General features: G+C 40.2%; 1 protein-coding gene and 1 long non-coding RNA gene across 3 annotated transcripts; both read left to right on the top strand.

Annotated features, from left to right (window-relative positions):
- The first annotated feature begins 9,036 nt into the window (after positions 1-9,036).
- On the top strand, positions 9,037-15,258 carry LOC119722014. 2 transcript variants are annotated; one of them, XR_005270371.1, is made up of 4 exons: positions 9,037-9,074; positions 11,565-11,639; positions 12,130-12,226; positions 13,830-15,258. It is a non-coding gene; the product is annotated as an uncharacterized LOC119722014 (long non-coding RNA). The 2 variants fall into 2 exon arrangements; XR_005270370.1 differs by lacking the exon at positions 9,037-9,074 and having other exon boundaries at positions 11,489-11,639.
- A 7,144-nt stretch (positions 15,259-22,402) lies between these two features.
- On the top strand, positions 22,403-56,213 carry LOC119722013 (ankyrin-2-like). The gene is made up of 23 exons (XM_038191990.1): positions 22,403-22,557; positions 28,019-28,169; positions 29,643-29,750; positions 30,504-30,599; positions 30,896-31,000; positions 32,288-32,383; positions 35,702-35,806; positions 37,579-37,674; positions 38,363-38,461; positions 38,894-38,992; positions 39,888-39,983; positions 41,027-41,122; positions 41,546-41,647; positions 42,902-42,997; positions 44,553-44,651; positions 45,785-45,883; positions 47,588-47,686; positions 48,757-48,852; positions 49,459-49,560; positions 50,754-50,849; positions 51,837-51,935; positions 53,141-53,236; positions 55,246-56,213. The coding sequence occupies exons 2-23, from the start codon at positions 28,032-28,034 to the stop codon at positions 55,507-55,509; spliced, it is 2,382 nt and encodes a 793-aa protein (XP_038047918.1). The 5' UTR covers positions 22,403-22,557; positions 28,019-28,031; the 3' UTR covers positions 55,510-56,213.
- Positions 56,214-72,089: the final 15,876 nt, after the last annotated feature.

Genomic DNA, 72,089 nt, shown 5'->3' with positions numbered 1-72,089 from the left:
ATTTGTGACTGGTATTAACATAGTCCTGCCTATATTTGGCAGTCTTTTTTTTCTGTCTTTTTGTCCGTGTGTCCTGTGCAGGTCCATGATGAAGAAGATGAGGGTCGCTGGTGAAGAAGATGACGGGCAGATTTCGTCGATTTAAAAGTTAAGTAGTTGTAAATTTTACCCCCTCTTGAACTCGGGTCTGAAAAGTTGGATCACTGTCCTCTTTTCAGATCTGGGGGCAGGACAACCGTGTTGTTTTGTTTGATGTAGTGTGGGCCCTTGTCTCTGTGTTGAAGTCTAAGAGTTTATTTCCGAAACCCGCGATCTTGCCATTTGGAACACTTGCGCAAAATGTCTGAAATTGTGCGACTGAAAATTCTTATATTTTGGGAGCTTTATTGTCTCCAACAAGTCGAAATTGAGTGGGCGCAGCATGAAAAGCATAACGAAATCATAGCATCGCGTCTGGCTGGAAGTGAACTCTTTCTTTGCATGTGTATGTGTTATTTATGTATGTGTTGAATTTTGAAAGATGTACATTTGTGACTGGTATTAACATAGTCCTGCCTATATTTGGCAGTCTTTTTTTTCTGTCTTTTTGTCCGTGTGTCCTGTGCAGGTCCATGAGGAAGAAGATGAGGGTCGCTGGTGAAGAAGATGACGGGCAGCTTTCGTCGATTTAAAAGTTAAGTAGTTGTAAATTTTACCCCCTCTTGAACTCGGGTCTGAAAAGTTGGATCACTGTCCTCTTTTCAGATCTGGGGGCAGGACAACCGTGTTGTTTTGTTTGATGTAGTGTGGGCCCTTGTCTCTGTGTTGAAGTCTAAGAGTTTATTTCCGAAACCCGCGATCTTGCCATTTGGAACACTTGCGCAAAATGTCTGAAATTGTGCGACTGAAAATTCTTATATTTTGGGAGCTTTATTGTCTCCAACAAGTCGAAATTGAGTGGGCGCAGCATGAAAAGCATAACGAAATCATAGCATCGCGTCTGGCTGGAAGTGAACTCTTTCTTTGCATGTGTATGTGTTATTTATGTATGTGTTGAATTTTGAAAGATGTACATTTGTGACTGGTATTAACATAGTCCTGCCTATATTTGGCAGTCTTTTTTTTCTGTCTTTTTGTCCGTGTGTCCTGTGCAGGTCCATGATGAAGAAGATGAGGGTCGCTGGTGAAGAAGATGACGGGCAGATTTCGTCGATTTAAAAGTTAAGTAGTTGTAAATTTTACCCCCTCTTGAACTCGGGTCTGAAAAGTTGGATCACTGTCCTCTTTTCAGATCTGGGGGCAGGACAACCGTGTTGTTTTGTTTGATGTAGTGTGGGCCCTTGTCTCTGTGTTGAAGTCTAAGAGTTTATTTCCGAAACCCGCGATCTTGCCATTTGGAACACTTGCGCAAAATGTCTGAAATTGTGCGACTGAAAATTCTTATATTTTGGGAGCTTTATTGTCTCCAACAAGTCGAAATTGAGTGGGCGCAGCATGAAAAGCATAACGAAATCATAGCATCGCGTCTGGCTGGAAGTGAACTCTTTCTTTGCATGTGTATGTGTTATTTATGTATGTGTTGAATTTTGAAAGATGTACATTTGTGACTGGTATTAACATAGTCCTGCCTATATTTGGCAGTCTTTTTTTTCTGTCTTTTTGTCCGTGTGTCCTGTGCAGGTCCATGAGGAAGAAGATGAGGGTCGCTGGTGAAGAAGATGACGGGCAGCTTTCGTCGATTTAAAAGTTAAGTAGTTGTAAATTTTACCCCCTCTTGAACTCGGGTCTGAAAAGTTGGATCACTGTCCTCTTTTCAGATCTGGGGGCAGGACAACCGTGTTGTTTTGTTTGATGTAGTGTGGGCCCTTGTCTCTGTGTTGAAGTCTAAGAGTTTATTTCCGAAACCCGCGATCTTGCCATTTGGAACACTTGCGCAAAATGTCTGAAATTGTGCGACTGAAAATTCTTATATTTTGGGAGCTTTATTGTCTCCAACAAGTCGAAATTGAGTGGGCGCAGCATGAAAAGCATAACGAAATCATAGCATCGCGTCTGGCTGGAAGTGAACTCTTTCTTTGCATGTGTATGTGTTATTTATGTATGTGTTGAATTTTGAAAGATGTACATTTGTGACTGGTATTAACATAGTCCTGCCTATATTTGGCAGTCTTTTTTTTCTGTCTTTTTGTCCGTGTGTCCTGTGCAGGTCCATGAGGAAGAAGATGAGGGTCGCTGGTGAAGAAGATGACGGGCAGCTTTCGTCGATTTAAAAGTTAAGTAGTTGTAAATTTTACCCCCTCTTGAACTCGGGTCTGAAAAGTTGGATCACTGTCCTCTTTTCAGATCTGGGGGCAGGACAACCGTGTTGTTTTGTTTGATGTAGTGTGGGCCCTTGTCTCTGTGTTGAAGTCTAAGAGTTTATTTCCGAAACCCGCGATCTTGCCATTTGGAACACTTGCGCAAAATGTCTGAAATTGTGCGACTGAAAATTCTTATATTTTGGGAGCTTTATTGTCTCCAACAAGTCGAAATTGAGTGGGCGCAGCATGAAAAGCATAACGAAATCATAGCATCGCGTCTGGCTGGAAGTGAACTCTTTCTTTGCATGTGTATGTGTTATTTATGTATGTGTTGAATTTTGAAAGATGTACATTTGTGACTGGTATTAACATAGTCCTGCCTATATTTGGCAGTCTTTTTTTTCTGTCTTTTTGTCCGTGTGTCCTGTGCAGGTCCATGATGAAGAAGATGAGGGTCGCTGGTGAAGAAGATGACGGGCAGCTTTCGTCGATTTAAAAGTTAAGTAGTTGTAAATTTTACCCCCTCTTGAACTCGGGTCTGAAAAGTTGGATCACTGTCCTCTTTTCAGATCTGGGGGCAGGACAACCGTGTTGTTTTGTTTGATGTAGTGTGGGCCCTTGTCTCTGTGTTGAAGTCTAAGAGTTTATTTCCGAAACCCGCGATCTTGCCATTTGGAACACTTGCGCAAAATGTCTGAAATTGTGCGACTGAAAATTCTTATATTTTGGGAGCTTTATTGTCTCCAACAAGTCGAAATTGAGTGGGCGCAGCATGAAAAGCATAACGAAATCATAGCATCGCGTCTGGCTGGAAGTGAACTCTTTCTTTGCATGTGTATGTGTTATTTATGTATGTGTTGAATTTTGAAAGATGTACATTTGTGACTGGTATTAACATAGTCCTGCCTATATTTGGCAGTCTTTTTTTTCTGTCTTTTTGTCCGTGTGTCCTGTGCAGGTCCATGAGGAAGAAGATGAGGGTCGCTGGTGAAGAAGATGACGGGCAGCTTTCGTCGATTTAAAAGTTAAGTAGTTGTAAATTTTACCCCCTCTTGAACTCGGGTCTGAAAAGTTGGATCACTGTCCTCTTTTCAGATCTGGGGGCAGGACAACCGTGTTGTTTTGTTTGATGTAGTGTGGGCCCTTGTCTCTGTGTTGAAGTCTAAGAGTTTATTTCCGAAACCCGCGATCTTGCCATTTGGAACACTTGCGCAAAATGTCTGAAATTGTGCGACTGAAAATTCTTATATTTTGGGAGCTTTATTGTCTCCAACAAGTCGAAATTGAGTGGGCGCAGCATGAAAAGCATAACGAAATCATAGCATCGCGTCTGGCTGGAAGTGAACTCTTTCTTTGCATGTGTATGTGTTATTTATGTATGTGTTGAATTTTGAAAGATGTACATTTGTGACTGGTATTAACATAGTCCTGCCTATATTTGGCAGTCTTTTTTTTCTGTCTTTTTGTCCGTGTGTCCTGTGCAGGTCCATGAGGAAGAAGATGAGGGTCGCTGGTGAAGAAGATGACGGGCAGCTTTCGTCGATTTAAAAGTTAAGTAGTTGTAAATTTTACCCCCTCTTGAACTCGGGTCTGAAAAGTTGGATCACTGTCCTCTTTTCAGATCTGGGGGCAGGACAACCGTGTTGTTTTGTTTGATGTAGTGTGGGCCCTTGTCTCTGTGTTGAAGTCTAAGAGTTTATTTCCGAAACCCGCGATCTTGCCATTTGGAACACTTGCGCAAAATGTCTGAAATTGTGCGACTGAAAATTCTTATATTTTGGGAGCTTTATTGTCTCCAACAAGTCGAAATTGAGTGGGCGCAGCATGAAAAGCATAACGAAATCATAGCATCGCGTCTGGCTGGAAGTGAACTCTTTCTTTGCATGTGTATGTGTTATTTATGTATGTGTTGAATTTTGAAAGATGTACATTTGTGACTGGTATTAACATAGTCCTGCCTATATTTGGCAGTCTTTTTTTTCTGTCTTTTTGTCCGTGTGTCCTGTGCAGGTCCATGAGGAAGAAGATGAGGGTCGCTGGTGAAGAAGATGACGGGCAGCTTTCGTCGATTTAAAAGTTAAGTAGTTGTAAATTTTACCCCCTCTTGAACTCGGGTCTGAAAAGTTGGATCACTGTCCTCTTTTCAGATCTGGGGGCAGGACAACCGTGTTGTTTTGTTTGATGTAGTGTGGGCCCTTGTCTCTGTGTTGAAGTCTAAGAGTTTATTTCCGAAACCCGCGATCTTGCCATTTGGAACACTTGCGCAAAATGTCTGAAATTGTGCGACTGAAAATTCTTATATTTTGGGAGCTTTATTGTCTCCAACAAGTCGAAATTGAGTGGGCGCAGCATGAAAAGCATAACGAAATCATAGCATCGCGTCTGGCTGGAAGTGAACTCTTTCTTTGCATGTGTATGTGTTATTTATGTATGTGTTGAATTTTGAAAGATGTACATTTGTGACTGGTATTAACATAGTCCTGCCTATATTTGGCAGTCTTTTTTTTCTGTCTTTTTGTCCGTGTGTCCTGTGCAGGTCCATGAGGAAGAAGATGAGGGTCGCTGGTGAAGAAGATGACGGGCAGCTTTCGTCGATTTAAAAGTTAAGTAGTTGTAAATTTTACCCCCTCTTGAACTCGGGTCTGAAAAGTTGGATCACTGTCCTCTTTTCAGATCTGGGGGCAGGACAACCGTGTTGTTTTGTTTGATGTAGTGTGGGCCCTTGTCTCTGTGTTGAAGTCTAAGAGTTTATTTCCGAAACCCGCGATCTTGCCATTTGGAACACTTGCGCAAAATGTCTGAAATTGTGCGACTGAAAATTCTTATATTTTGGGAGCTTTATTGTCTCCAACAAGTCGAAATTGAGTGGGCGCAGCATGAAAAGCATAACGAAATCATAGCATCGCGTCTGGCTGGAAGTGAACTCTTTCTTTGCATGTGTATGTGTTATTTATGTATGTGTTGAATTTTGAAAGATGTACATTTGTGACTGGTATTAACATAGTCCTGCCTATATTTGGCAGTCTTTTTTTTCTGTCTTTTTGTCCGTGTGTCCTGTGCAGGTCCATGAGGAAGAAGATGAGGGTCGCTGGTGAAGAAGATGACGGGCAGCTTTCGTCGATTTAAAAGTTAAGTAGTTGTAAATTTTACCCCCTCTTGAACTCGGGTCTGAAAAGTTGGATCACTGTCCTCTTTTCAGATCTGGGGGCAGGACAACCGTGTTGTTTTGTTTGATGTAGTGTGGGCCCTTGTCTCTGTGTTGAAGTCTAAGAGTTTATTTCCGAAACCCGCGATCTTGCCATTTGGAACACTTGCGCAAAATGTCTGAAATTGTGCGACTGAAAATTCTTATATTTTGGGAGCTTTATTGTCTCCAACAAGTCGAAATTGAGTGGGCGCAGCATGAAAAGCATAACGAAATCATAGCATCGCGTCTGGCTGGAAGTGAACTCTTTCTTTGCATGTGTATGTGTTATTTATGTATGTGTTGAATTTTGAAAGATGTACATTTGTGACTGGTATTAACATAGTCCTGCCTATATTTGGCAGTCTTTTTTTTCTGTCTTTTTGTCCGTGTGTCCTGTGCAGGTCCATGATGAAGAAGATGAGGGTCGCTGGTGAAGAAGATGACGGGCAGCTTTCGTCGATTTAAAAGTTAAGTAGTTGTAAATTTTACCCCCTCTTGAACTCGGGTCTGAAAAGTTGGATCACTGTCCTCTTTTCAGATCTGGGGGCAGGACAACCGTGTTGTTTTGTTTGATGTAGTGTGGGCCCTTGTCTCTGTGTTGAAGTCTAAGAGTTTATTTCCGAAACCCGCGATCTTGCCATTTGGAACACTTGCGCAAAATGTCTGAAATTGTGCGACTGAAAATTCTTATATTTTGGGAGCTTTATTGTCTCCAACAAGTCGAAATTGAGTGGGCGCAGCATGAAAAGCATAACGAAATCATAGCATCGCGTCTGGCTGGAAGTGAACTCTTTCTTTGCATGTGTATGTGTTATTTATGTATGTGTTGAATTTTGAAAGATGTACATTTGTGACTGGTATTAACATAGTCCTGCCTATATTTGGCAGTCTTTTTTTTCTGTCTTTTTGTCCGTGTGTCCTGTGCAGGTCCATGAGGAAGAAGATGAGGGTCGCTGGTGAAGAAGATGACGGGCAGCTTTCGTCGATTTAAAAGTTAAGTAGTTGTAAATTTTACCCCCTCTTGAACTCGGGTCTGAAAAGTTGGATCACTGTCCTCTTTTCAGATCTGGGGGCAGGACAACCGTGTTGTTTTGTTTGATGTAGTGTGGGCCCTTGTCTCTGTGTTGAAGTCTAAGAGTTTATTTCCGAAACCCGCGATCTTGCCATTTGGAACACTTGCGCAAAATGTCTGAAATTGTGCGACTGAAAATTCTTATATTTTGGGAGCTTTATTGTCTCCAACAAGTCGAAATTGAGTGGGCGCAGCATGAAAAGCATAACGAAATAGCATCGCGTCTGGCTGGAAGTGAACTCTTTCTTTGCATGTGTATGTGTTATTTATGTATGTGTTGAATTTTGAAAGATGTACATTTGTGACTGGTATTAACATAGTCCTGCCTATATTTGGCAGTCTTTTTTTTCTGTCTTTTTGTCCGTGTGTCCTGTGCAGGTCCATGAGGAAGAAGATGAGGGTCGCTGGTGAAGAAGATGACGGGCAGCTTTCGTCGATTTAAAAGTTAAGTAGTTGTAAATTTTACCCCCTCTTGAACTCGGGTCTGAAAAGTTGGATCACTGTCCTCTTTTCAGATCTGGGGGCAGGACAACCGTGTTGTTTTGTTTGATGTAGTGTGGGCCCTTGTCTCTGTGTTGAAGTCTAAGAGTTTATTTCCGAAACCCGCGATCTTGCCATTTGGAACACTTGCGCAAAATGTCTGAAATTGTGCGACTGAAAATTCTTATATTTTGGGAGCTTTATTGTCTCCAACAAGTCGAAATTGAGTGGGCGCAGCATGAAAAGCATAACGAAATAGCATCGCGTCTGGCTGGAAGTGAACTCTTTCTTTGCATGTGTATGTGTTATTTATGTATGTGTTGAATTTTGAAAGATGTACATTTGTGACTGGTATTAACATAGTCCTGCCTATATTTGGCAGTCTTTTTTTTCTGTCTTTTTGTCCGTGTGTCCTGTGCAGGTCCATGAGGAAGAAGATGAGGGTCGCTGGTGAAGAAGATGACGGGCAGCTTTCGTCGATTTAAAAGTTAAGTAGTTGTAAATTTTACCCCCTCTTGAACTCGGGTCTGAAAAGTTGGATCACTGTCCTCTTTTCAGATCTGGGGGCAGGACAACCGTGTTGTTTTGTTTGATGTAGTGTGGGCCCTTGTCTCTGTGTTGAAGTCTAAGAGTTTATTTCCGAAACCCGCGATCTTGCCATTTGGAACACTTGCGCAAAATGTCTGAAATTGTGCGACTGAAAATTCTTATATTTTGGGAGCTTTATTGTCTCCAACAAGTCGAAATTGAGTGGGCGCAGCATGAAAAGCATAACGAAATAGCATCGCGTCTGGCTGGAAGTGAACTCTTTCTTTGCATGTGTATGTGTTATTTATGTATGTGTTGAATTTTGAAAGATGTACATTTGTGACTGGTATTAACATAGTCCTGCCTATATTTGGCAGTCTTTTTTTTCTGTCTTTTTGTCCGTGTGTCCTGTGCAGGTCCATGAGGAAGAAGATGAGGGTCGCTGGTGAAGAAGATGACGGGCAGCTTTCGTCGATTTAAAAGTTAAGTAGTTGTAAATTTTACCCCCTCTTGAACTCGGGTCTGAAAAGTTGGATCACTGTCCTCTTTTCAGATCTGGGGCAGGACAACCGTGTTGTTTTGTTTGATGTAGTGTGGGCCCTTGTCTCTGTGTTGAAGTCTAAGAGTTTATTTCCGAAACCCGCGATCTTGCCATTTGGAACACTTGCGCAAAATGTCTGAAATTGTGCGACTGAAAATTCTTATATTTTGGGAGCTTTATTGTCTCCAACAAGTCGAAATTGAGTGGGCGCAGCATGAAAAGCATAACGAAATCATAGCATCGCGTCTGGCTGGAAGTGAACTCTTTCTTTGCATGTGTATGTGTTATGTATGTATGTTGAATTTTGAAAGATGTACATTTGTGACTGGTATTAACATAGTCCTGCCTATATTTGGCAGTCTTTTTTTTCTGTCTTTTTGTCCGTGTGTCCTGTGCAGGTCCATGAGGAAGAAGATGAGGGTCGCTGGTGAAGAAGATGACGGGCAGCTTTCGTCGATTTAAAAGTTAAGTAGTTGTAAATTTTACCCCCTCTTGAACTCGGGTCTGAAAAGTTGGATCACTGTCCTCTTTTCAGATCTGGGGGCAGGACAACCGTGTTGTTTTGTTTGATGTAGTGTGGGCCCTTGTCTCTGTGTTGAAGTCTAAGAGTTTATTTCCGAAACCCGCGATCTTGCCATTTGGAACACTTGCGCAAAATGTCTGAAATTGTGCGACTGAAAATTCTTATATTTTGGGAGCTTTATTGTCTCCAACAAGTCGAAATTGAGTGGGCGCAGCATGAAAAGCATAACGAAATAGCATCGCGTCTGGCTGGAAGTGAACTCTTTCTTTGCATGTGTATGTGTTATTTATGTATGTGTTGAATTTTGAAAGATGTACATTTGTGACTGGTATTAACATAGTTCTGCCTATATTTGGCAGTCTTTTTTTTCTGTCTTTTTGTCCGTGTGTCCTGTGCAGGTCCATGAGGAAGAAGATGAGGGTCGCTGGTGAAGAAGATGACGGGCAGCTTTCGTCGATTTAAAAGTTAAGTAGTTGTAAATTTTACCCCCTCTTGAACTCGGGTCTGAAAAGTTGGATCACTGTCCTCTTTTCAGATCTGGGGGCAGGACAACCGTGTTGTTTTGTTTGATGTAGTGTGGGCCCTTGTCTCTGTGTTGAAGTCTAAGAGTTTATTTCCGAAACCCGCGATCTTGCCATTTGGAACACTTGCGCAAAATGTCTGAAATTGTGCGACTGAAAATTCTTATATTTTGGGAGCTTTATTGTCTCCAACAAGTCGAAATTGAGTGGGCGCAGCATGAAAAGCATAACGAAATCATAGCATCGCGTCTGGCTGGAAGTGAACTCTTTCTTTGCATGTGTATGTGTTATTTATGTATGTGTTGAATTTTGAAAGATGTACATTTGTGACTGGTATTAACATAGTCCTGCCTATATTTGGCAGTCTTTTTTTTGTGTCTTTTTGTCCGTGTGTCCTGTGCAGGTCCATGAGGAAGAAGATGAGGGTCGCTGGTGAAGAAGATGACGGGCAGCTTTCGTCGATTTAAAAGTTAAGTAGTTGTAAATTTTACCCCCTCTTGAACTCGGGTCTGAAAAGTTGGATCACTGTCCTCTTTTCAGATCTGGGGGCAGGACAACCGTGTTGTTTTGTTTGATGTAGTGTGGGCCCTTGTCTCTGTGTTGAAGTCTAAGAGTTTATTTCCGAAACCCGCGATCTTGCCATTTGGAACACTTGCGCAAAATGTCTGAAATTGTGCGACTGAAAATTCTTATATTTTGGGAGCTTTATTGTCTCCAACAAGTCGAAATTGAGTGGGCGCAGCATGAAAAGCATAACGAAATCATAGCATCGCGTCTGGCTGGAAGTGAACTCTTTCTTTGCATGTGTATGTGTTATTTATGTATGTGTTGAATTTTGAAAGATGTACATTTTTGACTTGTATTAACATAGTCCTGCCTATATTTGGCAGTCTTTTTTTTCTGTCTTTTTGTCCGTGTGTCCTGTGCAGGTCCATGAGGAAGAAGATGAGGGTCGCTGGTGAAGGAGATGACGGGCAGCTTTCGTCGATTTAAAAGTTAAGTAGTTGCAAATTTTACCCCCTCTTGAACTCGGGTCTGAAAAGTTGGATCACTGTCCTCTTTTCAGATCTGGGGGCAGGACAACCGTGTTGTTTTGTTTGATGTAGTGTGGGCCCTTGTCTCTGTGTTGAAGTCTAAGAGTTTATTTCCGAAACCTGCGATCTTGCCATTTGGAACACTTGCGCAAAATGTCTGAAATTGTGTGACTGAAAATTCTTATATTTTGGGAGCTTTATTGTCTCCAACAAGTCGAAATTGAGTGGGCGCAGCATGCAAAGCATAACGAAATAGCATCGCGTCTGGCTGGAAGTGAACTCTTTCTTTGCATGTGTATGTGTTATTTATGTATGTGTTGAATTTTGAAAGATGTACATTTGTGACTGGTATTAATATAGTTCTGCCTATTTTGGCAGTCTTTTTTTTCTGTCTTTTTGTCTGTGTGTCCTGTGCAGGTCCATGAGGAAGAAGATGAGGGTCGCTTGTGAAGAAGATGACGGGCAGCTTTCGTCGATTTAAAAGTTAAGTAGTTGTAAATTTGACCCCCTCTTGAACTCGGGTCTAAAAAGTTGGATCACTGTCCTCTTTTCAGATCTGGGGGCAGGACAACCGTGTTGTTTTGTTTGATGTAGTGTGGGCCCTTGTCTCTGTGTTGAAGTCTAAGAGTTTATTTCCGAAACCCGCGATGTAGCCATTTGGAACACTTGCTCAAAATGTTGAAATTATGGGACTGAAAATTCTTATATTTTGGGAGCTTTATTGTCTCCAACAAGTCGAAATTGAGTAGTCGCAGCATGAAAAGCGTAACTCTTTTGTTGATAATAGCCTCAACATGTATTAAATGTAATGTTTTGTCTTAAAAAGACCTCATTAGCTAGAAACACTGATTTCACAGTTTTCTTAACCAGTTTGCGCTGGATAACGTGTATATCTGCAAAGGTTTTGCAGTATTTGGAACGGATGACAGATAAACACACACACAAATATCCGTGAGCGACCCGCTTGCAGCGAGCGAGGCCTGAAACATGAGTGTGCTGCACAAGTGTGATGGTTTCCAGCGCCTCGTTCCATTCTTGTCAAAATAATCCCGGCGTGAACCGGCTAAGAGTCCTCTCAGAGTGAAGTTACTGCATTGTTCAAACATCATTTGTAATAGTTGAACAAAGAAATTGACTGGAGCAGGGTTTGAACCCCTGACCTCTGGACTGCCATTCCAGTGCCCTACCAACTGAGCTGTGTTGGCGGTTCCCCATTTTGTCAATGTCTTTGTTCAAGGGGTGCTAGTCTAAACCTTTATATGCCATGTAGCCATGGATCACGCCCAAAGTCACGATGCTAGCAACATAAGGAATGCTGCAAACCTGGGAAATAGCAAACGGGATCTCTCATAGAGGATACGGCTTTTTATTACAAATAAAATTCCTTTTTTTCATGCAGGTTATTCCAAAGCCACGTGTGCTGATTGTTCATTTCAGTCAGCCTGCACCACCTTTTATCATCTGTGTCAAAATGGTAGGTGTCTTATTCCTTTAAAAACGTTCTGCAGAAAAATTGTCGATTTCTGTCCACAATTAAATTTGTTTTGTACATTTTTGTATTGTCAGACCCCCTAAGGCTACGCGGTCCTTTTTCTACGCATTTATCTTGAATTTGTGTGTGACAACGCGCGCGTATGCAAGTGTTACCTGCGCATATAATGGAGGGTCGAGGATACACTACCATTTACATAATCTGACATTGTTACTAATTACCATTTTTCCCCAAATCAAACTGAATGAGGAATTTCATGATTACCTTTATTTGTACATGTTTTGTGTAAACTAGAAAAGTATCATTTCTAGAGTAATTCCATTTCCAATTTAAACCAATAACAAAAAAAATAGATTCTCATCATTACGAGACCAGCAGTAGCATTGAACGTATGCGGCTGCTGCTATCAACATTTTTCAATATAATAACGCTTAAACATGAAATAACTTTGTAATTTTTTTTTGACAATCAGGACCTAACTGGTGGCAGTTTTGAGAGCAACCTGGCTTCTCTAAACCTCGTTGAGGGAAAAGATTACATCTTCTTCAGCTGACACTGACGTCGGTGAAGTGAGACTCAACATTTTAATATTTATTGCGTTTTTAAACAATATTTTTTTAAAACCATTTTCCATGGCCAATTATTACAAATTCACTACAATTGTTGAAGCTCTTAAGACCCTAGACATCCACTAGCACGACGACCTTTTCTTGATTACATTAGAATTTGAAAGCTTACATACCAACATCGTATTGCATTGTATTGTTTTATTTTCCATTTGCCACAAATTAAAATAATGCTAATGCAACAGTTTATTTACTACAACAATAACTAAACTTAATAGAATGCTAATACATGTACAACACTTTGATCAATTAAACATAAATGGTGACAGATGTGGGAACCAGGAAAAAAAGCCTAAGCTTATACAGAGCCTGGTCCCGTTTGTGAATAACTTTTGAAATAAACAATAATTAAAGCTATAAATTAAATCAGTGATCAATAAATTAATTAATTAATTACTTGGCATAATAGTAGAAAAACTGAAGGAAATTGAAAATATACCGATTTACAATATAACATTTGATTATAATGGAATGTGACTTATACAGATATGAATTATGGAAGCATGTCTTATATAATACCGGAAATAAGTAGATTTTTCAGATATCTTTTGAATTTATGCACAGTCCAGAAGAAGGGTATAGGGGTAAGCTGATTCCAGAGAAGGGGACCTTGGTGTCTAACTGAATGATGCAGTCCTAGCCTTACCAATGTGAATTTTGTGTGTGTGTTATGTAAATTGACATCTAGATTCCTCACAAACATGGACCTGATATTTGTAGGTAGTAGGTTACCTTCGAATTTCAACATTAGGATTCCTAGATGGTATTTGTAAAGTTCAAAAATATTTAGTGTTTTATATTGTCTAAAAAGGGGCGCAGAGTGTTCTCTGAAACCGCAATTTGTGATGACTCTCATCAGCTTCTTCTGTACTATTAATAATTTATTCAAATAAGTACTATGAGTATTTCCCCATGCTAGAATTCCCCACAAGATATCTATAACACACTTCTCAAACTTGCCACCTTGCCGGAATACCCTCCAGAATTTCACACATATTTCAAAGAACTACATACATTCACCAGCAATTACAGCAACTTCAAAATAGGTAATCACATCTTCAACAGAATCTGGCGATACAAATGGGATCATACCACTCAGCACAACTCTCAAACCTCATATTAGCTCACAGAGAATACAACTTCCATAATCATCACAAACATCCAAACATTTTTATATTTCAAAGATACATGGACGACAGCTTCATCATCATGTGAAACACCAAAGAGTTCAACCGTACACATCTCATCAAACTACTCGCCCACATCTATCCAAAATCCATACTAATCACAGTATACTTCTCAGACCTATGCATTTCCATCAACCACCATACATTACAATACGATAAATTACATTTTTTACCAGAAACCATTCCAAAATTTCACATACGTACACTCTACTTCCAATCACAATACTAACATTTTTCAAGCATCATTAAAGGCGAATGTCACAGAAATAACACACACAGTGCACTCACACTTGTTTTACTATACTCCCGAGAACAATGCTTTGTATTTCCCTTTGTCCCTGTTTAATTCTCTCCCATAGACTAAGCACACAAACCTACAACACAATTGAAGAGGCAAAAATTGCTGGACTATTGGACTGTTCGGCCTTCTGCAATTCTACATGTTATTTTTGTAAATAAATAGTTTCTTTTGTTTCAACAGTACATTAAATATAATGTAAATAGCCAACACAATTTTTCTCTCGCCTAAATCCCACCCAGAAAGCTTCATAACAACAATTTGAGTTCAAACCGATATCCTCAACGATCACTTTCTCCTTAAGAATCCTCTTCCATAAGAACCATCCTGAAATAAAGGTATATCACCAATAGCCCCTAATAAAGAAAAAACAAAAATCAAGTGATTTTTTTTGTATTGTTGATTTATCGCAACACTTTTATATAAACATTAATAATATTAACTCGAACAGTCCTCCATCCTTCAAATTTGTTTGACATGCTATTTCACACATGGATATAGAGTTAGGATTAAGATTGAAGAGCCACTGAAATGTTTCTTAATGCAATCCTTGGAAATGCACCATTGTGTCCCATTTAGCCCTATTTTCAATTTTCATTCTGCCGTTTTTAAGTGTATTTTAGTGTTTTTGTGTTTTTTTTTATGCTGATACAAATTTCCATATTAAAGAGCGAAAGTGTGATGTCATATCAGACAAAAACCACAACGTTGCAATTAGTGTTGCACCAAAAGTTGCCAGAAATTTGGATATCTCGTTGTCATAATTTTTTCTTTAGTAATTCGTTGTTATGTCAATACATGGCAGTAAGCCATTGAACAAACCTTTCTCATAAATATTACAGTGAAAACAATTTAGGTTCAGAATTTCTACAGAGTAACAGATAATAAGAACAGTGTCTCCCTGAAATGACATCACAGAAACAGCGCCCTTAGTTATCCACAAGGCATGAATTGTTTTTAATGTTTAAAGAAACGTATTTTTCAATAAACTTAAAGAAGATTAGAAAAACCTTCCCCCATTAGAATGATCTACTTTGGCAAAATAATTATAATTGCTTAGATAAACGCATTCCCCTTAAATAAGAGACTTTTATTATAACAGAACTTTTATTTTAATAGAACTTGAAAAATGCATATTGTGTACTTGCCTTGTCGATAATCTTCGCACACCAAATACATCCCTTCACCAAATTCATTGAAAATTCCTGTAATATATAAATCCAGTGAAAAACAATTATATTATTTTGTTTTCATATACCATGTAAATACATTTGAACTGCCTCTTCAAACAAACAAAAATTGTTGGTCTCACCATCACATTTTAATTTTTCTTAAAGTATATTGATCTTAATAATTCATTAACATCATTATATCATTTTGTATTTTATTTATACAGTGAAATCTCGATAAGTCAAACTCTGATAACTCAAAACAACTGTTCAGTCAAACAAAGAATCCATTGCCTTCAGTAGTATAACAATGATATACAACCCTACTTAACTCAAAACTCTGCTTAAGTCAAATTTTGAACCTGTTTCCTTGAGGTATGACTTATCGAGATTTCACTGTATTGGTAATTTGTGTCAAAAAAGTTACGGGTTTTTTATATTCTTTAAAATAAAATGTGTTTGTTTTACTCCAGAAATAACTAATATTGGTGTTATAGTTTTAATATTCCTACTTCACCATCAGTCGTCCCCAGTATAAATATCCTCCACGCCATGAAGATTAGCCTTCATAGTTCTGTCTGAAAGATATCATCCTAGTTGGTCTTCTTAATAATGCCCTCTAAAAATATCCTCCTAGCCAAAATGGTTTGTCTGTTTATTAACTCCTTCTTAAAAATATCCTCCTAGCCAGTATGGTTAGTCTCCTCCATTATGATTTATTAAATTGAAGTTAATACCTTGGTATAGAAGCACAAGAAAGACATCTACCTGATGACATCGATCTCTGCTCTCCAATTATCTTAGTGACATCCCTTATCGACTTCCGTTTTCTTCTCTCTGGAAGACCATCTTAGTAACAATGAATTAATACAGTTTAATTGTTCATTGAATAAACCTCAACTTTCCATCTACAAATTTTTTTCCTCATGAAGATCCTTGACATTCTCCATGAATCACCTCCAAAAAATCATCCAAGCCAATATGGTTCTCCTCCATAATTCCCTTCTAAAAAATATCATCCAAGCCAAGATGGTTAGTCCCCTCCATAATTCCCTTCTAAAAAAATATCTTCTTAGCCAAGATGGTTAGTCTCCTACATAATTCCCTTCTAAAAATATCATCGAAGCCAAGATGATTAGTCCTTTCCATAATTCCCTACTAAAATAATATCATCCAAGTCAAGATGGTTAGTCCCTCCATAACTCCCTTCTAAAAAAATATCCTCCTAGCCAAGATGGTTCTCCATAATTCCCTTTTAGAAAATATCATCCCAGCCAAGATGGTTAGTCCCCTCCATAATTCCCTTCTAAAAAATATCCTCTTGGCCAAGATCGTTAGTCTCCTCCTTAATTCCCTTCTAAAAAATATCCTCGAAGCCAAGATGGTTAGTCTCCTAAATAATTCCCTTCTAAAAAAATCCTCAAAGCCAAGATGGTTAGTCTCCTCCATAATTCCCTTCTAAAAAATATCATCCTAGCCAAGATGGTTAGTCTCCCCCATAATTCCTTCTACAAAATACCCTCCTAGCTAAGATGTTGATTCTCATCCATAATTCCCTTTTAAATGATATCCTCCTCGCCAAGATGGTTAGTTTTCTCCACTATTCTCCCCGATATTTCCTTCTTAAATAATCAATACAAAAAATAATGATAAATTATTAATACCTCGATATACAAATACTTTTGCAACGAACTGTCGCGTCAAGGTCACGACTTTTCTCAAACCGGCCATCTCACCTCCGATGATGATATACAGGGCGAGTCAAGAAAGCGGAACCCAAACCCCCAAAAATGCATTTCATATTTAAAAATATATGTAGCACAAAAAAGAATGACTGGAAAGCTAATTTCATAAACTACTTTCAGATGAAAAAATTATGAAATAGCTCAATCTGTTATGTCACCATTTAAACGCAATGACCCTAAAACCACTTTCGCCCAACAAATTACAATTTCGAGAGTCGTCGTCACAATTGTCTTCCAACATCACCAGCGATAAACCAGTTTAAAAGTTAAAAATATTAAACAAAGTCCTTTTGAAGGCCCGTCTTTAAAAAAAAAAGATTTTATAAATCATTTTGTTTGCCAAAGCAGGGTTGTATTGTGTACTACAGTTGTTGACAGCTGTTGAAACAAGTATTATGTGTCATTTTCTTTGTTGTTCCAAACAGTCGGAATACAAAATAAATTGCTTGCTTTTTGGGGGACGAAACAGGTTTTAGGGTCATTGCGTTTAAATGGTGATATTATATTAAATGACTTGCTCCAACGCCTTCTGCATTAACTCGGCAATTGAGATTGTTCATCCATATAATGCATGTTTGTTTCCAATCTGTGTTCGCCGCATTTATGCGGTACCCGCTGCTATGTACATCAGATTCGAACCAGCCAACCGATCTAGCTCGGTGGTCGAGTGGTAAGACATCTGCACTAGAAAGCGGGAGGTCGTGGGTTCGAGTCCCACCAGAGTGATATTTCCAACTTTCACTCGGGAGGTAACAGTGTTAAAATGTCGATGAAGGGCAAAGCCTGATTTGATTTAATCTGTGTTCAATGGGTAGCTTTGCCACAATGTTGAGATCTCAAGCATTAATTTAATTTTGTTGATTGCAACATTGGCTTGTTGAAATACTGAAATCAGTTGCATTCCGAGAGTTTTCCCCCCTCAATGAATGTTGTCATTTTTTCCAAGAAAGTTATTCCTAAGCCTATACGCTCTAAAAAAAAAACCACCCAGATTGACTGTAATAACCAATATTGGTTCCTAGGTATTCCCAACATTCATTTTAGTCAAGCTGCACCATCTGTTTCACCTCTCTCTTTCCTTTTATGACTTTTTTGTAGAAAACTTATTGATTTCACTTTCTAGGAATTGTTTGGTATTCATCATCCTTCGGCTGCGGAGTAGTCGACTTCAAGCTTCTTCCATTTATTGCGATCTTGGGCAAGTGTTGCGATTTGGTCTGGTCGCAGCATGCCATCACTTTCTCCAAGCAAGCGTTGAATACAAGTTAGGTATGATGTGAGTTGTCTTCCTGGTATCCTTCTCCGCTGGGGTGGTGTATAAAGGGCATACACTTTTGCAGGCTCTTCGTTTGGCATGCGGAGTATGTGTTTTGTATTACATGTATAGGAAAGTATAAAAAGGAAATGAAAGTATAAATGGAAAGTGCGACTTTATCATGTTTTGTTTAAACCCCTTTTTATATATAAATAGGGTACAAAAAGAAAACATCTCCTGGTATCCTTGCAAGTTCAGAAAAGCTAGAGAGAAAAATGACATGGGTCAAATTTAGAAAATAATGTATTGTATTCTGCAATCCACCACAAGCATGCTATTTGATCATATTTTACTTCTAAGAAAATAAAAGTTGAACCACAATTCAGCATCTGCTTTATTTGTTCGCAATTCATCATTGACATTTGTTATCTTCCAAAAACAAAGTATATAAATCTGTTTCTTCAAAAGTTCAGTGTTAACTGTCACCGCCAGTGATGAAGTTGAAGGAAAAATGTGCAATAATTTAATTGATACATTGAAAATTTGAAGTAACCACAAACAGCATTACTAAAATGAAAGTCCTGTCACTTAGCATAACGTGGCAATAAGTAAGATTTGAGGCTTTGCATGGTGAAGATACTAAATAATGAAAGGTTTGCGGAAACACCATGTGCGAATAATTTCTCAACTAAGAGAATGGTTCTGAGGTATAAACTCGACTTTCCGGTCAGTGTGCTCTGACCGTCTTCAGGAGAGTGCATAAACTCTAAGAAAGTGAATACTTAAGTAGCAAAAGTCGAAATCAATGAAGTGTGAAGTTGCATCCTGTGAGGATGCCAAGTAGACAGGATCCTACAGCAAGCTTAGTGCCCACTGAAGTGGAACAGTAGGGTTGCAGTGTCAGTAGAGGGAGGACCTAGGGTATAGGAGACCCATCAGTGTAAGGTAGTAGCTGAGGACCTAGGATATAGGAGACCCATCAGTCTGGAGAAGTGGGAGCCAGATGTCGTTGAGGTGAAACCCGATGTCTTGCGGAACTGTGTTGTACTTGCGGATCTCGATGGCTTCCCGTATGCGTCTTGGATGCCAGAACTGGATCGGTGCGATGAGTTCGGCCGCATCCCAATCAACTTTGTGGTCGTTGATGTGGGAATGTTTGACAATGGCCGATTTGTCAAAATCCCCTCGCCGTCCATGTGCTCTGTGTTCCTTGAGCCTAGTGGGAAGGGGGGGGGGGGTTCAACCCCTATATTTCTATATTCTATATTGTAGTGTTAATAATAGTCGAATTTGAACAGCGCCCCATATTGAAAATTGGTACAAGCCCCCCCCCCCCCCGCCAGATTTCTTTGCTAATGACCCCCCCCCCCCCTCCTGGAAAATTCCTGGATCTGCCCCTGACCTTGGATCCAGTTTATTTTTCACAGGTGACCATCCCTAACAGGGAGCTTCATGGCTGATAATTATTCCCTATAAGTTCCACTTAATTTTTTGTTTTATTGGGGGGAGGGGGGGGGGCTGCTTAAGCTTTCTCACAAACTTTGTAAGAAAGTTTTCGGTTCTGGGACTACAGTTCATTCTGTTGGATTTAATTCCCTGCAGTTACTCTTCAAACACCAATTTCCCAAGATGACACTTCCCAACAAAACTTTTAATTTGGCTTTAGATTTTGACTTTTGACTTTTACAAGAAAATCTACCATTTTTTAAAGCCTAATTAATGGGGTTATATTTTCTTATTCTGTGTCTCATGCACTTGCATTTCTTAGGAATTGCCGTATTTTCAACCAGTTTACCCCTTCACATTACTCTTCCCCAAACCCCAACACACAAAGGACCTACATGATCGGGTAAATCAAGTTGTCGGGGAATAAACTGCTTTGAAATGTAACATGTGGCTTTAGTTGCACTATATAGGTTATCACGTTGAGTGACTGTATATATAGAATGTGTATACCTGGAACTTGGCGGCGCCCTTCCTCATGAGCAGCTACTTCCCCAACCTCGTCCCCAGGGTGTCGAGCAGTACGCGCCCACCACTAGCTGCTCTCTCACCCTGGTATTGGATCATTTGCATGTGCAAGATTTTTGCAGGAACTTCAACGAGTTCCCTTCCTGCTTCGAAGGGGATCCTCCGTAACCCCCACAAAAAGGACAAAGGAAATCCCATTTCGGATGAGGTGATGAAATGGTGGGAAGAGCTTAGAACTCATAAACTTTCACCGGAAGACCACAAAGAGGAGTTGTCATCCTTTGCGGTTCCCGAAGAGCAGGATAAATATTTCTCTTCTCCGGAGTTGCCTGCCGGTATCAAGAAAGTATTCAAACAGGTAAATCCGTCCATTGTTGCTCAAGATGACAGACTAAAAACTGCTCAAGGTTACGCCCTAAAGGCAGCTTTGCCACTTCTTCACTTATTTGAGGCAGCTGCCGATCCCGAAGGTCTCAGTGAAATGAACAAGGATATGGTTATGGACGTAATTTCTTCAGGCCTAATTCTGTTAGGTTCTGCCAACCAAGGCCTCGCAACAACCCGACAACGTGCCTTTGATGACATCGTTGATAAGAAATTCGACGCCCTTAAGCGGAACCAACCTTCCATGGGGGATCTCTTCGGTTCTTCGCTGATGAAAGATATCGAGGAGACGGAGAAAGCCAATTAGCTAGCCGCGAAAGTTACAAGTGGTAAGAGCCATTCTTTCCTCCCTTAATTGCGCTTCTACCCAGGTGTTTGAGCAAGATCAGCGAGGAACAGGCCACGATTGTGCTCATCACCCCGGTCTGGCGCACGCAGATCTGATACCCCAGACTTCTGGAGATGGCCGTTCAAAATCCCGTCATTCTACCCAGGGGAAGAGATCTTCTCCAATTGCCTCACAACCGAACACTTGTCCATCCATTGGCAGATCTAATGTTGTTAGCCGCGTGGAAGCTGTCAGGGAAAACCTTCGCTCAGAGGGAATTTCTCAGTCAGTGTCCTTCACAGTCATGTCATCATGGAGGGACAAGTCCAAGAAGCAGTATGATTCAGCTTGGAATCGATGGGCCAGCTGGTGTCTTCAGAGGCAAGCAGATCCTGTTCGAGCACCTATAGCGGTATGTTTATCCTTTCTTCAAGATTTGTTAGATTCAGGGTTGCTATACAGAACTATCAATGTAGCCTATACAGATCGGCAATTTCCTCAGCCCACGTCTTTATAGACGGAGCACCAGTTGGACAACATCACTTAGTTAAACGTTTCTTCAATGGTGTTCTTAATTTGCGTCCTCCACAACCACGGATACAATGCTACATGGAATGTGGCAACTGTGTTGACTTTTTTCAAGTCTTTACCTGACAATCGTAGATTATCTATCAGACAGTTAACTCTTAAATTAACTATGCTAATTGCACTAGTTACAGCTAGTCGCTGTTCGTCACTTACAGCTATCGATATCAATCATATGTCAAGGTCCTCAGATGGCAGTTTTCATTTTTGGTTGGTAAAACCTTCTAAACGTGTGTCAGTTAACAAACCCTTCCACGATATAGAAATTGCTCGCTTTCAAGCTAACAGAAACTTTTGCCCAGTACGCACTTTGCAGGAATACCTCAACAGGACTTCTCATATTAGAAAAAATGGGAACTCTAGCATGACTCAGCTCCTGCTGTCACACTCCAAACCCTACCACCCGGTAGTGTCATCCACAGTCTCCAGATGGTTAAAAGATGTACTCAAAGAAGCTGGCGTTGATACTTCATGTTTCAAGGCCCATTCAACCAGGGGTGCATCTACCTCAGCTGCTGCAAGTGCAGGGGTAACAACTCAAGACATCCTGAAAACGGCAGACTGGTCATCCGTGACTACTTTTGCCAACTTCTACAACAGAAGATTATCTCAGACGGAGTTTGGTCAAGCAGTTCTGGCATCGGCACCTTGATGACCGGCTTTGAAGTATACAGGGTGAGTCTCTCCGGAATTGGCGTAATATAATTCCCCAATTATGTAAAGTACTTACCTGCAATATAATTGGAATTATATAAGACAATGGAGGAGAGACTCAGTCTCCCTCCCTTTTTTATGTTTTGTGTGCTTACAGGCACCTTGACTCCCGCCCGAGAACTAAATCAGGTCACAGGTCGCCTCCGCCAGTCATCATTGCTCCTCAAGCTTCAAAAAGACGATCCAGCACTCGAGCGAGGGGTACACGTGCACATAGCAAGCTATTCTTCAAGTTTGAATAGAGCGCTATTCTTCGAACTTTGAATACCTAATGAGGACTATTCCATTAGCTTCAAAGGGTGGTTAGATTGCAATACAAGGTACAATTATACAGGGTGAGTCTAGTCTCTCCTCCATTGTCTTATATAATTCCAATTATATTGCAGGTAAGTACTTGACATAATTGGGGAATTATATTGGTTGGTCGTGATAGCGCCCTCTTGCGGTGGCCGGTTATCGCGCGGTAGCAAACGTCATATGAACGGTAAACAAGAACAGCGTCTAGCTAGCCGGCCCGCCCCCCTACCTTTGCCCTAGACTAGGCTGCTGCAGTAGTTCCACACAGCGGTTTACGAGCTAGAAATAGAATTAAGTTGGAAGAAGCTCCGCCATATCTGGCCTTTTTACAGAACCGTACCGTAAGTCAGTTAAGATCACCCTCTTATCTATAAACTGGGAGATGACTGAAAGTGAAACCACATCTAGTGGAAACAAAATTAGGGCCGGTTTCGATCCAACTCGGACCCAAACCAACTCGGACCCATGCCAACTCGGACCCACTACCAACTCGGACCCATGCCAGCTCGGACCCACTACCAACTCGGACCCACGACCAACTCGGACCCACAACCAACTCGGACCCACAACCAACTCGGACCCATGCATGACCAACTCGGACCCATCATTTTCAATTATTCGACATCGTTTTCAATCATTCATTTCATAAAGTTTGTCCACGTCTCATCTGTTATTACAGTGATGCTGTTTAGTATAAATTTTCATTGTAATTGTAAGGTAAATTATCTCATATCTGTATTGCAGCAGTATAACATTTTTGTCGTTGTAAAGCGCATTAAAATGCTATTTTGAAATGCGCTTTAAAAGTGTAATTAATTATTTATTATTTTTATTTGTTTCCATTAAAACATATTTTGCTTTAAAAGTTTAACCAATTATTTATTTTCATTCAAACATATTAATTGACATCGTTCACACCATCTTGCTAAATTTAACAGCAATTTATTTCGTTTTTACTCCAAACTTCAATGTAACGAGTATACAAATTAAGAACAGATCTTCATAGAAAAATAAAATTGAAAAGTATGGCATTAAAACATAAACACTTTCAAACATATCATTATAAGTAAACATTAGAAATCAATAAATAAAATAAATAAGACATAAAAACGAAGTCTATTCTAATCTCTATTTTAAAAAAATAAACCACATAAACACCATTGCATACACTGCAAGAAAAACGAAGGTTCCATATTAAACAAAAAAGTTAAATCAAAAAAGTATAAAAACTTAATCGGATTCGTAAAAAAACCCACAAAATTCAAAGCCAGCATGTGAATTAAAAAATGATCAAGTTTAATCCCCTACAAATAGATGCAATGTCAATCATCAAAAAGGAGTATTGGAGCTCTGGGAAGATTATCCTTCAAGGCCTTACAGGTAGCTGCTAGTATGTTCCACTATGATGTTCCACGGGGGGAAAAAGTTAAATCAAAAAATTATTAAAAGTTAAACGGATTCATAAAAAAATCCCACAAAATTCAAAGCCAGCATGTGAATTAAAAAAACCCAAACAATTACATGAAATGAAAGGCCTAAATAGTTATTTCAAATTAATAACTTCCTCACTGAAACAAAATGTGCCACTTAAAACCACTTGTTACACGGCACAATTAAAGGCCTGCAAAAACAAACAAGTATAGTATTTTTTACTGAAAATAATAATCCTTTGAATTTCGTTTGGAAAAGAAAATTGAGATTTTGAAAAAGCACGTATATATCAAGTTGTACAAATGACATACGATACGGCCTAACCTATACTTTACGCTATTAATACCTCTTGGTTTAGCTTCACAGGTCACGGTTTCAAAAAGCTAAGCACGTTTAGTTTCATGACGTTCAAAACGATAAGCGTTTAGCAACAGTATTTACTGTACGCATTATAAAATAGCGCTCCACACATCGGCAATACAAGAAAACAACAAAACTAAAAGCCCCATTCTGCCCAATGTAGTTACAGAATATCTTCACTATAAGCACTAACATTAAGATCACCTATAAATATAATCTCTGAAACTAAAGATTGAGTCATTGTTGGGTCCGAGTTGGTCGTGCTTGGGTCCGAGTTGGTAGTGGGTCCGAGTTGGTAGTGGGTCCGAGTTGGTCGTGGGTCCGAGTTGGTCGTGGGTCCGAGTTGGTCGTGGGTCCGAGTTGGTCGTGGGTCCGAGTTGGCATGGGTCCGAGTTGGCATGAGTCCAACTTGGCATGAGTCCGACTTGGTTTGGGTCCGAGTTGACCTAGGGCCTATTCTAAAGCTGGTGTCCGGAAATTGGGCAACTTGAAACACAGGCGATTATTAGTGTAGTCAGGTAGGCATGGTAGGGTACTGTCAATGACTCGATCGACTGTAGGGCCCCGGCCTGTTTAGTTTCGATTAAATTCTAGTCAAGGGTGTTTTTTTATTACTCAAAGTCAAAATGACCTTTTTAACCTACAGCAGACGGTACAACTATAGAATGCAGGGCCACTACACTCTACATCTGCGCCTCTGTACGGCTGCGTGGAGGCGTGGAGCCGCAGTCGACCTACCTCCAAGAATTGCGCCCTCTATCGGCGCGCGACGACTCCGCGCCTCCGCGACTCCAGTGCCCCGCGTCTCTCGACTCCGCGACTCCGCGACTCCAGTGCCCTGCGTCTCCGCGCCTCTGCGACTCCAGTGCCTCGTCGCCCTCCTCCCTTCCTTTGCGAGGAAATTAAAAATGGATATGGATGCTTCGCTCTCAAAAAAATTCTGCCGAGAATTGCGTCCTCTATCGGTGGCGCGAGTCTCTGTGACTCCGCGCCTCCAGTGCCCCGCGTCTGGTCTATGCGACTCCGCAACTCCGTGGCTCCGTGCCCCGACACATTTACAAGCGCGCCCTCCCTTCTGATCATTGATGAGAAGACAAGTGCATTCGCTGTACTAAGCACTTTTGCAGGTTTGCATATTATTATATTGTAGCCTATTAGGCCAAAAAAAAAAATAAGTCGGTCTCTGGTCAGCGCGCGCGTCGATCTTTTTTTTCCCAAAAAGTTCCGCGGTAGCTCCAACAGCGCCCTCTATTTCCGCACCTCCTCAATTTGTTTTACCAAAGAGCACCAAGGAATGGGAAATTGCACCAAGGAAAATGATCGAAAGCACCAAGGCAAATTATGGAGGACACCAATGTACATGAGGACACCAAAAAAGCAAAATAGTACCCCACCTTGTCTGTACAATCCAAGCTTGAAGAAGAAAAAAAAAAGCGTCACCGCGTCAATTCCGGAACTTTGGTCTGACCAGACACCGAATATTTTTTTTTTTTGGCCTTGGTATTACTCCTATCCTCACATCGCCGGCCTCGATCCACGCCTCCAAGCAGGGAAAAAAACCTTGCCTTGGCATGGCCCTGCATTCTATAGTTGCTCCCAGCAGACTTCTCCCAATATAATCTTCTTCTTGCGTGTCAATATAATGTCATGACACATTTGTTTGTAATTTTTGAACTTTTCTTTTTTTTCTTGGGCATGTTTGGGTAGAAATGACGATTTTCCTAAGCGGTTTACTGTTGGTGCCATGTGATTCAGAGTGCGCCTTGCCATGCTTGCTTGTACGTTCACATGAGCGTTGTGTTGATTAAAAGTTGCTCTTTAGACATGTCTGCATGTTAGAATGCCGGATGAGATTTATGCGACCAGAGTGCAATATTAAATGATGAAATCACCAATCATTGCGGTGCAACTTTTGCAGCTATAAACTGGAATTCATATAGTGCACAATGCATTCGTAAATGCGAAGTGCTTCGGTCTAGATACAGAATAAGTTATGCAGGGAAGATTTCACTTTTGTTAATTGTGCAATTGTATGGGTCATTCTTTTGTAAGTGTCTACTTTGGGCCTTTTGAAAATTGCGAAACAAAAGGTTTCAGATGTTGAATTTCTTTCATGGAATGTGATCATTATGTTGTACAGCAACTACAATTAAAGGGAATATACATCATTTGCTTTTGCTGTAATTTTCAGAAATGGATGGAATTGGGGGGTTGGAAATATAAAGCAAATATAGTTACACTGACTTTTTGGAGGTTTTGGGTTCGAAAATGCTATAAAAACCAAGAAAAACGATCATTTCCTGTAGTCTGGTTCCAGAAACAGAGCAGTTTACATACATTGGGGAATTGTAAGGTCAGGGAACCAGTCTAGCTGGCTCGTACCCGTTCATAGGTTTGTAATCGATTGCAAACAAGTGCAATGGTCAATTGGGGCCAGTATTTGAAAAAAAAGCCAGTTGTTTCCAACGCTGATCGGCCGATCAGCGTTGGAAATTGATACAAAAATACCACTTTTCTTGAAAATGACAGTATACCAGGTGCCATAATTTTACAGGATGCTTTAGACTGTCATTTACCAACATCCTATTAAGGTATTTCGCAAAAACTTGGTAGTTTTATTTTTCGATGTTTGCAAATGTTGTATATTCCCTTTAACGCACTGCACAATCTTTAGGGAAGTTTCAACCATTTTATCAACTTTAAATTTTCATTGTTGTCATATAGGAAAAAATGGAAAAGGCATATCCTTCACACTTTTTGTGACGAAAGCGAAAATTGTTAAAATAAACTTAAGGATTTAATTTGGCCTATAAAGGCATATTTTAGAGGATTGAATAGATGCAGAGTATTTTCATGAAGGAAAGCCCCTCAACCAAATACATGTACATATGTTTTACGTTCATCGCTATGTGGATTGTTTTCGTTTTGCTGAAAGAACTTTAAAACGTTGTTATTCTGTAACCATCCATGGTAACTTAAAATGTACATGAGTGATTTAAATGATTCTTATACTAAAAGAAAGCTCATGAATTGGGCTTTACATATCCTAGATTTTGAAAGCTATTTCCTATATTAGTGAATCACACGTGATAAAGAACAAGCAACAGGTGTGTTATAATTTTAGCTGTTGCATAGTTGTGTGACAAAAATGCCACTCTGGTCATTTTCTTGGACTCACCTGTACGCCTGGGTAACTTTTTATTAGCTTCCATCCACTATTATAACTGTTTGATGACTTATTTTATCGCAAGTATTCACCAACCGTCAGCTGTTTTCATGCACTGCCACTGCCATGTGTTTGTGTGTGCTAAAAATAGAGTTAGGGTAAATCCAACATGGCCGCCTCCTTGTTTCTAAAATCTGTTAGGATTGGCCTAAAGTTTTTAAAGAATATTTCTGATTTTAGATTATAAAACTGAGATTTATAAGAGTAGAAAGTTGTATTTCCTTTATCTTTACCTATTTCAACACTTTAGATTAAGTTTTTGGCCCTCCCTTCGGGTAAATAAATTCCAGAGATTAGGCCCCTAGACTCGTTCCTCACCAGTGCAAAGTGCACTGCCATTTACTGTATTTTCTCAGCTTTGAATTAATTCTATGTTTAAGCTCATCCTTGGCATTGTTCTTTTGACTGTTGTTCAGTTTTGAATTAAATTGCTAGTTTTCGAGTTGTGTTGAAGATTTGCCTGAGGTGTATCTTTCTTGAGTCAGTCCTTAGGAACTAGTAAGACTGTTTGTCACTTCACTTATTGCTTCTTCACTGGGTCATATATTTTGACTACGAACTTTAGACGCAGATTAAGAAATACTAAACCGGTGAGGCGGAACTCCGGGGGTTTAGGGCCTATAAATTTTCCGCCTGGTGGCAGCGCTATCGTCCTGGTAACATCTTGGACAAGTTTGACGGACCGCGAATCATACGGACCGATCACACTTTTCAAATTTCCACCACAGTTGGTTTCATTTCTAATAATCACAAAGTTCATAATGTTTTCTCAATATATCTTGCAGGTATCGTCTCAGAATGTCTTCAAAATACAGTGCATTATCACCAGCGGAAAGGGCGCCATACAGGCTTCTGAAAGCTATCCATGAAGACAACGTCGCTGTGGCAACACAACTGTTGGAGGATTATGATATTGATGTGAATTTCAGAGGCAAGGTGAATTAGCATGTGGGAGAGATTTTCTGATCACTATTGTTTTTACAAACTTGCGTCTAGTACAAAATTCGTTTCGTAATGTTTTTGATTTGAATTTGTGATTCAGCTATCGTCTGAGTATTTCACCTCTTATTAACTGAGCCAATCTCTTGTATAACATCTGATATATCTTGACACGCAGGTATATGCAAGCCGCGCGCCAGCCAATCGGAGTTGATTTTGCTAAATCGTGATGTCATTTTATTCCTAAATCAGGACTAAATGGTTTGATTGGTCAATTCGAATGCAGTGTTTTGTAATACAACAACAGCCGGGCAAGATATCCCGTAACATGATGCAGAGTGCGTGACATTTTTGTTTTATCCATTGTCTATGACTCGCAACGGGTGAATGACCGAAGACCCGATTTAGAAAGCGCTCACTGATTGGACAAAATCTAGGAAGTCAAGAGGCGGGGTCTTTTCCTAATTAATCAGCAAATCTGTTCACGCGTAATAGACCCTATTGTTTCGCCTGCCCATATTGAAGTCAACCATGATGTCATGAACAGAACTGGATCTATTTTAATATAGGTTCAGGTTAGCAAGGCCCACCATTCACTTCTTTGTGACTGAAATGGGTCGGTGTAAATTTTTGGATTTTCTTCCTGGGTAAACCCAGGTCCTGACCAGGTTGAAATGCTACCTATGTAGAGCACTGCTTCCATGTAGAAGCCATGCTGGACATTCTCGTGGCCCTTTAGCTAGTTGTGCATATACATGTATGTCTTTCATTTGACAGGTTTTTAAATAGTTTATTTCTATGTGGAAGGAAAGATGCATATATTTTTTTCCTTCTTTTTCTTTAACAAGCTGACTGACACCACTGTTATAAATGGTGGTAATGGGTAAAAGCCCAGTTCTGAATTTACATGTACGGGGTAAGTAAAAAAAACAAACCCCAAATGTTGGGACATTTTTGTTTTATTGAAGTTCTGCATGTAGCACTTTCAAAATTTAGGATATGAAAGCCCAATTCATACACTTTCTTGTACAAGAATCATTCAAATCACTTTAAGTAACTGAATTTAAACACCACTACATTTTTAAAGTTCTGTCCACGGATCACAAAAAGGTGTGTGTCCTTCCAGCAAAACCAAAACGATTCACACACATTCCTGTGTGATTTGTTTTCGTTTTGCTGAAAGAACACTTATGTTTTTGTGATCCGTGGACAGAACTTTATAAAACGGTGGTTGTGTTTGAAATTCTGTAACTTGAGAAGTACATGAGTGATTCGAATGATTCTTGTACTAAAAGAAAGCTTATGAATTGGGATTTCATATCTTAGATTTTGAAAGTGCTACATGCAGAACTTCGCTTAAACAGTGGTCCCGACATTTGGGTTTCAGGTTTTTTTTACTGACGCTGTACATCCTCCCAATGCAAAACTCCATCATATTAAATGGTGTATGTTTTGTTTTCCCACTGGCAGCTCATGTTTGGAGGCTTTACATTGCTGATCCGAGCAGCTTTCAGTTCCCCAGGGATGTGCAGAGTCCTTCTGGACAAAGGAGCCGACATCAACTTGACGTATAGCAAGGTTACTATAGCAACCTTTTATCCTAACCTCTTACGCGTTTTGCTTAATCCACCAATGAAATTCGGTCAGTACGTGTACTTTGTGCCTCTTAGTGTTGTAGTACTCGTACTTGGTACTAATACTTGAGTACTACTTAAGTACCTTTTCTAGAGTACTCGTACTCATTCTTGTACTCGGGAAGTACTTGTTCTCGGAGACCTATGCTTGCGTACTCCTACTCGTACCCGGCAACCTAACTCCATGTACCCGGAAAAAGTACTCAACTTCAACACTTAATTTTATTAAATGACCTAAATTTTCTAGTCTCATTTCCTTTGAAAACACTTTGATTTGGGACTGCTATTGAAGATTAAAGAAAATGAGTTTCAAATTATTGAAAAATGCTTACAAAGACTGTCCGTAGTTTTTTATCACAAGTAATTAACACATAATTTTTGGCTTCAAGCACAATGTACTAGGACTCGTGCTGGTACTCGGAAATACAAGTACTCATACTCGTATTCGGTGGTCCAAGAACTTGTATGCGGAGACCTGTTCTTGTCCTCAGAAGTACTCGCACTTGTAATCTTTCTCTGCAGCCTAAGAACTCGGCTGTACTCGTTACTCTTGACTACAACACCGGAACCTCACAGAAACAGATGCACTCTCGGAGCCTTTTTTCCCTCAATTCCTCATGTGTGACGGAAGCATCAGATAACTTGCCTATATTTTTTTCCTCCTGAAAATTCTTAAATTTTTATGTCCAACTTCCAGAATGGTGCCACTGCGTTGATCGCCGCTGCTGAACGGAACACTGAATCCTGCAAGATTCTCCTTGAAGCGGGTGCAAATGTCAACCAGGCCGACGACGTAGGTCTCATAAATATTTCTAAATTATCACTGAATTTTGCATATGAAGTCTCCGGACTTTGTGTTAGCTATTAAGATCTTGTGAACCCCCCCCCCCCCCCATGTAAACTTGCATACTGTGCCAAGCCGTCCTTGCAGTTAAAATCAATAAAGTGACTGTTGTTTACTCTTAAACATTCCAGCCTTGTGTACCCGCTATATGGTGAATCTCAATTTTTTCCCATAAACTTGATTTAGCTGTCTTCAAAAAAATATACAGAGTTGGTGTGAATCATTTGTTTTTCGTTTGATTCCAGAATGGTTCAACACCTCTGCATGCTGCGGCTATGTCAAACCCATCAGCCATCCCAGTGTTATTGGCCGCAAAAGCTGATGTGTCTGCAGTGGAGTCAGGGGACACAGTGAGTATTACAATCATTTGCATCTCATGCATATTGATGAGCCGATCCTCTCACTTCATTGGTCACTGATCTGGAGCAAAGAAGAAACTCATTCTCTGGTATCTTTCGTGCACTGGAAGGGTTGGCCATGCAGGAGTCAGCCACTAAAGTACTCTATACTCTATACTCGGATTTGAGAACTCGACTCCAACACTGGAATTCAAATCAACAAAGGATTAAACCATTAAACCACTGGAATACAGCCTTGTGGTTGCGAAAGCCTATGCATCGCCATTGTTCAAAAAAGTTAAACCGATTACGTACATGGGCGCTGCCATCAGAGCAGTGAAATTCATGCAGCCCAAAAAAAAACATGGCTTTTGAATGTTGTGTTTTTTCAGAAAATATGTTCAGTCTTGATTGAAAGGTTAAATTATCAAATCGTTCGAAAAGGTCCCCAAATCTATCTATTTATCTCAATTTCTAGGAATCCCCACAAGTTGTTACTTCACAAATAATTGAACACTAATATCATCTAAGTACTGTATATTCCAAATTTCCACTTAATCTGTTGTTGCAAACACTTCTGTTACACTTTGAACTATCTCCAAGGAAAATGTTGACGAGCATATTTTCCGACCGAACTCATGCGCATGGTTTTCAGTTTGGCCGATTTTGGGGCAACAATGACGAAGCGCATATTAGCATATTCATTAGCGTGACTCGGCATGTCTTCGCGTGGGTCTCGGTATCGACCAATGGAAGCTGGCAAAAAGGGTGATATTTATTAAAAACTTGTGAAGGAGGCGCTATTGCAAATGTTTACTGCTCACCATAATGGATAGGAACCTTATTAATATTCATGAGGTTTGAAAAGATTGACAGATATTGCAAGTGCCATGTGTTAGAGCTTTGAAAAATTGACGTACCCAAGCCTATTTTGCCAATTTCAACGACATATCAAAACGATTTTAAGCACATAGTTGGATCATTTATAAGGGAAATAAACCCTGAAAGTTGCATGAAGATACGGTCTTCCAAACAGGAGAAATTGATTTTCAAAGATTTCTCCTGCAAACATCCACATGTCCATGTGCATGTTGACCTTCACAACCACATGGCTGGTATATCGTAGGGTTTTAGACACAAGATAAATAATGTAAACAAAAGGACACCCAAACAAGCAGTGTTTCGAGCTTCCTAACTCAGAAACTTTCTCGTGGGATGTGGACAGCGTGACCCCAAAGATGGTCACTGGATGCCAAAGGTCTAATGATTCATGCATATGTGCTGTTGTTTATGTTGTAGGAAGGCAGACAGCCCCTGCACTATGCAGCTCAGAAGAGCCCAGAGGCCTGTAAACTCCTGCTGGATGCTGGGGCCGATGTCAACGCACAGATCAATGTGAGTCCAACCTTGTTCCGCTTTTCTTTTACAAGAATCTCCGTCAAAAAGGGCCAGCCAAGGTGGTGACCAAATAATAAGAAATCAAGAAGCCAGTATCTTAAAATATTTGCACAGACTTGGGTATAATTTGTAAGACAGTTAAACGAAGGGGAAAGACAGATCTTGTTCAGTAAGTAGATTTTGGATCACAGACCAAGTTTTTACTGTATGTTTATTTATTTTATTTATTTATGTATTGGTTTTGGTAGTGGGGGATAGTGATCTGGATCTCACTAAAGATAGAGGTGCTTTAAAAGGAAATAGCTTAAATCACTATTTTTTGGGGGGGCCACGCCCCCCTCCACCATGCACCCACCCCCCAACCACTTTCACACCTTTTTCACTCCCCCTCCCTTTCACCTCCCCCCTTGTTTATGCCCGGCGAAGCCGAAGGGGCATACTGTTTCCGCCTTGTCCTTCCGTGGGTGGGTGGGTGTGTGTGTGTGTGTGGGTGGGTGTGTGGGTGAGTTTGTCTTACATTCCCTATGTGGACTTGTGAACAAAAGATGTCCACATAATGCAGGTTGTGTTAACGTTATGTGGACTAAGCCGTGTCCACATAACGTTTTGCCCTTTCTGGAAAACAGGTTTAGGGGCATTTTTGGGTTAGGTTTATGTGTAGCAGAATGAAGAGAAACACTATAGGGAATCATAGAAAAAAAATTGGGTTAAAAGAGTTTTCACAGTTTAAGTAAAGTTATTTTTTGTACCGAGTTTTCTTACTACACAAAAACAAAGGAATGTCCACACAAGGTATGTAACGTAAACCGGTGTGGGTGGGTGTGACTACAAATTCGTATCCTTGTGGAGACACACACACAATAGGGAACAAAACATTGTAAAGGTCTCCACAGGGCAATTTCTATAGATGAATAGGTCTCCACAAGGTTTTCACGAAATAGATATATGGGTTTTACTCAAAAACTAGGAATTTCCAAGGTGGGTTGATCTGTCGCAAATGGAAGAGTTTTAGAAAAGGGATATTAAGTCCAAATTTCAGCCAAGGAAACTAATTCTGGTTAAAATAAGGGCATTTTGAAACTTCACTTTCAAAATTGAACACTTTACTACACGACAACAAAGAAATGTCTCCACAAGGATACAAATTTGAGAGTGGGTGTGTGTGCTCTTGTATTGTATTATACGCTCGAGGACAGACAACAGAAGGAGCACAAAGGAGCCTTTGACCCTCGGACGACGGTGCCTATTGTTAAAACCGGTCCTCGATCGTACGGTTATGTGCTTAGTCTATGGGAAAGTGTTATATTAGAGGGACAAAGGAAAACACAATAGTTGACCTCAGGCCTATAGTAAAAAAAGACGGTGGGTGTGTGTGTGTGTGTGTGTCCGGACAAATCTTGTCAGCGCGATAACTTGAGAAATACTTAACATATGAACTTCAAATTTGGTTTGTGTATTGTTCTTAGTAATCCTAAGAACCCTTTTGCATTTGGGGCCGAAAGGTCAAGGGTCAAGGTCACAGTGACTAAAACAAAAGAAATTTTGTCAGCACGATAACTTGAGAAATACTTTACATATGAACTTCAAATTTGGTTTGTGTATTGTTCTAGGTAATTCTAAGAAGCCTATTGCATTTGGGGCTGAAAGGTCAAGGGTCAAGGACACAGTGGCTGAAACAATAGAAATTTTGTCAGCGCGATAACTTGAGAAATACTTCACATATGAACTTCAAATTTGGTTGTGGATTGTCCTTGGCAATCCTAAGAAGCCTATTGCATTTGGGGCCAAAAGGTCAAGGGTCAAGGTCACAGTGGCTAAAACAAAAGAAATTTTGTCAGCGCGATAACTTGAGAAATACTTTACATGTGAACTTCAAATTTGGTTTGTGGATCGTTCTTGGTAATTCAAATAGGCCTATCGCATTGGGGGTCGAAAGGTCAAGGGTCAAGGTCACAATGGCTAAGACAATAAAAATCTTGTATTTATTATGAGATCATAGGGATTAGGGATTAATTCATATAAAACCTACAGAAGACACTAATGCTGTCAATTAACGTTCCACGACCAATTAAGGTACATGTAAGTTGAGGGCAATTCCACACCAAAGTGGACATGACACCAAAAAATTCAAATTCATGTGACTTAAACAAATTTGGCATCAAATGAAAGCTAAAGTCTATATTTGCAAGATTTGAAGTCGGAATTTGATTTTTGATACATTTCGGTACCAAAAAATAGGATTACGTAATAATCCTGTTTTAATCCTAAAAATGTGATTAATAGTGATATGAAAGTATTCTACCAATACACACACAAAATATGTACTAATGCCATCAGTTTCTGTCATGAGAAAGTATTGGCCTTGAAAAACTGACTGAAACTTGTTTTTAATGTTTTGCGTAATTTGTTTCGCTTCAGTGACTTCTAATATTTCAGCCTTCGAAAATGTCCTTCCGTTACCGAAAAAATACATATTTTTAATTTATTTTTAAAACTTGCAGTATGAATGCATTGAAAGTTATTGTGCAAAGCAAGTTTAGGTAGGCCTTCAATATGACATTATAACCGACACTGCTGTACTTCTCGTTTTTTAATTACAATTAATTAAATCACGTCCTTCCGTTACCAAATTGGTAACGGAAGGACCAATCAAAGGCTCCGCAGTGCTGTCAGGTGCTCATCGATGCGGGAGCAAATGTCAATGTACAGTTCAACGTGAGTGGCATGTATTTTATCCCAAAAAAATAAGTTGCTATGGAAATGTTGCAATTACTGCACTGGAAAAATGCAGTTTCAAGAATCTTCGTAAAAATTGTCTTCAAACATTACCAGCTATAAAACCTCGGTTTAAAAGTTAAAAATATCAAACAAAGTCCTTTTGAAGGCCCACCTTTTAAAAAAGTTGCTGTTGTAAATCATACTGTGTGCCTAAGCACGGTTGTTAGTAAAGATATTGTGTACTACAGCTGTTGACAGTTGCTGAAACAAGATTTCTGTTTCATATTTTTGTTGTTCCAAACAGTCAGAACACACAATAAATTACTTTGGGGGGGGGGACGAAACAGGTTTTAGGTTCATTGCATTTAAATGGTGATATTCTTTGAAGGGATTGAGCAATTTTAGTAATTTTTTTCATCTAAAAGTAGTTTATGAAATTAGCTTTCCAGTCATTATTTTTGGTGCCTCTTTTTTTTTTAAATATGAAATATTTTTGGGGCCTTGTTTTTTACTCACCCTGTATAAAACAAACACTGAATATTTCACATTTGTGCACGTGAAGGGATAATTTTATTTGGGTTTTATTTTTTCCTGCAGTCAACCGGGGAATCTCCTCTGCATGAAGTCACGTTCCCCGGAGTGGATGTCAGCTATTGCCAAGCTTTGCTCAAAGCTGGAGCTGACGTGGAAGCCATAGATCATGTACGTATGTACGGAAAGAACCTGCGCCAAACTAAACGCTTAGGCTATCAGTTTTGGTCCAAAAATTGGGCCACTGGTATCAAATGATCGATGGAGCAATGCTCATAGCGATTTTTGGCAAGGTATGCACATCTAGAGTTGGAAAATGTCTGACAGCTTTGCAGTGTGAGCACTGGGATTTTTTGGGGTGTTATTACTTTTAATTTCTTTTTCAAAATGGCCGGCCGTCAATATGCTTGTTACCAGATGAATTATATGTGGTAACGAGCATGTTTTGGCCGCCATTTGATACTGTTAAAATCACTCTTGGGAATCAATATTTGTGGCGTTTGGCTGTGTATCAGAAGTTGGCTGGAAAATGTTGCCGTTGAAAATTTTGCCATTGACAATTTTGCTGTTAACAATTTTCGAAAGTTTTCGACAAAACTAAACCCCTCCTTCAGTGGTTAAGAATTGAGATATTTATATCAGAATTCTGCAGAACTTCAGCTTTCCAATGGTATACAACAATTGTAAGGGATACTGAGTTCAGTAACGCAAATATAGACTACCAACTCACTTCAAGTTGTAATAGAAAACAGCATTTAAATATCCGGCAGTTGTGTCATAGATAGGATGAAATAGATTTTAGAGATGTTTGACAGAACCAAAAACCCCAAGAAAGGTAAAACAGGACTTATACAGGGTGAGTCAAAAAAGCAAAAACCAATGTTGGGACTTCTGTTTAAGTGAAGTTCTGCATGTAGCACTTTCAAACTCTAGGATATGAAAGCCTAATTTGGGCGATTCACAATGCAGTGTGCCACCAAGAGTTTGCCATGGAGAGTCAACTTTTCAAGTTAACGGTCGACAAATATGGCCCATTTGAATGAGTGTCAGTAGACACTTGAGCTAATTTGTTATAGATTGGGGCATAGCGTTCTGCCGCCTTACCAAAAATCACCATATGCTCAGAAAAGAAAAGGGCAAACATATGCTCGAATCATACGCTTACGAAACTACTGACCGGAAAAAACGAACAATTTCAAATGTCCCGCGCTGCGAAATTGTCGACCATCTTCCACAATGCACTGCGAAAAATTAACTCTCCGTGGCAAACTATTGGTGGCGCTCTGCATTGTAAATCACCCGAATTCATAAACTTTCTTTTAGTACAAGAATCATTCACATCACTCATGTACTTTTCAAGTTACGGAATTTTAAACACAACCGCCGTTATGAAGTTCTGTCCACGAATCACAAAAAGGTAAGTGTTCTTTCAGCAAAACGAAAACAAATCACATAAGGATGTTTGCGAATTGTTTTCGTTTTGCTGGAAGAACGTACACTTTTTTTGTGATCCGTGGACAGTACTTTATAATGGTGGTTGTGTTTAACATGTTTAAAATTCTGTAACTTGAAAAGTACATAAGTGATTTGATTGCTTCTTGTTCTAAAAGAAAGCTTATGAATTGGGCTTTCATAGCCTAGATTTTGAAAGTGCTACAGAACTTCACTAAAGCAATAGTCCTGACATTCGGGTTTCATTTTTTTTTACTCACCCTGTAGATTGAGTTTCTTTTGAAAAAAAAAAAAAATCCCCCTCAAATGTGGCTTTTCCCCACTCTACTGCAAAATGGCAATTCATTTCCGAATTCAAGCTCTTTTTGGTAAGGTGTATGCAGTGTATGAACGGTTCAGATCCCACTCAAATGGGCGGATGTATATTAAGAGATTCTCAGAGATTCTCCAGACTGAAATTTCTGGTTTCTGTGGACTTATCACAAATTTAGACTGGCAGCACGGCATTACACTATGCAGCCAGGTCAAATGCACCAGTCTGCAAAGCACTACTGGATGCTGGGGCCAAGTATGACTGCAAAGATGACGTAAGTTCTATCATTATACATGTACATCAAGACTATCCCAAGAAAATGCACATCGCATGGCAACAGGGAATAAAGAGTGACAAATATTTGTTTGAATGTCGCAGGTCATTTGCGTAACATGTGATGTAATTCACTTGAAACTTAACAGTAACCGAAGGTTAAGGATTTTTGCAGAATCAAGGATTTTGCAGAATTGACGAAAAAGGACGGTAGAGTCTAATCCAATGTTTGTATTATTATTATTATTTATAATTATGCTCAAAAGTGTCCACGGCACTGTAACTTGCAAGCCTGAAGAAACCTGTAGGGGGAAGGCATATGCATTGAAAGTAAATTGCAGTTTAGAGGTAGGAAAAAAACCCGAAAAGAATATTCCCGGGAAATCCCTCGGAATCAGTCAGGGACTGAAAACCCAATCTACATATCGGCCCAGGCGGGATTCAATCCCAGTTCACTAGTGGTGGAAGGCAAGGAAATTACCGCTACTCCAACCTGACTCCCCCAATTTATTTGACATGGGGCTTGATCCCTCTGAAAATTGGAGTGATTTAGAGGATTCTGAAAGTAAGGGTTCAGTACTTTATTATCAGAGACTTGTGGTTATTCCCATGTGATGACTTGTGATTACATGTGATGACTTGTGATGACATTGAATAGCTTGATTACAATTGTGTTTGTTTTGTGTTAGGATGGGAATGTTCCCATGATTTTGGCAGCTGTGGGAGATAATGTGGAGGCCATTCAACATCTCTTGGACAAAGGCGCACGCCTTGATGAGGTCTTTAAGGTAAAGATCCTCTCCAGCCAAAAAAAAAATAATCAATAGGGGCCAGAATGTAGCAGAAGTCATCTTGCTTTCCAAATATTTGTGGGAAGCATGCTCCTTGATTCCGTTCTGAAGGTGCTTGCATTTGGCCAAACTTTTCAAAGAGTTTTGGGATATTGTTAGGGTCACAGCAAATTATGGAAGATGGTTTGTGAAGTGTTCTATATTCCGTCCTGCAAATTCATAATAAAATTGGCACATTTCTCGAATGTTTGATTTGATTTGGAATTTGCTTTCCTGATCATAAGTCAGAGCAATTTCTCTGACGATTATCGACAAAATGTCACTCCTGCTCGGGAAGTAGAATTTTTTTTTTCTTTTTGAAAGTCTTTGGAGTTCTGACTTTTTGTGATTTTTTCAGCCTTACATATGTAGTATTTATTGAAATTGCAGAAGGGGAACAGCCCACTACATTGTGCAGCCATGATGAATAGCACAAAAGCCATTGAATTATTGATTGATAAAGGAGCTGACCTCCAGGCAAAAAATCAGGTAAGCCGTTTCCACGTTCCTGGAGCCAATTTCATGGAGGGCTGTTATATCTTTAACCCTTACCACCACAACTCCGTCGAAATCCATCCCCCCATTTAGGTGGATTTTGGGGAACTTTGTCCAGAAGGCCCGGCGTGACTAAATATTGATGGAGGATGATGGACTTGTGCCTAATGACCGGAGCAGTGCTAGGGGTATCCCATTGATTTTAACTAGCTTCCTGTACTACTGTTGTGATAAAAGTCATGTGTAGCAAGTCCATGAATGTCAACCAGTGCGTCAGTGGTGGATTCCATTATGTCATGAATGTACAGTTTTGTATTGGAAGTACGGTGATTGATGGATTGTGATGGACTTGGTCCAGTTCCTAGTAAAAGGCACTAGGGAGTTAGGGATGAACCAATCTAATGATGGTTTGCGGTTACCAGCGACACCACACGCGCACCAGATGACGGCTGATGTATGATGCACTGTGAGCGAGTTCCATGCATTCTCCACTCGGCTTTGCCTTTTTGAGGACCACTCATAGTGCATCATCAAACAGCCGTCTTGCTGCGAGCCTGATTCTTGGCCAAATATGGAATGGTCAGATCCCTTAATGTTTTAGTCTGGCAACAAGAACCACCTGCTGGCATTATTTGTACGCAGTTAAAGTTGGCCTGCTGTACACATGCGGAGTTTCACTGAAAATGCCTCTTTTTATCTAGTTCAGCTTGATTGTATTGTCATTTTCAATATTTTCTGTTGTTTTAACAATATAACTCCAGTCGTTGGTGAGTATTTACTTGTAAGTTGAACGGAAGTGGAATATAGCGTCACGCGTCTGCGCGCCTTTACCAAAGGCTAGGTGACGTGGAACAATAAGCATTTTGTGGACCTTTTTACTCCCTCGCAGGATGGGTTGTCCCCTCTTCATCACGCAGCCTTTGAACATCCTGAAGCCACAAAGATACTGCTGGCTAAAGGAGCTGACATCGAAGCCAAAATGACCGTGAGTAAATTTCTCCATACAGGGATAAGATTTGTCAGGACTTTTTTCCTTATTTCATGACTTTTAAAAAAGGCTTTTGAACTCCGGAATTGATGAGACTTTACGATGAAGGACTCTTTACCTACCATGCATTGACCTTATTAACGAGGAAGCAATTTTTGTTGTGTTTCCTGAATGTGTTTAATAAATTGTGAACTGTTGAATGGGATGGTGCCAGACTATTTATTCATTCTTGCCTCACTTTTTATTTTTTCATGTGGCTTAAAACATTAGGGTATAATCACAAATTTTAAATTATTCATCAGTGCAGACTGGTATTAATTTGTAATGTCATTGCTTGCATTTCTCTACACAAGTTCCAAAAAATGAAGATTTTACCTCACTCTCAATTTTATGATGGCCAACTTGTGAGTAAGGCCAATAGGGGCCTCCTTGATACTTAGTTTCTTCCAATAAATAAATTTGGTCGTTACTTTGTAACAAACAGGTAGAAGCCATTTCAAAAATGAGGATAAAAGTGTTTGTCTTGTTTTTTATCCCCCTGGCTTTCATGCCAGACAGGGGGCGATATTGCAATCGCATATTCCTTCTGTGTGTTCCATTTTGGTTAGGTTCACTGTAAGTCCTGTCATCAATCTCAACTAAACTTGAAAAGTGGTCTGTGGAGGGCAGAAAGATGTCAAAAAAAGTTCTTTCCAATATGGATATTTATGAGTTCTCTGGAGAGCTCAGCTCAGTACTAAAAATGACTCTAATATGTGTCAGTAATAGGCCTACTATTAATGACTCTACATGCTGCAGTGGCAACGTACCAGGACTCACTGACATTAGGCTGCACGGAGTCCCGTGTCTCACATAAACCCCCCATTCAACCCAAACTCCCCATCCAACTGAGAACTGGTACCTGCCCGGTGGACAATCAAGGCCATCACTGATAATTGTCCTTACTAACTGCCTGTACATGTACAATGTATACAAACTGCCAGGATGCCAGGGGGATTGTGCAAGTTTTACTTGCAGTATTTTTGTGTGTGTGCACACAGGATGGAATGACGCCCATCTTCCCTGCAGCCTATGGCAGTGTTGAGTGCCTGAAGCTGCTTATTGAGGCTGGTGCTAATGTCAACGTTCACTCAGAGGTAGGCCAAGAAACCCTGCAATTGTTTATTAGTATTATACTTGAGAGTGACATGTGGTCGACTGTGACTGCTCTGTGTATAAGAACAGCTAGATAGGGCACTACATGGCCTTAACCCCCAAATCAGTTCTAATAAGGGGGCCGGAACCACTCTATCTTGCGAGAACTGGATTATTGCAGTTCCAACTAGTTGAACCCTGCAAGTGTTTATAATTATGCTTGAGAGTGAAATGTGGGCAACAGGGCACTTCATGGCCTAAACCCTCAAATCAGTTCTGATAAGGGGGCTGAAACCGATCTATTTTGCAAGAACGGGATTATTGCAGTTTGAACTAGTTGCGAATCTCTAATAGCATTTCTCTTTTTAAAATGTCTACGATTTACCCATAAAACCTGCTGTTTGTTTTTTAAATTTGCTAAATAGGATGGAACGACCCCCCTGCATCGCGCCACCCAATCTTCTAACGTCTGTGAGACTGTACAGTATCTCATTGAGAAGGGGGCTTCTATTGATGCTGTTGATGAAGTGAGTATATCAAGCCACATTCACATTTATAAACCAAATGCACTCCTTTCATTGGTCAAAGTTCTAAAGCATCAGGGAAGTAAAAGTAGCTATAAACTTGCACATGCGTGCCTGACGCATGTCCAACTGGTTGATAGTCCCAGGGAAGAACGATTGGATTTTCCAAGGAACTTTTGAGAATGAAATTAAATGTGTGAGGTATACTAAAACATGTCCGACATGGTCACGACGCAGTTAAATAAGCCAACAGGGATCATTTGAGGTCATTGTGTAAAAAGACTTGTTTTCGACAGAAACGAATGGGCATTCAGTGATGTTACTGAGAGTAAAGGTTTAGGGCTGCTGAATGTGTTGCTTTGACAATATAATGTCAAAGGCCATGCAGGGGTCAATTGAGGTGTAACTCATGATGGAAAAAATGTGGAAAATGCTATTGTTTCATAGTATACATATATTGACTGCTCTATCTCGTGATGTAGTAAAGCTAGCCTGCGGAGGTGATCCATGACGCATTCAATTTTTCCTGAAGCGAAGCTGAGGGAAAATAGAATGCTCCATATTTCATTGAAGGAGGCTATTTTGACTACACAACAAGATCAAGCAGTCAATATTTGTTTTTATCACCTCTCTCACAGATTCTGCTTGTTAAGTGATGACTGAAAAATTTAATCTAAATTCAATTAAAATGTACTTCAAATTGAATTTGGAAATAGGCGAAAGTTTACTTGTACTTTTCCAAACTACCACTTCACAAAATGTTTAAACCCAGCTCTGTAGTACAGCGCGTGCTTGGGACTAATACGCGCAACGCGCACACCCATAATGCTTTTGCACACAATCCCGGTTTTCATCGTACAGTACTTTGGTTGCTGTGGATCTAGTACTTTTTGTCATGCACAGCAAGATAGCAAAAATAGCGAACAAAATGTGACTCGCTCTCGGCCAATCAAGATACAGAATCTGTGGGTGAGGTGTATTAAAAACAAATACGTCCAGTGAGCCAATCATTTCCTGAATTGAAAATGAAGGGTTCTAAAAGAATGAGAAGACCAAACATATAGGGATGGGCCGCGGAAAAAAGCAACGTCTGATTCGTGGATCACCTCAAGCTGGTACAGATTTGCAATACATGACTTATCTAGACTTCTTGATTTACAGTGAATTAACCCTAAATGTAGAAAATATACAAAATATGTTTAAACATTCAGAAATATTTAGACCAAACTCAGTATATCAGTGAATTTTTTTGTGCAGAATGGTAAAACAGCATTGCATCATGCAGCCAAGGATGATGCAGCAGTGTGCAAAGTGCTTCTGGATGCTGGGGCCAAGTACGACTGCAAAGATAATGTAAGTGGCAAGGATAAGAATCCATGTCTATTTTAACAAAACTTTCTTCTAACAAAACTTTCTTCCACACTTTCCTCTATTACTTTCTTCATACTTTCTTCAAAGAACTTTACCACTCAACTAGTCTGTGTTTGTGGTTGAGTATGGAAGAGCATTAGAACATTATAGTCATGGTCCAAATTTAAAAGCTGAATTTTGATTTTCTCCTCTTGCATCCCTCTATGTATTTTATGTATTAGAACATTGCGGAGCGATGGTCTATAACTTTTGAGCAGATTCACTGATAAATTATGCAAGACGACGGCAGCTTGACCTCTAGATTTTGACCAATCAGCGGGCGCTTTCCATATCGGGTCTTCAGTCATTCACTCGTTGTCGCGTCAAAGACATGGATATAAAAAAACCTAGCGGCAGCAACGAAAGCTGTGGTCTTACACTCTGTATTATGTAACGCGATACACGCCTGGCTGTTGTATTACAAAACACTGTATTCGAATTGACCAATCATATATTTAATCCTGATTTGGGAAAGAAATGGTGTCACGATTTAGTAAAGTCGACTCCGATTGGCTGAGGCGCTAGATTGCATCAATCTGCATGCTTTGATATATCAGACGTTATACGGAGTCCGGCTCCATGGATAACGGGTGATACTCAGACTACCTTATTTGCAGCTGGTCAGAGAAAAACATGGGAAAGCAGCCAAATCGGTTATAGAGAGTGCTATCAACAAGATGAATCAAATGCAGTCTTGGGAATGTTGGTCCTCTGACCTAAGAAACAGCGTGTTCGATTGCTTCCCTCATGCTTACCCTTACTTTCGCCTAGGGTGTAGATGCACATGCTCAGTTTGTAGCAATAAACGAACAATTTTGGGTTACTTGATCAAATCCCCCATTGCAAATGGATTTGAGCCATCGAAAGCGAGCCATGGTGGCCACATGCTCTTTCAAACCAAACAAGAAATGTCTGGTATGTTTAAAATTAATATAACTTTCCTAGTCGTCTAGTACTATTTGAATCCCCCACCGCCGCAGAATTATAACATGCTTGCCCAAGTCGAAGGTACGGGTAAGGAAGGATTTTTTTTGTGGGATATACTTACCCAAGCTACCGGCTCAGCCGGTCGGTTATTTGGGCCAGGCTCGAGTGAGTGTGAGAAGTCATGTGAGAGTTAAATCGAATGCAGTGGCGCTTGTGCAGTAAGTGCCAGGGGATTAATCGGGCACGCTAAAAGTGCAATCATATATGTATGCATTATCTTGACTCTACTACTGCCGGGACATCTTGAACGCACTGGATTTGGGCCTGCTGCATTAGAGGAATGAGAATACAAATGTAGTCTTGGACGAAGACTACACAGAATATTGATCTTGGCCTGGCGATGACACTATATGTGCAGTAGTTGTTGCTTACAAAAGAAAAACTGTTTTAAAGTATAAACTTCTTAGTAACCACCAATGCAAAACAATGACGGAGGATTGTTTTTATTATAGTTTGTAACGTCATCCTGAAGAACTCCTGATTGACATTAGGTTGGGTTATTTTTCAACAGGATGGGAAAGTTCCAATTTTGTTTGCAGCCTTCGGGGACAATGATAAAGCGATTCAACATCTCTTGGACAAAGGCGCAAGCTTTGGGGACACAACTGAGGTAAGCACATTCATGTAACCACCATGGCTGAAAAAGTTGGATTTAAAAGATTTTAACCCCCCCCCCCTTTCTCTTTTTCTCTTCCCCTGTGGATTGGAGTGATTTGCTCAACAACCCCAACCTCCCCCCCCCCTTTTCCAAGCCTCGTGGTCTACTGCATTGAACTTAAGATCTTAATGTAGTGCCAGTCAAGTGGGGAATGCGAAACCTGAATGTATTTGGGCGAGACACTTAGTCACTAACTTCTCTTCCCAACCCAGGGGTAACTGGTTTAGACCCCTCTCACACCAATACGTGAAGCCATTTCGTGGCCACTTCGAGGTGTCCGTGGGTGCAAAAGTTAAAAAATCGAAGTAACCACGAAATGGAATCGGATCTCACGGGTTGCCACGAACTAACCACGAATTAAGGACGTGTCCATTCCTTCCATGGGCCGATTCTCATGGATGCTCCACGGATCACCCAAAAAGTTTTTGGATATGTTGAAAAACTGAAACGTGTGCTCTTCGGAAATTTATTGCCGAATTGAAAACATGTTCAATACGGCTTATTCTTGAGGTTGGGCTGAAGTTACATCAGATTTTACAGGATGGCCCCAGATTGATTGATGACCTGTTTTACGGCCGTTTTCATTTCGCGGTACTCGATGGTACTATGAGTTGGCCACGAAGTGCTCACAGACTACATGTAGTACTCTGGAGTTGGCACCGTAGTCACCACTGACGCCACGTAGTAGTCATCGCGGGATGCAATCGGGATGGCCACGAGATGTCGCCGGCGTGCAGTCAGTGAATCCCAGGAAACGGACATGAGCACGGGTTGGTCCTGTGGTATTTCCGAGGTGGCAAGGGATTACTCATGAAGTAAAAACGGGTACCACCAAAAAACATGAACAAAAAAAACGGAGACCACGGATACTGTGAAAAAATTGCATTTCCGAAGTGACCTCGCACTAGTCTTGGATTGGTGTGAGAGGGGCATTAATACATGTGAGGGCAGAGATGGTTATTATGGTTGATTTTAGCTGCTTTGCAACAGAATGAGAGTCAAGAGGTTTAGACTTAAGCGTAATTTTTTTTTTATATATACTCTGTTTTTTTATAATTTAAAAAAAAATCTGTTTTACATGCTAGACAGGGGACAGCCCACTGCATATGGCAGCCATGATGAACAGCACAAAAGCCATCAAGATTTTGATTGAAAGGGGAGCTGACATCCATGCACGGAATATGGTAAGCGGCAGTCAATAATATGCTAAGACCTTAAAGGGGTATCCGCTCCGTTCACAAGTACCCCCTCACCGGCAAACAAAGTACAGTTGGGGGTTACCGACCAATGCCATTTTGCCTGACTGCAATTTTGCCGCGACGCGCAGTCGTACACTGTATGTACATAGTACAATTCCCCTGGTGTACGTGCGTCACACACAAGGAACGGTGCGCGTCAACCAGCTAAATGTCCCGCCCATGGGACGTCCTTGCTAGGTAAAAGGGCGCCCTCTTTTGTTGGCGCACGGAGCTCATTACGGCCTGAAATCCCCCCCCCCCCCCAAAAAAAAATAGGTTGTGGATTGTTTACTTATCCTATTTCAAAGGTCTGGTTGAAAGGAAACTAAACTAATGTCTTACCATTCCAGAGAAAAGATGACAAAACCCAGGTTGTATACATCGGACGCGGCGGACATTTGTGGCATACACATGTATTTCCATACATGTCCATTCAATGTACAGTTTACGTTGTGTTTTTGTCACATAATACACACAGCACCAATACACAAATGTTGTCCCTCGCACGTCGGCAGAAAGCGATGCATCGTTAGCCAGGATTTACAACTACATGTAGCACTCAAGAGCTTGATATTTGAGTCAAAATTTTGACCCCAAAATTCGTTCTCTCATGTTCTCACAAGAATAACACAAGAACGCCCAGTTTTTTTTTTTAAGGGAACGGTTGTGTGGACGTCTATCTCCTACTTTAAAATGCTCTTTCCAATTAACATCATTTCGTTTAAAACACGTTTTGTATCCCAATAGGATGCATTCCGGGATGTAATGCCCCTTTATTAAATGACCCAAATTTTCTTTGAGAAATTTTCTTTGGTTCGTTGGGCACAATTATATAGGGCTGCTGCACTGTGAAGAAAGAGTTGTTAAAAAACTGAATTTGTTTCCTGTTTTAATAGTTTTGTATACAATATATTTGAATCAGGCTTTTTTTGGTTTATTCCATTACTTTTAATTTTTGTCTTTGTATCAGGTCTCAAAAAGGTTTAGCTGGCCATATTAAACATTATATTATTCCACACGCATCTGTAAAACTGTTTATTTTGAATTCTATTTTTACCTTTTAAAACTCCCAATGCTTTTTTTTGGGGGGGGGGGGAATTATCTGTTCCTATAAATGAGATGGTGTCTTCTTGACGTAAATCTTTGCGGCTCATCATCACATGGTGGTCTATGTGCGTGCCAAGTTTGAAGTCGATCAGACTTATGACAGTTTTGAAGTGTATGGGTAGAAGAAAAACGTATACGAAATCCGGCGACCAGAATAAGAAGCATTTACTGCGGTGATGTCACGCTCACACGCATGCTGCACATGTTCTTAAAAATGCAGTGCACGCCCATTTTGGTATTCCTATCGGTCGAAGGAGCCCGGAGTGCATGTGTACTACCTGAGCGCGACTCGCGCAAGCCTGGTGCCACCGCAGAATATGGCTGCCACCCGATTTGTCTATAGAGAAAAGAATATCTGAAAAAGAATAGGACAAAAAAATGGGGGTAAAATCTTAACCAAACTGACTTGCCAAAACAGCTGAAACTAATAATCTACATGTATTTTGCTGTGTGAAACATGAAAGAAGTACAGACATTACAGCTTTAATAATGTGTTGATTGGAATTTAATCAAGAAATGGCGTTGATGATTTCCCCCTCACAGTATGGCTGGACGCCTCTGCACTCAGCAGCCAATGTAAAACGACCTGCTGCCATAAAGTTGCTGATCGCCAAAGGAGCAGATGTGGACGCCAAAATGATTGTGAGTTGTTATCTGTCATGACTAAAGGTTTGCTTTCATCCGGAGACCACCAAAATGTATTGAAAATCATGTGTTGGACACTGTAATGTACGTGAAGCTTGTATAGGGCCTGTGCACCTCGCAACAGAGAACTGCAACCTCACAAACTCATGCAGAGTTACCGTTTTAGCCAAATTTTGGCTAAATTTGACAGATTTTTTGGGGAAAAAAACGAATTTGACAGAAAATTTAGCAGAAAAATTAGCAAAACCCTGTTTGTAAACATCTGACATAGCAGTGTGGTTATTTATTTTGGCCTTGCCCATTTGTATTTCCAGCACCGAAAAAAAGCCATGATTTTGAGGCAAACTGTCAACACAAGACAGATGCAGCATGTAATGCACATCATATAAATGACAACACAGTGGTTTTAGCGCACACCAATTTCAAAGAACTAAATAGAAATATATGGTTGATTTTCGATGTGGGTCACGTACTCATTCCACAAATTTACTGTCCGGTTTTCTTCACACCTGATGTAATATTTGTAAGTTTGTGATACATTCTTTAGTGCCGTTGATCTCCAAAGGTGATTATGTAAAGCAAAGTACCTACAAGAAATGAGACATAGCTTACTTTGAAGTCAATTTTAATGCAAATTACACAGGTCAGTTTTAACAGGGACACATAAAGGTCACACTTTTGGACCCCCAATCTATGGAATGACCCAGAACCAAAAGTTTATATTACAAAATTCATCTGCGGTATAAAAAAAAAACCAGAAGTTTTGAAATTTTAGTTGTGTGAACATTTATATTCTATTTTTTTTGGCGATCTTTCCAACTACTATTATTCAGAAGTGCATTTGAGATCCCAATAGGGCACATTCAAGATGCTCCTTTATTCCTCCTGAAAACATCTACGATGGCTGTGCTGAACAAACGATAGGGCTATCACTTAGCAGATTTACATGTTTCAGCAAACTTGGCTGAGGACCAGTCAACACAAGCATATGGCAAGGCAGTGTCTCTCCTATTTCTGTTTCACAATGATCAAATTGCTGAAGACTCGGTCTTGTTTCCCGTGTTCAGAATGGAATGACGCCAATCTTCAGTGCATCTAAAGCCAATGCAGAGTGTCTGAAGCTGCTTATTAAGGCTGGTGCCACTGTTCAAATTCAGGCAGATGTAAGTCCAGGAATTTCAAGATTGGAACAGGTTTTTGGCATAAATTTTTTCGGTGATTCCGACCACCCGTACAAGGGCACTTGTGACTGCCTGTTTCCTTATTAAAAAACATTTTAAAGGAAATGCAAAGCATTGTGGGTGGGTCCCTTGCCAGAAACTATGTATGTAGGGAAGTGATAATAGGTCACTTTATGAAATGTGTACAGCTAAAGCTCAATGAAAGTAGATTGGGTGATTGGAGGGTGGGGGGAGAGGGATTGCAGGGTGGGGGAGGGGGATTGGAGGGTGGGGGAGGGGGATTGGAAGGTGGGGGAGGGGGATTGGAGGGGGATTGGAGGGGGGGTTGGGCTGGACGTATGCATCGTCTGATATTAAGAAGTGCTTATCGGTCAAATTCGAGTAATTCACTGATACTTGCATTACATAACTAGGTTTATGAAAATAGACTAGGGCATACATTTTGGTCGTGGTTGGCAACAGATTTTGCCAAAAATTGCATATTAACCCCCTCATTTTTTAAGGAAGAGGCATTTTTATAAAGTCTTTGGTAGGGTTTGCAGGATTTATGTGGTATTTATTTTTCTTCTCTGTTTAATTGTTGATCAGGATGGAGCTACACCACTTTTCACAGCCGCCGAGAAAGGCATCAACAGAACTAATTCCAAGATTCTTATTGAGGCCGGCTGTGAACTGGACACTCAAGATAAGGTTTGTATCTCAGGGATGTCAGTCCTCCTGCAATTGCCTGATTTCAGGCTATTTTGCCCCTCAAATTGTAAACCAATTTTAGGCAAAACTGTCAGAGTCTATGTACAAATTCTCCACTAAATTGTCAAGATGAACCTGAAATGCAATCTTGCATAAAGAAGAAGCATTCATTACCAGTGCTAGTGTGGAGAAGCAGTACATGTTTCTGTGCAAGATAAGAGCTCTGGTGCACGGCTGCACGCCATAAAAGGTTGTCCACATATCATAAAGAGTAAAGTAATTGTTTGTGTTTAATGTCTTACCGTTTTGTATGGACTCTGTGGTCATGATATGACACCTTACATTCAAGGGACTTGAATCCTGGGTCCTGATCTGTTCGATCATGACAACAGCAGTGTGATATTATACTTATAGCACGGTCTGTATCACGCTGTGCGTGTTGGCTATTCCGAGATGCGCGCAACGTCACAGCAAAAATTATCTGCAGCAGATCCGTGCACATGTTTGTATTGCTTACACAAAATAGAAATGCTCAATTACGGATTTTGCATTTCGGTTTCAGCTTTGATAACGCACCTGTATAGAATACAAATGCAGATATGCAAATAGCCGTACAAAGCCCGTACAAAATTTCGAGTTTTCCATAGGTTTGTGCACAAACATGGATGCGCCCAGCAGGCATCACTTTGTACATGAGTGCATGTCAGCGCTCTAGTAACTTTAATATGGCTCTACATTATTCCGTGTTCCACTCACGCTCGTGGGATAATTATTAAAAGTACGCACAGCTACTTTTAGTTCATTCTGAACGTGCACTAACCTTTGGCAGCTTGACATGAGTGTAGCACTATAGGTCTCATTCAAATGATGTCATTTCCTACAGACCATCCACGTGCATTGGCATTTTGAGCATCAACTTGCATAACGCGCATCGTATTTCGAACACATTTCGAGCAACAAGCGCACGTGTTTGGAACATTTTCAACACTGCGCAATGCGTGCTTGATTGCGTAAAATACGCAGTTGCAGTTCTCCTACAGAAATGGCCGTCATTGAACGAGCCCTATTGGCATTCATTCATACAAGAGTCCCTCCAAGTGGTATCCCCAACTTTCTCTTTGGAAGCGTTGAGGAGGCACCTGCGCAGGGATTCCAGGGCTTGTCTAACTGTGCTTTTGTTTGCCCTTGGGCAGGATGGAGAGACGGCGTTGCACACGGCAGCCCAGCACAATGCACGTGCATGCAAAGTTCTGCTGGATGCTGGAGCTAGAACGGACATTGCTGCTAAGGTATCTGACTTTCAGTGTCCCCGCAAATAAGACATTTTGTCACAGAATTGAGAGTAGTTCCAAATGATTACTGTTAAAGATGATGGCTGATTTGAAGGCCCTCGACTCAAGAATTTCCCCCTCGCGTCTTTTGAATTCTGACTGGTTACCACCATGGACAAATTTGACCACTCAGATAAGCTAGTTGGCTGATGAATATGTAAAAAGTTTATCGCATTAGCCTGTGTACCTGCTCAAACCGCCCTGTATATTACTGCCTTAACCGCCCCAAAACGCCCAATGCCATATGTTTTATTGGGTTAAAGGCAGCGTCCATCATTTGTAGTGTAGGCATTATGTTCATTTGAAGTGCTCAAAATCTAAAGAAGGGTGCTGAACAAGTAACCTGATGAAGTTTTAACTCGGTGAATGCTGTTCATTCCGAGAAAACAATATTCTAGGATATCGATTTCAAATCAAAAGTTGCTGATTCATGTTTTGAATTGGGCCTGAATTCAACGTTTGAGACACATTCTCACTGAGCCAATTGCAGCTATGCGATGTTGCGTACTGAACCGACGAATTATAGCAAGTGCATGTGCGTTGTGGCAATGCTTGCACGCGCTTTGCCAAATTTTAAAAAAAGGAACTACTAAGGCCAAAAAAAAAAACTCTTCGGTTTCTGGTATGGAGCTTGCCCCAAAATTGGCTACAGCGACGCGCGCGCATACCAGAAACAGGAGCCTTTTTTTTTTTTTTTTGGCCTAACGGACGTTTCCTATGATGTGTCTTTCATTGATTTTTTCAAAATGACAGCTTGCCCGAAAGAATAATTTCACAGGGAGTTTAGTCTCATTACTATCGTTAAACCAAGTAAGCTTTTCAACAATAATTACGTCAGTTACATTTTGGATAGCTGCAAATGATGGACTGTACCTTTAATCAAGGAATAATACAATGCAATACTGGTACAATACAGGGGTTAATCATTTTTTTTTCTTTTGGTAGAACGGTAAATTACCCCTACATCATGCTGCCCAATCATCTAATGCCAAGTCGCTGCAGTATCTCATTAACAAAGGTGCTCCTGTTGATGCTGTTGATGACGTGAGTATATGTCTAATTTTTGTATTCTCTTTTTTTTTAGAAGTTGCAATATATTTCCAGATTTTGATTCAAACATTTAAAGGCCAGATATAAAAGCTAGTGGAATCATTTGGAAGTTTTGTGAAGACTAACATTTCATTAAAAAATATTAGAGTAAACAGCAGACTGAAGTATAGGAAAATATTTATCTTTATACTACGCCTGATTAAATCTCTGTCATCTGATTGGTGGGTCATTGATCATGTGTCATTTTATTATTCGTCCCAACACACGGAGCGGCTGCACGGTAAAAACGGAAGGTCCATTCCACGGTAAATGGAAGTTCCAATGCACGGTTACACTTTTGGCAGCTCTGACCAATCAGATGACAAGGATTATTCAGGTGTTGTGTAAAACAAGTAGTGAAAGTTTGTGAGTGCAATGGAAAGAGAATTTCATTCGGTGACAGATGGAATGTTCCATTCTATGAGGTGAACACTCGTAGACATTCTTTACTTGTATATTTCTATAACTCATATATGTTCATGATTGACAGCTGAACTCTTACTGGTCAATTCACAATTACGTGCCAGACGTTATTTGTGCTGTTTACCAAGCACGCGTGAGGAGTCACGCACAGGGTAAATGGGCATGCGTAGTAGACAGTCACACGGGTTACCCGTGCAACAGTCTACTACGCATGCGCTTTACAAAGCAGTCTTGGAACTGACGCAGGGGTGTAGTATGCACGCGCAAACATCGCCCAAGTCAGCTTCGCACAAAGAGATGGTTGCATGGTACGCGAAAATGTTTAATTTTCCCAAACTCATTGATGCCGAACTGGAGAATATTTATAAATGGATGCCTCTTGATGTACAAAAGAAAGTTGTCCACTACTGTATTTACAATTGTAGCTACTGTATTGCAAGCAAAGTGAACTAGTGAAATTGAACAATAATATTCTTCTGGTGAACTGGACAAGTTTATCCAAAGATTTTGTTTTTACTTTAGGTGCATGCTGCAACGAAAAAAATCAGGAGCTGGATATGTTTGTTTTTAACAAATGCTTTCCAGTAAAAGCATTTGCTTCATTTTAGTCAGATAAATGCAAGTAATGCTTAAAAATAAGTAGTACACATGTTCAAGCAAATACTACTTTGTATACATTCAACTCATTTATTGAGATGAATCCGAAATTAATGCTATATTTTGTTGGGATTATACAGGATGGTTGGACTGCTGTCCATCATGCCGTCATGAAAGATGCAGAGTGTGTCCGACGTCTACTCAGAGCTGGTGCAAATGCAGAAATTAAAATGAAGGTACTCAAAATAGTCATTTTTTCTTTTTTATAGTTATTTCTTTTTGCAAAAAAAATGCAAATGCTTCTTAATCTTTCCTTTCTTCTTCTTCTTCTTCGTCTTCTTGTATGTAAGAAGACTTGAAAAAAGAAATGACTGTAAATCGTCATTTTGCACACAAAAAAAAAAATTACCGGAATGCGGAGTGCCGTGGCCTCGTGGTATTGGGCATTGATTTTGTGGTCTGCGGGTAATTCTTCGGGTTGTGGGTTCGAGTCCTGCCTGGGGTGATGGTGCGTGTGCCATTGGGCAAGGTACTTTGTCACTCATTGCTTCTCTCCACCCAGGAGTAAACGGGTACCTGTGAGGGCAGAGATGATTATTGTGATTGAATTAGCTTCCTTGTGCCTAACAGGCTGCATTGAGCTGTATACTCCCCAGGGAGCTGAGATGGTATTTGGAATGTTTAACTGGCCCAATGATCAGGGGAAAGAATAATGTAAAGCGATTTGATCTTATTTAAAAGCACAATATAAGAACTCGTTATTATTAACCAGTCCAAAATTGGTTTTGATGCAGCTCTTGAAAATTCACCCAGAAACTTAATGTCTTTCCTTTTTTTCAGTAGAACAATTTCTCCAGCAGTTCCAAAGTTATTCACTTTTGAATGAGACATCTGATGAAAAAAAATCGGCCCACATTTACTGATGGAAAACAATATTTCAATTTATGTGCAGCCTGAAAAATGATTTGGTTTGCATGACAAAAATGGTTCCTGCCCTCTCCACCTTTTAGAATTGATAGTGTAAGGACGAGGAACCAGTCTGCTTGCAGGGCAGATCCTTTTGTGCACAAAGGCAACCGGTATTCAAAGAGGGTTGGTGAAGGTCACCAAAAACAAGAGCTGATGTTTTTCTTGGTAACAATGAAACATTAAAACATACAAAATTTGCAAGCAGAAAAAAAGTGAAATATGTTTTAGAGGATCTGTTATAGACTGCTCATTCAATGAGGCCCCCTGCAATGGCAAGAACATTGAGCCAGCTATTGTTCAGTTAATCATCATTGCGCAGTTTGTACAATAGCTGACCAGGGGGAGGGGGGGGGGAGATTTTCCCAGGCCAAAAAAAGTGCCCCTCTCGTGGTCATAAATGCGCCCCCTCGATATGAAAACAAAACTGCCCCTCAAACGCACATGTGAAAACAATGTGATCACGCTTAAAAATTATCTCCTCTCTCGTAATGCAAAAGTGCCCCGCAAAATCACAAATACCCTTCGCACATTAACAAGATTGTGAACATTCACGAGATGTAAATATCTCCTTCGAAAGCACAAAGACCCCTCTCGCAATTGTGCCCCTCTGGAGATGGGAAATTGGCCATCAAAAGTAATAGTGCTCCTCACATGAAAAAAATGGTCACTTAACTGGTCATCAAAAGCAACAGTGCCCCTCTCACGCAAAAAAAATGGTCCCTTTGCATAGGCCTAACTAGTCAAATTCAAGGGCGGACCCAAAGAGATTACTGTCTGGGCTGTACAGGAGGCCGAAGGGCTCTCTCAAGTGAAAAAATAAATACCTTATTTGAGAACAATCTGGCTATATTGAAACTTTTTTCAGGAATAGGCCTACACTGTAATATTTTGAGTAAGGGAATTAAGAATTTTAATTTTTTTAACGCACATGTTGTTAATGAATTGTGTACCTGGTTACATGTATTCCTTGTAGTGTGAACGAAAATAGTTTTAAAATTGTCCCCTCTTTTCACACCGATGGAAGGTGCCTGTTTTTTTTCTGAGCAAGTGCACCGTTTTGGTGACACCCCCCCCCCCCCCAGTTTGAAAAGCATAGCTGGCACAATACTTCCACCATTAAAGGGGGCTGAGTCCTCCATGGGTGCACCGTTTTTAGTGTGCTCGGTCTATACACGGAAAATACAAGAAAACCCAAGTTCATCAAATGAGTGGAAAACAGTTTAATTAGGCAACTTGCATATTAACCTTTCACACAACTTGTGTGTTTTCCGGAAAGGCTGGCCTTTCAGCGTATGGTCTGTGCATGCAATACAGCCGTGACGTAGAAACGCTGGCCGCTTTGATCGGTGGAGGGCGGCACAATCCAAACGAAAACACCGAACAGCAGACAGAATCAGATGAAGAAGAATCAGATGAAGAAGATGAAGAAGGTGAAGAAGATGAAGAAGATGGAGAAGATGAAGAAGAAGAAGACGACCCATTTGACCCATTCAACTTAGGGGCTTTGCGCAGGATAAAAAAGTTGCTAGGAAGAAAATAAAAACAAAGAAGACGAAAAAGAAAAAAAAAAATTGAGGGGTCTCGATTCTGGTTAATGTACAAATACGTACATGTACTTGCAACGCTTTCCTTATGCACATAAGGCACAGAACGATACAAGAACTCCATGCAAGAATTATAGAGGGTGCTGTTGCAGCCCGTCACAAGACCAAGCTTCATGAAGGCCAGTGCTTGCAAAGAAAACAATAATGAATCCTTTACTATTAGGTTATTAGGAGACTAATATGTTGACCACAATCGGAAGCTAATACTGGTAAGATGGCACCACAGGGCACCTGTATGCTAGTGTAATTCCCACAGTCATGGACAAAATACTGGAATATCCCGTGCTTTAAAGCTATCATAGACAAGCATGGAATTTTGTTATATTACAAGGAGTTGTGGAAGTTGTGGATGATATTCCAAGAAAAAAGGTCCTGGAAAAGTCTTGGAATCCTGCATTTAACCAATACGTGATTATGCTTCATACATGTATTTGCTGTCACTTTTTGCCTACATGAAGTTTCTGTAGTTAATTTTGTTCAAAGCTTAGACATCACGATATTTACACCTCAAAAAGATTTTGCAGAGAATTAAAAATACTATTACAGCTACAGGTATTTCATTTATAATGTACAAAAGAGTGTGATACTTTGTGAATGAATTTTCTATAAACACAGCCAATTACTTACGTAGTTTCGTTTACGTTTCAACTAGTTTCACTAGGATGAGGATGACTAGTGAAACTAGTTGAAACGTAAACGAAACTACGTAAGTAATTGGCTGTGTTTATTGAAAATTCCTTTACAAAGTTGAAATTTTACCAGCCTGATAAACTTCTTTCATGAAATTAAATTTTGTCAACTTATTAACAAAAAAGTAGATGAAATATCAACTTGCAAAAGTAGTTAATTTTTAATGATTTGTAAGAATATATCCATGCAAAATTTTTTTTTATAAAAAACTGAAATATTTCTATTCAAAAGTTCAACTATTTTGTATGCACTGTGTGTCAGCACACATCATTTGCTTTTGGTTTCAAAGCATGGGCCTCCTAAATTCCGCAACAGTGTGTGGGTCTTTCTAGGTCTTATCATTTTGCTGGACTTTTGATTCATCTTAAAATCCATGGGTTCTTTCTTTGAGTTATTTGGGGCTTATGTCCTTGAGCAGGGTCATCTATAGCCTTGTTCCAAGACTGGATTTGTTTTTATTCTCCTTATAATTACTTAACCGGTCCATGACAAGCAAGTTCTCAACAAGATGAATCAAATGCAGTCTTTGCAATATTGGCAGCGCTACCCAGGAAATTCCCCACGCGGGCTTGTATTCAAGCTAGTGCATGCGCGTGAGGTATGCTCAGGATTCCCTGGGTAAAGCTGCCAAAAGTGCCAAGACTAGATTTGATTCATCTTGTTGGTAGAGAGCTCCACCAACCTGCGGCAACTTAATTAACCACGTTCATCACGGAACCGGCTGCAAAATAGGGGAATACAATTCCAGTCTTGGATGAAGACTAGAAGGTTAGGCCAAAAAAAAAAATACTCGGTCTCTGGTCAGACCAAAGTTCCGGAATTGATGCGGCGACGCGGCTTTTTTTTTCGGGTTTTTTTTTTTTTTCAAGCTTGGATTGTACAGACAAGGTGGGGTACTATTTTGCTTTTTTTGGTGTCCTCATGTACATTCGTGTCCTGCATAATTTGCCTTGGTGCCCTCGATCATTTGCTTTGGTACAATTTCCCAATCCTTGGTGCCCTTTGGTAAAACAAAATTGAGGAGGTGCGGCAATAGAGGGCGCTGTTGAAGCTACCGCGGAACATTTTGGGGAAAAAAAGATTGACGCGCATGGTTAAAATCGACGCGCGCGCTGACCAGAGACCGACTATTTCTTTTTTTTCTTATCCAGGGTAGCATTTTGTTTCCATTGTAAAGGAATAGGCAAATAGAGGCAGCCTTTTGTAGATGCATGTTGTTTACCTGATCTTGCGCCTGGATACTGCAGTAAGTAATTACGACAGGCTTGCAAAAGACTTTTGTAATTGAAATCTGTGTATTTTAGGACCTTTATGCTGCATTGCCTCCAGCAAGTATTTGTGTCTATTAATTTGGAATTTCGTAAGAAAGAGTGTGGACTTAAACACATAAGCACTTCTTCCACCCCCTCCCCGAACTTCACCCGAACCCCCACCCACTCCCCCACTCACCCCCACTCCAACCTCACCCACAACCTACCCCTTGAAAAGTCTTGGATTCCAAAACTTTAGTTTACTGCCTTTCAAGAAAGTCCTTGTTTAGTGATCGTTCGTCCTTCGTTGATTAGCCGTCTAGTATCTGCTTCTACAGAATGGATACTGCTAGTAATTACGAGGCTTTCAAAAGACTTTTGTAATTGAAATTTGTGTATTGTAGGACCTTGCTGCACTTCCCCCCCCCCCACCCCTAATGATCCCAGGCCAACAAAAGTGCCCCTGTTGCGTTTATAAATGTGCCCCCTCGAGATGAACTTAACAAAACTGCTCCTAAAATGCACACAAAGTCATGGAAGCATATATTCGCGCGACAAATTAAATTGTCTCCTCTCTTGTAATGAAAAACTGCCCCTCAAAAACACAAGTGCCCCTCTCGCACTAATAAGATTGTGCACCTTCTCGAGATGTACAACTGCCTCTCAAAAGCACCATTTTATTGGTGCCCCGCCCCTAGAGAGGTCACTGCCGGGGGCGGAAGGTGTGCATGTGCGGTGTGCCAAAGGCCCAAGGGCGGAGCAAGCCGTGCCTCCCCGCCTCCCTCCCCCCCCCCCCCCCCAAAAAAAAAGAGGAACCCCATTTTTTTAGCGATTCAAAAAAAGGCATCCACTATTTTACGTACACCACCATCTTTTCCTAAAAATACATAGGTTATAGTGGTCAGAAATTACCTCAGTTCGCCCAACAGAGCATCTAGAATCCATTTTTTTCCCCCGGGCCCCTAAGTGGTTCCCGAACCCCACACAGTGAATTTATGAACCCACTTTTGGGGACCAATTTCTTTTGGGTGGTGTCTTCTGGATCCACCATTGCGGAAGCCAAAAGGCTCTCACTTTCAGACCGACCGTTTGAAAAGCGTTCAGCCGTCCCTGGTCACAAACGATCATCATCGAGTGATATTTTATCTTGTAACCTTCATTTTTTTTTTAGCCAAACAATCATGCTTAGCAAATGTCAGTGATTTCAACCTTTCCATTGAAATGGTACCTGGTGCCCATGCAATTTCGCTTTAATACAGCGGCGGTCGTATGACAGCAATTACTGGCACACTTGAGCTGATTTGTGCATAACGATTGTAAAGAGTGACACGTTATGCACAACACGAATCTGATGAATATGCACAATGTCAAAATAACGCTGTTCATGAATAATCTTGCCAGATTAATGCCTATAATGTGTACGTTTTTCAGTATTCAATAAGTTAAAAAGTTTTGTAACTTTTCCAATATTGGACCAAAATTTCAGTTCTTTCCCACAGATTAAATAGACTGTTTATGATTTACATCACGATATTTAAACCTTAAAATATTTTCCAGAGAATTGAAAAAAAACACGATATATTGCATCTATTTTATGTCATGTACTATACATTTAATTCTTGTAAACTTATTAACAAAACAGTATGATCAACTTGCAAAAGGGATTACATTTTAGTGTTTTGTAGAAATAAATCCATTTCAAAAATTGTGTAACAAACTGAAATATTTCTCTTCCAAGGTTCAACTATTTTGTAAGTACTGTGTGTCTGCAAACGTCACTTTGCTCTTGATTTCAAAGCATGGGCAACCGGAATGTGTGGGTCTTTCTAGGCCTTGTAATTTTTGCTGGACATTTTGATCCATGGGTTGTTCCTTTGAGTTATTGGTGGGGCTTATAATGTCCGTGAGCAGGGTCATCCATAGTTGGTCCAAGAATGGATTTGAATTTTATTCCCCTTATTATACAGCCGGTCCGTGACAGGCGAGGTCTCAACAAGATGAATCACTATGCGGTCTTGGCAATATTGGCAGCGCTACCCAGGAAATTGCTCACGCGTGAAGTATGCTCGGAATTTACGGAGTAGAGCCATGGAGGTAGGAATATAGTAGAGCTGCCAAAATTGCCAAAACTGGATTTGATTCATCTTGTTAGTAGAGACCACCACCCCGCGGCAACTTTATTATCGCGTTCTTCACGGAACCGGCTGCAAAATAGGAGAATAAAAAATCCAGTCTCGACAAAAAAGACTGAATGGATTCTGCAGACCGTGCAGTAATTGCGACAGGCGCGCAAAAGACTTTACTGAAATCTGTGTATTCTATAGTACATGTACCTTAATGTCGCCTAGTCTCCAGCAAGTATTCATGTCCATTATCCCTGCCAAAAGAAAGAGTGTTGACTTCAACGCATGAAAACCCCAATCTTATTAGCCACTACCTTTGGGGGAAAAAGTTCTTATTGAATTGCACTGGATTTCAGTCTGGGGGCATCTGTTGATGAACCGATCAACAAACTTTATGTAGTCTATACTGTAGCAACCTCGTCCACAGGGTGTCGAGCAGTACGCGCCCACCACTACCTGCTCTCTTACCCTGGTATTGGATCATTTGCATGTGCAAGATTTTTGAAAACGTATGCAAATGAGGAATATTCCGGTGCCTACCTGTGCGTTACATTGGCGTTTGTTTTTGTATGCGGTGTCTGGGATAAAAACCGTACCAATTCGCGCCGTGAGTTACGAAAACACGATTGTTTTCGAAGTTAAAATGTTACAATCTTATCCCGCCAATTATGCAGTATCACATTTCATATTAATATGAGCACATTGGAAAAGGAGAGGAGTATTTTTGAGAAGGCGTGGACGTTTTTAATTACAATGATTGTGAAAACACGCACTGCACGTTGAAAATAGTAACACCAAGTACATGGTATAAATCCATTACTAGCCGATTGCAGCATCGAATCAGGATACAGGAAGAAAGTGTCCTATCCAAGGCTCTCTATTGGAAATGAGGTTGGAAATATAGTTAGCACTGGGATGAGGTTGATACTGTAGTAGTTTAGGTAATTGCAAGGTTAATCGTCGTCTTGTTAGCTGATATTCGCTTTCATTGACATCGGCTTTGGAAGCACACTGAGTCGTATTCCAATCAGACGTTGATCGATATATATATGTTTTTCTCTCATATTTGTTTTTGTCGGATTATGGCCTATCTTTTCCTTGCTCTATGCCTACTGGTGCCCCACGGGTGGATTTAGAACTGGGGCGGAGCCAGCTTTGCCGATGGGGGGGGGGCAGCAGGCACGTGCTACTTTACTGCAGAAATCAAAATGGAGGGAGGATGGCTTGAAAGTTGTGTTAAAAATGATCCGTGCTTTTTCCGAGTGTCACCACAAAAGAACATTCAGGTGCTATTTTTTTACTAGCAAAACCCAGTTTTATTCAGTTTGAATGAGATATTTGAATGCAAAAAACATCAGCTAGCTAATGTTTAGTTTAATGGAGTAATTACTTCACAGATTACATTTTTTTTTGCGGCCCTTATTGAGTTATCGCAGGTGAGGGCAGACTGGTTCCCGCCTACAATTTGGTGTCGATAATGTGGGGACCCGGAACCACATAACCGCGGATCTGCTCGCAAAAGCAAACCAAAACAAAAAACCCTTTTTATTAGATGGATAATTTGAAGGCGCCGGAATTGGGGGGGGGGGATTTGCGTTAAAAGGTCCAAAATTCTGTGGGAGATTAAACCAACAAATGAGATCAGAGCCCGGACTATACCTATACGTGTATGTTTAATTGCTCAATTCTCATGTCATTTGCGAGTCCGTTTCCTGACTGACAGTTCTACAGTTCTACAGATTCATGAAGCCCAGGGTGTGCCGCAAAATCAATGTTATTTCTCTTCGAATTTACCCACAAAAATATTTTGTGGCGTATCCAGTGTGTTTGTGTGTGTGTGGGGGGGGGGGGGAGGTTCCGTCGCCCCTCCCCTAGACAGAACTTTGGTGGGTTTAAGACGGTTCAGACACCGATAACATTAACGCCTTAATTTTGCCCCCACCCTCGCAATAAAAAGCTGGATGCTTCCGTTCCCTGTACTCACATCAGCACCCTGTCCATCCCATAATAGGCCTAATAGAATCTTGGTTACCCCTGGATGAAATGCCACACCACTCCCACCCCCCCCCATACTCCAACAGGGGTCCTACATAGTCTGTTATGGTGGATCATGGATCCACCATCATAATGGACTAGGTAGCGACGCTGTTTTGTGATCAAACTTGATTTGAACTAGAGGTGCGCGTTTGTTGTTACAAACGCAGAGTGGTCGGGCAGATATTTTTTCAATAAACACTGCCGTGTTAAGTTATGAATATTTTTATGTAAGAACAAAAGGATCACGAAATTAAATCCTGTCAGGTACAATCAATTATTTTGTGGTAAAATTCAGTAAACATTCTATGTACACAAGTTATTTCTGGCTTGATGACGTCATTATTCAAAAACGGGAAGTGAATACTGATTTAGTTCGGAGTGGATAAATGTTCATTGTGGAAGTTTAATGACGTTTGAAAGTATGGAAAATATACGTGTATTTATTCATAACAACTAACTTCCGGTTTGATGACGTCACAGTATTTGGCAGCAAAAAGTGAACATTGTAATTGATATCGTAACTTGGGCTACGAAGATATACGACATGAATCGAATTTTAGAATATGGTCGTTTTCAAATTCTCACAGGGGTAACTTCCGGTCTGATGACGTCATGAATTTGAAACCTTGCCAAGTTATTTTTGGTTAATCAAAGAATATCAAGGAGCGATTTGGTAAAAATTGAACGGATGGTTTTCAAATTAGAAAGAGCAAACACTGTATTATGTGCCGCTAGGGGGCGCCCTTTCGAAAGATGACGTCATAACACTATTTTTTTGTCTGGCATTCCTCACTAAACACTATCATAATTTAAATGTGTGTAGTAAAATGCTTCCGCTTTTGAATTACATTCGGTTTTCATTGCACTTCCGGTAATACCGGAAGTGAAGGTCAAGCGGTTTTGTGTCCGGGAACAAGAAATGTTTCTCACGGCATAGTCTACAACCTCACGAAAAAAAGAACACGATGCTGTATTTAGTTCAAAAGATTTAGAGCAAACTATTTTGTCCAAATTTGCCCTGAAATCGCTTGTAATTTGATCCCTGATGACGTCATGGTGACGTTACAAAATCTATAGCATTTTTCGCAGCATGGTACAAGTTCACATAAGGTTTCTGGGTCATACCGTAAGCCGTTTGGAAGAAATTCTGCTTTGTTTTGATTTCAGGCTAAAGTCTTCATTTTAAATTCACCCAACTTTGACCTTCCGGTAGACCCGGAAGTAAAGGTCAAGCGAGTTCACGTACGCGACAAAAAAAAATGTTTATCAATTCATGGTCTGTCCGATTAGGAAATACAAACATCATTGATTATTTTGTTCAAGAGTTATAGGTGAAAGTAATTGATCACTTTTTCAGCTGAAATCGCTTGTAATTTGACATCCGATGACGTCATCATGACGTCATCATAATATACACCACTAGGGATGAGGGTCGATATATATTGAAAGTTACAAGTTCATATCATGAACCGTTTAGGAGAAAAGCCGCGGAGAAGTATTGACCGGGAAAAAAGAAGAAGATTTATCAGAACAAAAACAGAGAGAAGTCGGGTTGTGCCCGACCACTCAACTACTAATTTAAATTTTCCTACGGTGCTTTGGAAATGCCCTTTTTCGTTGATTTCTTCAAAATGAGAGCTTGCCAGAAAGAATAATTTCACAGGGAGTTTATTCCCCTAACTATCTTTCAACCAGTATGTTTTTCAACAATAATTACGCCAGTTACTTTTTTGGATAGCTGCAAATGATGGACTCCGGCTTTAATAATACAATAGTATAGACCTTTCTACGCTCTGTTTTTTCTTTTACTCCAGAAATAATTTTCGTGTTCGTGTTATATTTGTTATGTTCTTACCTCACCATGAGTCATCCCTGATATAAATATCCTCCAAGCCATGAAGATTACCCTTTATAGTTCTGTCTGAAAGATATCCTCCTAGTTGGTCTTCTTAATAATGCTCTCTAAAAAATATCCTCCTATCCAACATGGTTTGTCTGCTCATTAACTCCCTCTTAAAAATATCCTCCTAGCCAGTGTGGTAAGTCTTCTCCATTATGATTTATACAACGCCTGAATAAAATCCCGTCATCTGATTGGTGGATCGTTGATCACATGTCATTGAATTATTCGTACCAACGCACGGCGCGCGCGTGGCGCGCAGCGCACAGTGCAATGTAAGTTCTATTGCACGGTGAATAAAACTTCCATTGCACGGTGTCACTGCTGCTGGCGGTGGCGATGTTTTAAAACGAGATAAATTGAATATGATTGTTCTCAACCTGTTGAACAGTTTGCATTAATATAAATATGATGAAGTTGTCGAACTTTTAAACAGTTTTAAACCTGACTAAACTGGCTATTAAAAGTCAACCAATCAGATGACAAGGATTTATTCAGGTGTTATTTAAAACAAATAAGAATGTTTTACGTTCGTGCAATGAAAAGAATAATTCCATTCGGTGACAGATGAAATGTTCCATTCCACTCGGCTTCGCCTCGTGGAATGGAACATTTCATCTGTCACCTCATGAAATTATTCTTACCATTGCACTCACAAACATTCATTATTTGTACATTATTAAATTGCAGTTAATACCTTTGTATAGAAAGACATGAAAGACATCCATCTGATGACAGTAATCTCTGCTAACGAACATCTTAGTGACATCCCTATAAATTTCTGTTTTCTTCTCTCTGTTAGACCATCTTAGTAACAATGCATTAATACAATTTAATTGTTCATTGAATAAACTTTCCAACTACAAAATGTCTTCCTCATGAAGATCCATGACATTCTCCATAAATCACTTGAATAACAAATCATCCAAGCCAAGATGGTTCTCCTCCATAATTCCCTTCTAAAAAAATATCCAAGCCAAGATGGTTAGTCCCCTCCATAATTCCTTTCCAAAAAATATCCTCTTAGCCAAGATGGTTAGTCTCCTCCATAATTTCCTTCTAAAAAAATATCCATCTAGCCAAGATGGTTAGTCTCCTCCATAATTTCCTTCTAAAAAAATATCCTCTTAGCCAAGATGGTTAGTCTCCTCCATAATTCTCTTCTAAAAAAATATCCTCCTGGCCAAGATCGTCAGTCTCCTCCATAATTCCCTTCTAAAAATATCCTCCCAGCCGAGATGGTTAGTCTTCTCCATAATTCCCTTCTATATCTTAGCCAAGACAGTTATTCTCCTCCATATTCCCTTCTGAAAAAAATATCCTCTTATGGCCAAGATGGTTGGTCTCCTCCATAATTACCTTCTAAAAAAAATCATCCTTGCCAAAATGGTTAGTCTCCTCCATAATTCCTTTCTAAAAAAAATCCTCCATGCCAAGATGGTTAGTCTCCTCCATAATTCCCTTCTAAAAATATCCTCCCAGCCGAGATGGTTAGTCTTCTCCATAATTCCCTTCTATATCTTAGCCAAGACAGTTATTCTCCTCCATATTCCCTTCTGAAAAAAATATCTTCTTATGGCCAAGATGGTTGGTCTCCTCCATAATTACCTTCTAAAAAAAATCATCCTTGCCAAAATGGTAAGTCTCCTCCATAATTCCTTTCTAAAAAAAATATCCTCCATGCCAAGATGGTTAGTCTCCTCCATAATTCCCTTCTAAAAAATATTCTCCTGGCCAAGATCGTCAGTCTCCTCCATAATTCCCTTCTAAAAATATCCTCCCAGCCGAGGTGGTTAGTCTTCTCCATAATTCCCTTCTATATCTTAGCCAAGACAGTTATTCTCCTCCATATTCCCTTCTGAAAAAAATATCCTCTTATGGCCAAGATGGTAGGTCTCCTCCATAATTACCTTCTAAAAAAATATCATCCTTGCCAAAATGGTTAGTCTCCTCCATAATTCCTTTCTAAAAAAAAATATCCTCCATGCCAAGATGGTTGGTCTCCTCCATAATTCCCTTCTAAAAAATATCCTCCTAGCCAAGATGGTTCGTCTCCTCAACTATTCTCCTCGATATTTCTCTCTTAAATAATCAATAAAAAAAGAGTTGATAAATTATTAATACCTCAATATACAAATACTTTTGCAACGAACTGTCACGTCAAGGTCACGACTCTTCTCAAACAGGTCATCTCACCTCCGATGATGATATACAGGGCGAGTCAAAATAGCGGGACCCAAACCCCCCAAAAATATATTTCATATTTAAAAAAAATATGTAGCACCAAAAAGAATGACTGGAAAGCCAATTTCATAAACTACTTTCAGATGAAAAACATCTGAAATTGCTCAATCTGTTAATCTCACCATTTAAACGCAATGACCCTAGTACCACTTTCGCCCAACAAATTACGATGTCGAGAATCGTCGTCACAATTGTCTTCCAACATCACCAGCGATAAAACCTCAGTTTAAAAGTTAAAAATATTAAAACAAAGTCCGTTTGAAGGCCCGTCTTTACAAAAAAAAGTTGATTTTATAAATCATATTGTTTGCCTAAGCAGGGTTGTTAATAAAGATATTGTGTACTACAGTTGTTGACAGCTGTTGAAACAAGTATTATGTGTCATTTCTTTGTTGTTCCAAACAGTCAGAATACAAAATAAATTGATTGCTTTTTTGGGGACGAAACAGGTTTTAGGGTCAGTGCGTTTAAATGGTGATATTCTATTAAATGACTTGCTCCAACGCCTCCTGCATTAACTCGGCAATTGAGATTTTGCATTCATAAAATGCATGTTTGTTTCCAATCTGTGTTCACCGCATAATAGTTTATTCGGTACCCGCTGCTATGTACATCAGATTCGAACCAGCCAACCAATCCCGTTAGCTCGGTGGTCGAGTGGTGAGACATCTGTACTAGAAAGCAGGAGGTCGTGGGTTCGAGTCCCATCCGAGTGATTTTTCCGACTTTCACTCGGGAGGTAACACACTGAGTACATAGGGTTTAAACGTCGGTGAAGGGCAAAGCCTGATTTGATTTAATCTGTGTTCAATGGGTAGCTTTGCCACAATGTTGAGATTTCAAGCATTAATTTAATTTTGTTGATTGCAACATTGGCTTGTTGAAATACTGAAACCAGTTGCACTCTCTCAATGAATGTTGTCATTTTTTCCAAGCAGGTTATTCCTAAGCTATACACTCTAAATATCAGATTGGTTGAAATATACAATATTGGTTCCTAAGTATTCCCAGCATTCATTTTAGTCAAGCTGCACCATCTGTTTCACCTCTCTCGTTTCTTTTATGACTTTTTTTGTAGAAAACTTATTGATTTCACTTTCTAGGAATTGTTTGGTATTCATCATCCTTCGGCTCCGGAGTAGTCAACTACAAGCTTCTTCCATTTACTGCGATCTTGGGCAAGTGTTGCGATTTGGTCTGGTCGCATCACTATCTCCAAGAAAGCGTTGAATACAAGTTAGGTATGATGTGAGTTGTCTTCCTGGTATCCTTCTCCGCTGGGGTGGTGTATAAAGGGCATACACTTTTGCAGGCTCTTCGTTTGGCATGCGGAGTATGTGTTTGGTATTACATGTATAGGAAAGTATAAAAAGGAAATGAAAGTATAAATGGAAAGTGCGACTTTATCATTTTTGTTTAACCTCCTTTTTATATATAAATAGGGTACAAAATCTCCTGGTATCCCAGACTCCACTACAGATGAAAAGGATAAAAAAATGCCGGAAATTGTAAGGTAAGGGAACCAGTCTAGCTTGCCTGCACCCGTTCATGAACATGCATGGAACCAATAGCAAACAAAATTTGGACTGAAAAAAAATGGTAAATTAGGCTACAGTATGCTTTAGACTGTCATTTATTACCAACATCCTATTAAGGTATTTCGTAACAACTTGGTAGTTTTATTTCTCGATGTTTGCAAATGTTGTATTTCCCTTTAAAAGGGTGAGTGAGTGATATGATGGCTCCACACATGATTTGTTTTCTCATGAACACGCATGCTGGAATTTGCATCCTTGTGGAGTCATTCCTTTGTTCTCGTGTACTAAAGTTTTCAAGCTTGAAGGTGTACCTGCAAAATGCGCCTCTTTTAACCACAATTAATTTTCTGAGTTGAAATTCGGACTTAATAACCCTTACATAAAATACTTCAATTTGCGCTTGGAAATTCCTAGTTTTTGAGCAAAATCCATTTATCTATTTCGTGATAACCTTTTGGAGATTCACCTATAGAAATTGCTCTGTGGAGACGTATACAATCTTTTGTGCAAATGTCTCCACAGGGTACCGTGTACCAGATCAAACATATGTGTGAAGTTTAATGCGTTTATCAAACTCAGTCACGATCTTTACACACTGGATATCATCCCCCCATATTTTAAGTGGCTGCCACGATTAATTCTAAAGGGGGTGAGTTCAGTGCAATTATGGCTCCCCTTTTTCCATGAATGTAAATGTACATGTTAGGTTTCATAATTTATGAAAGGTGGGCACAATTTTTCCACGGTGGCCTAATGAGTGCCCCGCCCCCACTTTTAAAAGACATACCACGCCTCTAAAAGGGTGAGTTAATGATCATGGTTTCATACCTGATTTTTTTGTGTTCTTATGAACATGAGTCTGCATGAAGTTTAATTCATTTAGAAAGGGTAGGCACATTTTTTTTCACGGTGGGCAAAAAGAGTCAACCCCCCCCCCACCCCATTTAAAAAAAAGTGACTGCTATGCCTCTTTCAGGGACAAATTATCTCATGAATATACGTCTGCGTAAAGTTTCACGCAATATGAATAGAATAAGTCCACATTTCATCCTTTTGTCACACTATCCGCTGGACTAAGAGTGGTGATATTAATCTTACTTATACAGGACAAACGTTCACACAAAAAATTTGTTCAACAACAAAATACGGGAAAATGTGGAATCAGTCTTGGGCAGGTTGACGAACTTCGGGTCGTCGTCGTTTTCGCACACGGAGTGAAACTTGAAATGCGCGCCGCAGATTTTTATTTCAGAGGCCGTCGTGTGGCTGTTACATGAATCGTGTCTCTGCCCTCTGCTGCGACAGTCAGTTCCTCCTCCCTGCGCGTTGTTACCGCCAGAAACAGAGGGATTGTGTTTCAGTGCGATACTTCGTTGGTCCGTCCTTTATACATGTACTACAAGATGTCAAAGTCAGCTGCACAAAACAGCCGTGAGTGCGCAATGTTGTTTACTATGGCTGTTGCACGTGGAGTTAGCTGCAGTGAAATACATAACACTTTCACTTATAGTTTCAGTGGCGGTTGTTGAAAGAAAAAGACGATAACCACACACGTTGGAGCTGTTTGCTTGGAAGTTCAAAGGTGCTTCTTCCTCAACCTTTTCAAGTAAGTATCTGTAGAAGGGAACTTCTTCGTGGAAGAGTACGATACTGACAATTTGTCGTAAAAAAATCGTTTGCATCAAAACAAGAGGTGGTGTCCGGAAATTGGGCAATAGGCCTTCGTGTGTGACACTAGCTGGAGTTACCCGGCCAGCCCTAAATTTTAACATTTTTTTCTTGTGTATTCCCCATATACTAGTATTAGGTCAGTTCATCTCTGTTTTGTGTAATTCTTTTCACTCTGTGGTTTAGGTCAAAAGTACTATTAAGCTGCATAAAACACTCTTTCTTTCATATCTGCAGTACTGCACCCTTTGGTTCGACTATCGCGTGTCGTAGCGCCCACAGGTATAGGACTACGATCATAACGGTCCGGCTGTCAACCACGCCGTGCCGTCATACTGCTGCGTCCGACCACGGAGGAAGCCTTTCTTCACGGATCAACAATGATCTGGCGCTACGGCAGAAGGCAGAAATCCGTTCGTTTCGGCATTGTCGCCATCTTTATTTTGTTCTGTGTGACTTTGCCGTCATTACTTCTCTCACAAAAATAAATTTGGAAAGACTGTTGCAACCTGACGCTACTCAGCGGTTGAAGTAGCTATGGAGAGTCAAGACAATGTACATGTATTTCCTAACAAAATTGTAAATTGTTTTGTTCAGTCCCGGATTCATGTGTTTATCATAATTTTTGCAATGACTGACCTTCAATAAGATGATATATGAAGAAAAAGCAGCGTCAGGTTGCAACATTCTTCCCACATCTTCTGTTACAATAATTGCCCAGCCGCAATAGTGACAGAGTCAGCCCAAACTCTACATGTTTATATGACCTTCAGGCGCGGATCCAGAGGGGGGGGGGGGGGCAGCTCTTTCAAAAAAAATTCATACTAATCGCCAGCTCTGTCAAAAAAAAAATCATACTAAATCGCCAGCTCTGTCAAAAAAAAATTCATACAAATTCCCCCCCCCCCCCCCCCCCCCCCCCCCCCCCCCCCGCTGTAACACCCCAAAACAATTATACTGGTATAATTCTGCCTGTTCAAAATACGGTACACATTCTGTAATGTAGTGTTAATAACCGTCGAATTTGAACAGCGCCCCCTATTAAAATATGGTACCAGCCCCCCCCCCCTCCAGATTTTTTTGCTGATGACCCCCCCCCCCCCCCCCCCCCCCATGGAAAATTCCTGGAACTGCCCCTGACCTTGGTTTCAGGGTTTTTTTTCACAGTGACCATCCGTAACAGGGAGCTTCATGGCTGATAATTATTCCCTATAAGTTCCACTTATTTTTTTTGTTTTATGGGGGGGGGGGGGCTGCTTAAGCTTTCTCACAAACTTTGTAAATAAGTTTTCGGTTCTGGGACTATAGTTCATTCTGTTGGATTTAATTCACTGCAGTTTACTCTTCAAACACCAATTTCCCAAGATGACACTTCCCAACAAAACTTTCAATTTGACTTTAGATTTTGACTTTTAACTTTTACAAGAAAATCTACCATTTTTTTAAAGCCTAATTAATGGGGTTGAATTTTTCTTATTCTGTGTCTCATGCACTTGCATTTCTTAGGAATTGCCGTATTTTCAACCAATTTACCCCTTCACATTCTCTTCCCCAAACCCAACACACAAAGGACCTACATGATCGGGTATATCAAGTTGTCGGGGAATAACTGCTTTGAAATGTAACATGTGGCTTTAGTTGCACTGTATAGGTTATCACGTTGAGTGACTGTATATATAGAATGTGTATACCTGGAACGTGGCGGCGCCCTTCCTCATGAGCAGCTATACTTCCCGTCTTCACATTTTTTTTACAGCGGAGCCTCGTATCTTTCCCTTTATACGATCTTTGATTGTTCTCATCGTGGTCGTTTGCAATATCTGGAAGGATGGAACATCAGACAGATTTGGAGTAAAAAAAAACCGAAAACACCCCTATTTATTATGACAAACTAAACAAAAACGAAAGATAAAACAACCCCTACAAACCAAGTGCTTAATCACGATTTAAATCGGTGATTTCTTTAAATAGGCCTAAATGTGATTTAGATAATAAAAAAAATCCCCGGCCCTATAGGCTATATCTGATTACAATTAATTTCTCCGTCCTCACTTCTGTGACGTCACAAACTTTGAAGGGGCATAACTTTGCCAAAATGACAATTAATCTGCTCACCTGTGATTTGTGTTTAAGGGGGGTTAACTGATATTTTGTGAATAACAGACGGATTGTTATTCGCAAAATATCAGTTAACCTCCCTCAAACACAAATCACAGGTGGGCAAAATAATTGTCATTTTTTTCTAACAATTTGAGAGAAAAGCTTGACTTTTATTCATCGGCATCGTGGAATTTGCAATTTCTGGAAGGAAGGAACATCAGGCAGATAGGCCTATGGAGGGAAAAAGCTTGACATTTTAACAGGTCTTGAAGGGTTTTTAAAACCCAACATTGTTTTAAACCCTACATAAAAAAATGAACACAGCCATAACTGATGCACAGAGACATCAGGGTCCATGCCGTGAAATTTAAAATAAAGAGTGCCCTTCTTTTGTTAACATTTTCCTTTTTCTGAAAAAGTGCCTTTTAAAAACAAATGGTGCCCTTTTCGTGACAGCGACCTTTACGTGTGCCTTTTTTTCGCCCTGAATAGCGCCATGTATATTGTCTGTTTACTCTTCGGTTTTGAGCGTCGCCCCCGTCGACAGATGGTACCAGCCCCCCCCCCCCCCCCCGCCCCCTTTGATTTACGGAGGCCAAGTGTCCGGAGAGAGAAAACGTGTCACATTTCAGCACAGATGCGCAAGTACCTTTTCAAGTACCCCCCCCCCCCCCCCCCGCCAATCAAAATATTATTATTCAATTTTCACACGCTTTTAACAAAACTCAGTTTTAAAGTTTGGTCACCCTCTTTAATCACCGGTCGAGAGTATGCGTCATTACAGATAATTTTTGTCTAACCTCCCGATTTTAAGCATTCAGTGAATTTGTCTATATAAATTAATTCAACGAAATTCATTTCTGAATAAATGAATACTCCGGGACGAAAACGTGAGCTCATTGTTTGCATTTGCTTCTTTTATTTGAACTGATTTTGCTGACGGACGAAATTAAACATTGGAAGTGC

Source organism: Patiria miniata, unplaced genomic scaffold (genome assembly GCF_015706575.1).
Source record: "Patiria miniata isolate m_02_andy unplaced genomic scaffold, ASM1570657v1 HiC_scaffold_14, whole genome shotgun sequence".
NCBI lineage: Eukaryota > Metazoa > Echinodermata > Asteroidea > Valvatida > Asterinidae > Patiria > Patiria miniata.
The sequence above is the reverse complement of the archived record's forward strand: the minus strand, read 5'-3'. Positions and strand labels throughout refer to the sequence as shown.

Excerpts from the sequence above, each read along its gene's own strand:
- LOC119722013 (XM_038191990.1), top strand. The coding sequence starts at position 28,032 with ATGTCTTCAAAATACAGTGCATTATCACCAGCGGAAAGGGCGCCATAC. Across the intron at positions 28,170-29,642 it reads ATGTGAATTTCAGAGGCAAG|CTCATGTTTGGAGGCTTTAC; the intron begins GTGAATTAGCAT and ends TCCCACTGGCAG. Across the intron at positions 49,561-50,753 it reads AACTGGACACTCAAGATAAG|GATGGAGAGACGGCGTTGCA; the intron begins GTTTGTATCTCA and ends GCCCTTGGGCAG.